We start from the raw sequence: 72,089 nt of genomic DNA on the forward strand, positions 1-72,089 counted from the left end.
AGATGGATAAAGGAGGGATACCTTATCCTGATGACACTATGGATACGGTCTGCTTTGTAGATATTACAAGTTTTGTAAAGTGCTACAAATGATCTGATCCTGACCATTCATATGGAGACATGCGAGCGCAGTTTGATTTTATAAATGTCTCTCGTTTCTTTTCTCTTTCCTTAGCTGCTTCTCTACTTCCTCTTTGATTTTCAAATGTCTATTCGGGCCTCATTCTCCAAAATATGTATAAGATCGGACCACGAAATGATTAGTCTCTTTATATAACGTCGTTGATAATTGAGACATACATTTCACTAGAATGACCATAGGTGACATGACTTTAATCCTGAGTGAGTTGGGAACTCCTGCCTATGAGGACGATCCTTTGATTTGTATGGGTGAAAGTGACCAGAATGCCAACTCAACAAGACTACCATTTTGGGGATTCATCTGATTGGGGAGCTGGGAACTCAGCTACACAAGATGGAATTCACTCCTTCCCCGAAGCAGGGGTAAGTAGATAAATTGTTCCCTTAAATGCTGATTCCAGGTCTTGAACATAGTGGCCACACCCTCTCCTGGCCCAAGAGGACTCAGTCATAGTAGGACTATGACTTATTGTTCATTAGAGGAATCAGTGGTACTTAAGGAGTTAAATATAAATATAGGGGCAAAACGGTAAATTGGCCCAACTGTAATTACGAGCGATTAATAAAGGGTCATCCACTATTGCTTCGTCATATGGACACAGAAATATAACTGTAGTGCGAAGAGTGCAACTGTCAGTCTTTAATGGAGTGCCCGACAAGACCGATAGTTGACGGATGGTGAATATCGTGATTAAAGAGTTTAGTCGGTTATTCACATACCATTGAAGCTTCAAGCTACAGGTCCATAAGGTCCCCTTGGTAGCTCAATGGGTTCAAGTTCAGATTTTTGATTAGTTTGAAGTGTTCAAATTAACAAGAGGAAATTCAATTATATGTGATATAATTGATTTGATGTATTAGATACATTAATTTAGAGGAATTAAATATAAATATGAATTTATATTAAATACCATAAAATAGAAAAAGAAAACTATGGTTTACATGTTTCATATGATGAAATATTAAAACTATAGGTTATAAATATAATATGATAAGTTGGTTATTATATTTATTTATAACATATTAATTATATGATGATTAATTATTCTTTTTCTTTAATACCAAATTGAGTGGGATGTTATTGGAAGTTTTATGATAATTGTGAGATAAAAGGAAAATGGTTTCCAAAATGAGACGATGATTCATTTTGTGTCATTTGACAAAGAACTAACTATCAAGTTTACTATACGATAGTTACTCGGTACTAAACGATCGAGTAGCAAGTCTATACAATAGGCTTCTTCTTACTAAACGATCGAGTAGCTAGTTTATACGATAGACTTCATCATCTCCCACTTACTTGATCGTCTACCTCTTTCATTTTTAAATCCGAAGTCACACAGAGCCCACAACTTTTGGATTCTCACACCGAGAATACCAAGGTAACTCTTGTGGTGTTGTTCTAGTTTTATTCGAGGTTCAAAGATCGAGTTGAACTCAATTGTGATCGAGGTTCATCCTGTCGTTCATTGAGATCGAGTTCTGATCGTTGCGTTCGAGTTCATGTTGATGAACGAGTTGCTGAATGATTGAGGGATACTTGAAGAAAGGTTCTTCAAAGGTTTGCATACTCTATCCCTTGTCTGTTCATTCAAAGAAACATGTTGTAATTTATTGTTTATGCATAATCTGTTCCGTCAGACTTTAATTGTTTGTGTTCTTTCTCAATGGGATTTGGAACGATCCGCTTCAGCTCACTGATGCTCTAATCAGAGTTCTTCAATTGGTATCAGAGCCATGTTGTTCTGATATTCCAAATTTCATTGTTGTATTGAATTCTTTTACAGTCATGGTGGGTTCTAAGTGTTCTATAATGTGTTTAAGGGTTAAATGTAGTTGTGAATGCGTTTGATGGATGTTTATGGGATGATTGCCTCTGTTTAAAGTTTTCTTTAAGTTTACAAAGTGTTAATTTGTAAGGGCCCCTACGTTTTTAGGCATAATTAACAAGCAATCGAGTCTGTATTCAAAGTGTTTGGAGTTGTTTGAGTCATTCGTGATGAAGCTTCAAAGACGCATGGAGATGTTGTTTGCTTCGAGGAAAAAGACCAAAGGTTGGTTGTATCGTGTAGCCCAGGCTAAATGATCATTTAAATTTGACTAAACGTTCGTGTCGAAAAGTTCTACCTGATCATGTAGTATTTACTAAACGATCACGTTGCTGATGCTAAACGATTGAGTAATGAGTTTACTTTATCATGTTGTGGTAGCTGCTTGATCACGTAGATGCTCAGGGTTAATGATCGCATAGAGTATATGATACTCGTCGCATGGTAGGCGTGTGCACTAAACCATTAAGTCAGCCAGCATGCTTTATCGCATAGTCACTGGCTACTTGATCACTTGGTATACGATACTTGACACTTGCTTCAAGATCGTTTAGACGATCATGCCTCACCACATAGTTGTTGTCTACTTGATCGTTTAGGCATGCATTACACGATGTGCGTTGCACGATCGCGTGACCTTCATGCTTCATCGCATAGTCATAGGCACTCAATCCATGCTACATGATCGTTTATGCTCATTCAGCGTTGCTAGACGATCACAAGGAATTGCTATACGATGACCTGTATAGGATTCACCCAGATGGTTCAAGACCTGGTTCGCCTGTTTGAACCGGTGGACTCAATGTTCTTTGTAATAGTTAGCTTTATTCTTCCGGTTTTGAGGCTAATTGTCCTGGGCCATCACCTTTCTTTTAATGTACATGAGATGTATGTTTGTTTATATGCCATAATGTATGACATATAGATTTAAAACCTACCTTAGGTTATGCATTTATCGTGCATCATCTTTATATTATAATATAGTAGATTGCATGATTAAATTACATTAAAGCATGCTCATGCATCATATAATATAAGAGTTATATTTATGCATGCTCATGCATCATATAATATAAGAGTTATATTTATGCATGCATTAAGCATATTCATGCATCATCTTTATATTATAAGTATTATAGTATAAGGGTGTATGAGAGCATGTATGCTTAGTTCATTACTTTGTTATATAAGAGTTATATAAAAGTAGTAATGAATGAACAATGCATGGAGCATGACACTTAGGTTTATTTATAAGAGTTATGAATGCCTTATAGATGTCTAGCTTTGCATTGTGGATGATTTTGATTGTTTCATTTTTTATAAGAGTTATAATTAATGAAATTAGAATTAAAATCAATAGCCAAGAGTTGCATGCGGACTTAGGTAAAATCATGTTTTAAAAGGGTTTTAAATTTTGATTGAGATAGACCTAAGTTCATGGTTCTAATGAGATTAGATACCTAAGTTTAATCTTTTGAATCAGTTTAATAGGATTAAATTGATTTGAATAAAAAATTAAATTTATAATAAATCTATCTATAAGGGATCTTTTGTCTAAGGCAGGTTCTGGCTAGGCTTGGGTATTTAAGCTGACGGAAACGGAACACCCCTACCTTAGAACCTACCTGGAAAGGTGAATTAGATAGATTTGCTACAAGCATGCAATAGTTGATTATATGTTCGTTAAAAAGTTTAATGAATGTTGATCAAATGATGTTTAACAGTCCAAATTAAAAGTTACTTTTGAGAAAATTAAATAGTCACTTAGTAAAAATAATTAGCCATGTTTTTCCAAGTAAACTAAACCCTAGGTTGTTAAAATACTTAGTGTGAGGAAATGATATATATGATATGTCAATTCCATTCATATTTCTCCCTGAATGTTCACGCCGTGAGATTCATGCTTGGCCTCGTGGCATCCTGGGAGCGTCCCCCTTCTTATGGCGTTGGTCTTGTAGTTTGTAAACATTGTTTTGAACAAACGCTTGTGATATAATAATATATGATATTTGTCTTCACTATTGTCTATGAAACATTGGATGTTTTAAGGTGACAAATAACACTCATTAGTAAATTTAATTAATTACAATTTCATTTTTTTTTCTATTAGTAAATCTAACTAGCTCAAAAATTTAGAATCGCTTTTAAACATAAAAGACTAAAATGTTGGAAACAACTTAGTAATCAAATAAAAATTGACTCTCTCTTTTTATATATATAAAAGTCTTCAATAATTGAATTTAATATTTAAATACTAGTTTATTTCAATTTTAAGTTAGTATATTCTTATAAAAAAATCGATCATTTTCAAATTAGTTAAAGTGAAAAGAGTCTATAAAATTTATTATCTAATAAAATTAAAATATCAAATTATTAAAAATNAGAGTCTATAAAATTTATTATCTAATAAAATTAAAATATCAAATTATTAAAAATAAATAAATAAAATTATAATTTTAGTCAAATCTCTATTTCAAATTTCAAAAAATTAAATATTTTTCTAATTTTTTTTTATGGAATATAATTCAATTTAAATTATAAACTACTAAACTAAAATTTGTAAAATAAATAATATTCATATTAAAAAAATATTTAATTTATAAATTAAATTTATTCAAGACAAAGGGAATATATGTATGATATTTAATTTAATCTTAATTATATATGAATTAAATATATATTTCACTTTTCACATAGTCATTTTAAAAAGTGAGAATTTTATTATATGGCAAATATGGGAAACTATTTTCAAATGTAGCAAATTCGGTAAAAGTATTTCATATTCGACAAATTTGTTTTGATTTTTTTAAAATTTCCATTCTACCCTTTTATTTCAAACAGGCACGATTTATATCATCTTCAATATTCCATTATTAGTATAAGTTATATCACTAATTTATATCAAAAGAGAAAACAAAAAAATTGAAACGTATGGTGGGGTCTCAATCAAAATTTACAAAAGTTTAAGAGGTAATTCACTTTTGTAAATTTAGTTGTTGCCCTACTTTACTATGCATCCATTCAAATCACAAGATATTGATGCGTAAGTTTACTATCATTCTATTATTCAAAATCAAAACTATTTTTCTATCATTTTTCTTTGTAGGTCATTAGTGGGTGACTATTGAGAATGACCCACACCTACTAAGCCTCATGGCCCATAATAAAGTTACACATGGAGAGAACTTCCTTGTCCCACATTGAAAAGTTAAAGAAGTGAGAAGATGATATAAATATGATAACTCTCTAAAAGTGCGTTTGTTTCAAGGGTTAGGCTTGGGATAGATTAGTCATTCTAAACTCAACCTGTTTGGGACAAGAGTTTAGGAAGCCAAGATTTCCTACCTTCTTGTTCAAATAAAATGAATTTTTCAATAACATTTTTTTCTAAATCATTTCGAACAAATTCTTAGTTTAATTATAATAATATTTTCTAAAATACACTTTCCCTTCCTTCTAATTTTTTTCACTTTCCCTTCCTTCTAATTTTTTTCTTTTGGAGTTTTTTTTTAAATTATTATTATTTCAGATTATCTTTTTTAATTCTCTCTTCCCTTCTTTGTTTAACGTTAATGTTTCCTTCGTTTTAAAAGATTTCATATATTTTCTTTTGTTTTTCCTAACTGAAAATCAATCACCTATCTTTAGGTTCCTTACTTGTATAGGTTCAAAAAAAAAAAACTTATCTTATATGCTTCTTTTTGTATTATTATTATTGAATAGTAAGGAGGGCTAAAAAAGTAAATTGAGCCAGATTTTTTTATAAAACAATAGTTCATTAGACTATAATTATGTAATTTAGATATATTCATTTTAGTTATATGTGTTGAAAGTTTAATTTAAATTAGTTAAAATGACAAAAGTCTATGAAATTTTATTTCAAAATCTAGTAAAATCAAGGTATCATATTATTAAAACAATAAATTAAATAAGCGTATAATTTTAATCAAATCTCTATTTAAATTTTTTTAAAAAATACACAAATATCCTTCTAAATTTTTTAATTTAATTTAAACTTAACTATATTAAAATAATTAAGATGAAAAATTTTAACTAATCTAAAATTTAACGGTTGATTAAATACAAAAAAATATTTCACAAATTCAAAATTTATAAATTTGCACTTCATTCTCATTCTCATTTCTAAACTTTTTGAACCTACAGACTATTTAAAATCCAGAGTTTCAAAACTTGCACTTAAAATATAGTTGGCTCTTCCCTCCCCTCCCCTCTACACGCATGTTGCCGCCGGTTGGATGGGTACAAGTAATAGCACTAGTGCGAAAAAAATCGTTTCAATTTTAAACCGTTGGAGCTTTAATTTTAATTGTGTATGTTAATTTCCAAATCTGGAATTGATTTTGGATCCAAAAACATTTCTCTGAAAAAACGTTCATCTTCATCCTCTTAAAAAATCAGACCCCTTTTAATATCTTCCTTTCATCTTCTACCATCTTCCTTGGTTTTTATTCCGAGTAAAATTTTTCTCTCAATTGATTTCAATCTTCCATCCGATAGTACATGTTTGAAGGTGGATGTTATGTTAACCTTGGAGAACAATCACATAAACAATTTCCACCATGATTGTGCCAAAATTGCTTTCAAGGCACAACAAATAACACTCATTAGTCACAACTCTCAACTCAAGTAACCACAAGGTCTGGTTTTTCTTAAATGAATTTGAGGTATTTAATTAAAGGATTTTTTTTTTTTCTTATGTAATTCGTTTTCAATGTCTGCTTAAATTTGAAGTCATTTTGTGGTGGGTTTAGTACAAGAATGTGATTGATATTGAGTTTCTTAAATTGCGTTTATGACATTGAAACAATGGGTTGCCTTACAAAATTGAATGCAATTTCTTTAACCTGAATTAAACTCTTCATTATTTTTTCTTTTTCTAATTGCTAACAAATGGAGGATATCCACAGAGTGTGAGGTTTGTTTCAATTATACCACAAACAACCCTTGAAGTTTGAAACTTTTTCGAAACAACTCTTGTAATTATAAAGAGAAATTACATTATTGTGTCCTATATCAAAGTTTACAGAGTGCCATTAAGGAATCCATTAAATTTCATTACAGAGCTCTGCTACAAGCTTTTCCACCAAGAAAAGCTAAAGAATGTTTAAAACAGAAATAAATCATGCTGATATCTATTTTCCGAACTCAAATATGTAAACTTCCAGTGATCTAATTAAACAAAGTATAGTTTTTCATGGAATGGAAGACTTCAGAGTTAGGGAGGACCTTGAAACATTAGATTCTAGGGTATCTCCTTCTCAGTCTTTGCTTTTCAGCTTCATTCATCCAGTCATTCAGCCATAACAGGCCCTTGTAGCCATACAAGGTTATCGAGACGACAGCGATCAAGACAACGATTATTAGAAGAATATACTTCAATGCAGCAAAGAATCTCTGTCCACAAGGATTTCCAGTTGAACCAAGTAAGAAAACAAACTACAGATGTTGCTCATTTTGTACAGAACTAGCTCAAAGAGAGAGTACCTGTAGTCTCGAGATCTGCTTAACTTGTTGAACTGAGTCGCGCCTTCTTTTTCGCTTTGATACTTGCTTCTTGGTGTCAAGCTCCTTCACCTTTAACCCCCAATTGATTATATTGAAATTGGAATTAGAAATGGGCCATTGCCTTTACTTCATACTCAAAACAATCTAAACTAAAACCATTGAGCTTTTATTACTTCAACGGTTCACTGAGGGGATTCTATTTCTATGTTAATCTTTTGAGAAACTGAAACTTTCATTTAGTATTCAAATTCAAGATTTCTGTAGTACAGTATGAAAGGCATTACCCCGTTGACTTCAGGTTTCCTTTGAGTTAATTCTGACTCAACAACCTGTACTTTACTTTTGCAATTAGAACCACAAGGTAGAAGCCCATATCCAAATTGGGTTTTCGATATGTCTTTCAGGTCACGATCCATTTTACGATAAGCTGCTTGTACATCCTTGCACAGCCACTCCTTTTTCAAGGTTTGGCATCCACAACGAACTGTAACCTTTGAAAGATTCCAAATATAATTTGAATGAATGTTTTAAGGTGACATTGTGCATGCATAATCATAAAATATTTACATAAATAGATCCTTGTTATTAGTGTTCAGCAAAAGATGAAAGATGTGAGCAGGTACCTTTTTTGAACAGTTTTCAGGCGATGAGCAGTCCCCAGGATGACAAGTTTCTGGACACAGATGTGTGCAGTAGGGCAACTTTCTGCAATGACAAAGACCCCCAATGTTGTTTAAGCTTTGTTTCTTTACTAATAAAAGAAAGAAAACTCACTTACAAGAGAGAGTATCTTTGACTACCTGTGGCAAGGTCCACCACACGACCGTACAGCCATTTGCTCCTCCGGAGACAGACTAATGTAATACATACACTCAAAAACATGGACCATTGAATTGCAGTGACATGAACGTTTTAGAAGTACTTTGCAGGGAGGACAATCTCCAGGATGGCATTTTAAAGGACATGGATGTGCACATTTTGGCTTCCTCTCCTAAGAAAATAAATTTTCAGGATTGAAGAAAACTACTTATTCTCATACAGGAGGATAAAGTTGTATAGCTTTTCTGCTGGGGGAAAAAAACTTTGCAGACTTCCACATCAAAGGTGAAGAAAGGGAAAACCAAAAAATCACACAATTTATCAGAAGTGATGATGTCAACCTTTTCACAAGGGAGATTACACTTTTCGCATGGCTCGCTCAAGTCTTGTAGGGATGATGATGGATGTTGGCTCTTGAGTGCGTGGCAAATTTTTGTACAATAATGATTGGTACAGGGAAGAGGATTTCCGCACAAATTATCACAAGAAAATTGTGTACTATTTGAGCAAACCATCTGAGGAAAAGAAATTTAAAACAAAAGGACAATGGGATTATCAACATCAATTCAAAGGGAACTTGCAAGAAAGTGCTCAAGTTAAAAGTTAAGGACTGCTTGGAAACTACAACTAACCATTCTATCAGCACCAATGTGTTCACCTACACACGGCCTCCACACTAATTCTTGGCACGGAGGACATAGAGAACCAGGAACAGGTTCCTCTGGATGAAACGCCTTCTTTTTCTTTGGTTTCAGTGTAAACTCTGGTTTAGGAGGAGGCTTGGGACCATGACATCTAAATAAAGAAAAGGAGATAAAAAGGTTAAAAAGGTTGAAAGAAGAAAATTACTCCACCAAGATTAAAACCCCATCATTGTCCAAAGAAAGGATTTATGCCTCAAAGGGTTTTGCTAACCTTAATTGGCATTTATGCCCACATGAATATTCTTCTTCACAAATTCTGCGACATGGGGGACAAGCTCCATAGTGGCATTTGTGTGGCTGAATAAAGACATTTAAATTGTCAAGAAAAACAAATCATCTCTTTAAAAATATGGGAGGTACTGAAGTCTGACAAAAAGTTGTCATTTTTCAGAAAGGAAAAAAGAAAATGCAAAATTGCAAATTATATCGATGTGGATTTGAACCCAAGCCAGCTATTCAACTATGAATCTCAGGTTCTAAAATATAGAAGCCAAGTAGAATGTTAAGAAGAGTAAGAAACTATTGGAGCATTAGCAATAAAAATACCCTGTGACTGTGAGAAAGAACCGCAAGTTATTTATACTCTAATCAGATTTCAACAGTAAAAATATAACTCACACAAAAAGCACGAAACCAAGTCATAACACAAAATTACCTTTTGACTTAATCTATGACGGCATAGAGGAGAGACAGGACATCGTTTAGGACATTTTGGAGGCTTCTGATCCATCTCAGTACCACAAGGAACCTAATTTAGTTAGCAATGCAACATATTGCAGTTATCGATTGAAGAGAAATTTGAAAAAGAAAATTATGCATGAACTTGGATTTCATTTTTTCAGCTCCAAGTTCAATATAATTCGTCCAAGCAGATAACAAATATAGTATAAAATGAAATAAGATATCATGTTCCACTTGATATGAAAATTAAAGAACTAACATTTCACCTCAAAGTGTGTCTCGCCACATGCACATGATATCGTTACCATCACTGGACAAGGAGCACAAGGACCTCTGCAGTACCAAATTGATCGTTTTCATGAAGATCGTTAAAATACAGCTCAATGAAAATAATATACAGAAAGAAGAATCATTAGAAAGAGCACCATTATTAATCTTCAGCCATTAATGAAGTTCTAATTCATTTCTAAGAAGCAGTTATTTTGTTAACAGGGCATAACTCTTTTAGATGAAAAAATGTCAGAATGGTGTTCCGAACATCATAAATATTAGTACTCTAAAGTTCTAAACAATCATAAGATATTCAGATAACAACGACATACCTATGACATGGGGACGGACATTTGTGGTTCTTACATCGTAGTCTCCTGCCACAAATCTAAAATTTTGAAAAGTTAATAATTCTATAGAGATTCAGAACTGAATGTAAAAGCCCAAGACAGTAAAATAGGCACCTCTGAGCAGGGTGGGCAGTCACCATCACAGCAGCGGCGTCTACAAGCATGGCGTCCACAGTCTCGCATTCTCTGGCACTTCCTCTCACATGCCAAATCTTGATAACAAGGAATCTACTCTAGACTTAGTTACATTTTATTTTCCCATCACCAAATTCATTGATAATTGAACTTCTATTTATATTTCAATCAATTTCCAAAGCATTACAAGTAAACAGAGAACATTGAAAAGAAAAAAAGTACCTCTTTCCTTAAGCTTCCACACCTGCAGGACTTGAAGACAACAATTCTGCAAGCTCCAATACATGGGCCGCGATGACATCGCTCTGGACACCTATGGAAGCCACAAGCAAGCATCTTATCACATGTAGCCCCACATAATGGCACAGCAACATCACAAGGCATTCCTTCATACGCTTTTTTCCCACAAGGGCAGGTTCTTTTCCCTTTAAACGGACACTGCCCACACTCTCCAGAGTGACACCCTTTATTACAAGAATGTTTCCCACATCCCAACAGTTTATTACACTCAATCTCACAACGAAAACTCCGATCCCAGCATTCCCTCTTCTCCTCAGTCTTCCCACATTGACATTTAAATACACCTTGAATTCGACACGGCGGGCAAGAACCCTCGTGACAAATCTCCGTGCACTTATGCCTACCACAATCCAACACTTTCGAACAGACATTGTTACAAGAAAAATTCTTAAACCCACATCGTCGAGCGTCCCGAACGGACCCACAATAGCAATTAGCCTGCACTATCTTTGGACATGAGGGGCAAGGCCCGGGGTGACACAAGAGCAAGCAATGATGACCACAATTGTGTTTCAATGGCCTGCCGCATACCTCACCACATGAATGGGGTAAAATCCATGGATCATCGCTTGGTGGGTTTTCCAATTTCCCACAGAAACAAAAATACCTCTTAGGAATTGAAGATTTGGAATACTCGACTCTGCATTTGGGGCAGTTCCAAACAGAGTGCTCGTCAGGCTTATCGGGGGAGACGAGAGAGCGTGTGGCAGCTCGCGCGGCGGCCAGGTCCGAAGCCTGGCGAGCCCAACTCTGAATGCAGAAGAGATGAAAGACAGCAAAACAGAGAGAAGAACAGGACCAGGTGGGGTCGGAGAGCCTGATGCGTTCGAGGCATATCAAGCAAGACAATGCGCCGGAGGAGGAGGAGGTGAGGAAGGATTGGATCTTTGATAGGTCGGCAGTTGTGGTAGATCGGCCGGTGAATTCGAAATAGGCTTTGAAAATGGAATCGGAGAGATCGAGATGACGGAGGGATTCAGATCCGCCGTTGTCATCGTCGGAATTAGAATCGGAGTCAGAGATGGTCCGTCGATGGTCGTGGGTTGACATCATCGTTGAAGTGTGGGGAAAGATGGCACAATGAATTGTTGAGTTTTTATTCATTCATTTTGTGACACTTATGGGGGCTCCCCTCACTTTCTAAGTGTAACATATGCTTACAAAATGAATATGTAAAGAGTAAATATTTCGGTACGTTGTATTTATCATATCTGTTGTGAACAAATTACGTGGTAAGTTATATTTTGAGATTTCTTTTTTTTTTTTTTTTTTTGTTATTCATAGTGACATGAGACTTCTGTTGAGGGGACTTGATTATCTCTCTTGGAACCTTTTTATATGAGTCGTATTAAGTTTTTTTTTTTTTCTTTTGTTATAGTTTTGTGTTAGTCTTTGGGTTTGTTTGAATTTTGATTGTGCCTTGACGTCAAATGTGAGTAGATGTATCTATGAATTTCTCCATTCCCACTCCTCATATCAATTTCGAGAGGAAATTCGGAAAAATTAGGTTCTCACGAGAAAAAATTTCCGTTTTATTTATTTATTTATTAAACTTTTAATTTCCTTCTCTGAAATTTTATATATTAAATGAGTCATTTACGGTAGATTTTTTATTTAAATAATACTATCAATTTTCCTAATAAAAACTACAATATTTCAATTTGAAGATATAATTAAAATATTAAATCTCATAATTTCTAAAAATTTAAATGTAAATATAACAAGTTTAACCCATCCACTTAAATATTACCACCAGTTGTTGAAACATTTCTGCATAGTATTATATATATAAAGGAATGATTTCAAATATAGCAAATGGACCGAAATTTTTACAAATATAATAAAGGGATTTTTACATAAAAAATCATCTTTAGGTTTTATATTTCAAAAATATCTTTAAATTTAAATTTTTTCAAGAAAGCTTTTAGTATTGTTTTTAGACAAATTTATCCTTTTTTATTATTTTTATTCCCGATTTGTATATATATATTTCTCTATTTTCGTAACTTTTTTAATGATTGGGAGAGAAATTGCATTTATTATGGAGAGAAAATATTCATTTGATATGATTTTTTTTTGTTCATATTTTCAAATGGGAGATAAAATGCATTTATTTGTTGAGATTTTTTCCTTTATTTAATTTAATTGGAGAGAGAAAATACATTTAATGAATTTTTTTCTATTTTCATTGGTTTCACTTTTTTTTCTACGTTATTTAAAATATACCACATAACATTTTGTTAGGAATTTGAAAATATTCTAATCAATATAATGAAATATACTACATATAAATTTAATGCTTGACATAAATCACCATATAATGCACATTTATTATGGAGAGAAAAAACGTATTTATTATGATTTTTTTCTCCCTTTTTGGATGTTAGAGATAAAATGCATTTAATATATTTTTTTCATTTTCATTTGGAAAGAAAAATGTCATTTAATATGATTTTATTTTCCATTTCGTTTTTCATGTTGATTTTTGTTATTATATGAAATATTTCATTGTTTGTTCACCTGATATATTTCGTTATTTATTTGTACATATCAATTTTTTTTTTTTTTTTTTACAGATTAATGGTTATTTTAAATATACCTTAGAACATTTTGACGGATTCATGATTATTTTAAATATACATTAGAACATTTTGTTAGGTATTTGAAAATATTCTAACCATTATATGAAATATCTACATTTATAAATTAGAGATTGACTCAATGCTTGACATAAATCATAGTATAAACCAATATATGAAATATACTACAGTATATAAATCTTCATAAATTTCATTTATACCACAGTATATCTATCATAATACAATAAGTCTAAATAAAAAAAAAACACTCGTTTATATCAAATAAATGGATACATATACCACAGTATATATCAAATTTTCTACCAAAGCTAAAAAAAATACATATATATATATATCACAGTATATATAAGAAATAGGAAAAAAATAAAGTTCATCTTCATATGCGGGTTTATAATACATAACCCTCCATCTTCATCTCTTCTTCAGTTGTGGCCGCCACGACTCTCTCTCCCCATCGTCGTCAATTGGATTTGCTCGCCCCCCCATGCCGTCGACCGAATCTGTTCAACCTGTCACCGTCGATTCGCCCTACGTCATCCGTGCCACCGATTTGTCCCAAGTTATTCGTGTCACCTCGTGTCGAACCATCAATTCGCCCCACACCATCGTCTACCACCTACAACTCACATTGCCGGAAGGAGAAAAAAAAAAGGGAGGGGAATGAGAAAAAGAGAGGGAAGATGAAGAAATGGGTGTGAATTATGGGGGAGAGAATATATGAAATATATTATTAAGGGAGAGAGAACATATGCATGGACGAGAGAGAATATGCATGTGAGAGAGGGTATGCATAAGGGAGAGAAAATATGTATGAGGGAGAGAAGTATGGAGAGAGAAATACATATTTATAAATATATAAATCACTACAAGAATTTTGGTTATTCCTGACGATATTTCTCCCAATGACCCAAAAAGAGTCGGCGATTTCAACCTATCCTAACGGTAAAAATACGGGGTCGGCATAAACATTTATCCCGACGGTCTACGAACAAACCATTAGGATTTTAAATACTCCCGACAGTCTCCTAAGAAACCGTCGGGCTTATTGCACTTTTGCCCAACAGTTCTATTCAACCATCTGGCTTTTTACTTTATCTCGACGGTGAGCAAAAACCGTCGGAGTTCTTATTTAAGCCCAACAGTTGTCAATCAACCATCGAACGAGGTGTGTAGTATACAAAAACCATCTTCTAGAATTTGTAATGTTAGCCCGACGATGGGCGTCGAACTGTCGGAAGTTTATAATCAAGCCCAATGGTTTCGTGTAATCATCGGGTATTCTAAGTTGTAATATAAATATAAAAAGTTTTTTATGGGAATTTGGGGAACTTTAGCCGACGGTTAGACGAGGACCGTCAGGATAAGTTTAAGAACTACCGACAGTCTTCCCCAACCGTCGGCCTAACATAGAAATCTCGACGGTTTTCAGTCAACTGTTGGGTGTTCTAATAAATATAAAAAGATTCTTAAAAGAATTTAGGGAACATTAGCCGATGGTTGTGCCAGAAAACCGTCAGGAGTTGCAAGTTGGCCCGATGATTTGATGAGGACCGTCGGGATAAAGTTAATAACTGCCGACAGTGAGGTTTAACTGTCAGCCAATATTAAATCTTGACGGTTTTCAGTCAACTGTCGTGCGTTCTAAGATTCTTTTTGGAATTTGGTGAACTTTGGCCAATGGTTGTGTCAGAACACCATCAGGATTGCGAAGTTCTGTCAACGGTTAGTGGGTGACCGTCGACAGTTATTAATTATATCCCAACGGTCTGGAAAACGACCATTAGGAAAATGTTCGATATAAATGACGCCTCGATTCTTCTTCTTCCCCTCTCCGCACGCCCATTCTTCTCCGTCGTCCGATTTTCCCCTCGATTTCGTTCGTCCACCGCCATCTGGTCCCTCTCGAGTTCCGTCTAGTCACCATCTCCAGTTTCCCCTCGCCAGACAGGCAACTCTGACTTCCCTCTCACCGGATTGGTTTTCTTTTTTAGGTTATTGATGAAAGTTTGATTATTTAGTTCTCATTTCACTTTGCAGTAGTTCATCTAATAAAGTGTTCTCATTTTGAGTTTATTTAGTTCTTTATCTTTCTTCTTTTTCTTTTTCTTTTTCTTTTTTTTTTTGTAATTTAGTTTTACTTTTGTTCAATATACTTAATTTCTTCTTTGTTAATCGATCCAATTCTATTTGAAAGTTAAAGATGTATTGGCTTGTCTTAAATTCCCTTTAAAAAGGAGGAACAAATTAGATTGAAAGAAAGCAAGGTTTGGAATTTGGTTAAATTCTTTTGGTTACTTATTCTTGTGCACATTTCATTCTTTGTTAATCGATCCAATTTTATTCAAAAGTTAATATTGTAATGGTTTGTCTTAAATCCCCTTTAAAAAGGAGGAACAAACTAGATTGAAAGAAAACAAGGTTTGGAGTTTGGTTAAATTCTTGTACACATTTCATTCTTTGTTAATCGATCCAATTCTATTAGAAAGTTAAGGTTGTAATGGCTTGTCTTAAACCCCTTTAAAAAGGAGGAACAAATTAGATTTAAAGAAAGCAAGGTTTGGAGTTAGGTTAATTTATTCTTTGTTAATCGATCCAATTCTATTCGAAAGTTAGGGTTGTAATGGCTTGTCTTAAATCCCCTTTAAAAAGGAGGAACAAATTAAATCGAAAGAAAGCAAGGTTTGGAGTTAGGTTAAATTCTTTTGGTTACTTATTCTTGTACGCATTTCATTCTAATTTTCATCATTAGTTTAATTCTCAATTCTATCATTTTTTTTTTAGTTTTATTTTCCTTAATTTTCAACACTCTTCTTGCAATTGACAACTTAGTTTCTTTGTTGCAAGTTTTTTGTTTTAGTATTCTTCTTTTAGTCGTTTGAGTATATATTTCCTTGAATAATTTCTTTTTATTTAGTTTAATGAACTTTATTCATCTCAATCTTTATCATTTATTTCTTTAATCATAAGTCATGCTTATCTTTGGAATTCAAATATGTGAATGTGCTAAAATAAGCAGCAAAGGCCTAATATATAAAATAAAGTGACTTGGTTCAATTCATAGCTTGGTTTGCTTTTATTGATTTTCATTTCATCGTTATTAGTCTAGATTGATCATCTAGATTAGCATACTAAAATTGAATCTAACGCCGAAAGGGTTAGGTAAATTTTGGTTTTCATAAAATTATTCTAGGAAAAGAGCATAGACATAGAATTTTAAAACTATCTCAAAACATCTCAAGTCTTTCTACCCTTAGATCTACTTTTATAAGAGCAAAATGTATAAGATCAAAAGGGGAATAAGGATATGTTTTGGAGTGATTCTGAAATAGTTAAAATTACTTTTGCCATTTTCAAAATCACACTTAAATGTACTTTTAGTTATTTAAAACACGAACAAGAAGTAAATGAAATAAAATTAAATGTGAGAAATTGAAACTATGTTCTAATATAACTAATTGTCTAAATCATACAGGTTCAACTTATCGCATATATTATTAAGAATAGATAAAGAATGGATTAAGATTAGGAACAAGTTATCAATTGAGTGTGCAGAAGGAGTATATCGATTCCTTGATGTTGCAAAACTTCATGTTAGTAAGTCGAGAAAAACAAGATGTCCATGCAGAAAATGTATGAATGTTAGGTGGGAGCCAATAGATGGAGTTGAACGACATTTATTCATTAATAGAATTTCTACATCTTATCATCAATGGGTATATCATGGAGACCCAGTCGACTAGTCTAGGAGATATGAGAGTCACACATCTCAATCGACACATGATGATGGATTAAGTATGACATAGATGAATGTTATAGATGAAGAAAATGAAGTTTTGAATATTATAAATGATCTATAGTGTCCAATCGCTGATATAAATGAAGAAGAAAACGAGTATGAGATGCACACCAATGCCCAAGAAATAAATAACAATTCAAGCTTATTTGAAGACTTAATGAATGAAGCATGCAACCAGTTGTATCCTAGTTGTAAAAATTTCTCGTCATTGTTGTTCTTGATAAAGTTGATGCATATTAAGGTTCTTCGCGATTGGACTAACAAGTCGTTTGATTTGTTACTTGAATTATTAAAAGAAGCAATTCCCGTTGGAACATCTATACCTAGTTCATTTTATGAAGATAAAAGAAAATTACGTGATTTAGGACTTGGTTATGAGTGTATTCTTGCTTGCAAATACGATTGCATCCTATATTGGAAAGAATTTGTTGATTTGCAACAGTGTTCAGTATGTGGTGAATCTCGGTACAAATTTGAATATGAAAAAGGTAAAAAAAATCTATATAAAATTTTACGACATTTTCCTTTAATACCAAGATTGAAGCGATTGTTTGCATCTAAGCATACTGCACCTGAAATGAGGTGGCATAAAGATAAACGTGTTGAAACTAATGGAGTGTTGCGACATGCAGCTGATGATGAAGGGTGAAAGCATTTTGATCGTGAGTTTCCTCAGTTTACTTCAGACCCACGTAGTGTTCGTTTAGGACTAACTTCAGATGGATTCAATCCCTTCGGGAATATGAGTACTTCATATAGTATGTGGCCAGTGGTGCTCATTCCTTATAATTTGTCACCTTGGAAATGCATGAAAGAGACAAATTTCATTATCTCCCTTCTTATACCCGGTCCAAAATCTCTTGGAAAAGAAATTGATATTTACTTACAGCCATTGATTGAAGAGTTAAAGGAGTTATGGAATGATGGTATGCACACTTATGATTGTGTTAGCAACGAATACTTTCAACTACGTGCTTGCTTATTGTGGACTATTAACGACTTCCCTGCGTATGGTGACCTATTTGGATGGAGTATCAAAGGTTACCAAGCATGCCCTATTTGTAAAGAGGATATATCATCAATGAGGCTAAGAGAAAAATAATGTTTTATGGGGCATCGACATTATCTTTCAGATAATCATAATTGGCGCAAAAACAAACAATTTGATGGAAAAGTGGAACGTAAACCTCCTCTAATTGACATGGATGGAGAAGATATCTTATGAGAGGTGAACTTGTTAAATTTTCCCTTCTTAGCAAACATCCAGAGAAACGTGATAAAAAATGGAAACGAAGTTTAAATTGGAATAAAAAAAAAGTATATTTTTGCAACTTCCATATTAGTCAAAACTTTTATTGAGACATAAGTTGGATGTTATGCATATTGAAAAAATTATTTGTGATAATTTGGTAGGCATATTGTTAAATATTGAGGGGAATAATAAGGATACAACTAATGCTCATTTGGATTTAGAAGATCTAAATATACGGAAAGAACTACATCTGCAAAAGGTAGGAGACAAAGTTGTAAAGCCACACGCTACATACACATTGACTACTAATGACAATTTGCATTTTGTAAGTGGATAAAATCAGTCAAATTTTCTGATGGGTTTGTATCCAACATATCAAGATGTGTGAGTGAGAAAGATGAAAAGCTATGGGGGCTAAAAACTCACAACTCGCATGTTCTGCTTCAGATGCTTCTTCTAATTGGTGTTCGAGCATACTTGAAAAAAGACGTGTCCACTGTTGTCGTTGAGTTATGCAAATTTTTCTATGATCTATGTGCAAAAACAATATCTATAGGGGATTTGGATCGATTACAAAGCGACATTACAATCATGCTTTGTAAGTTAGAAAAAATATTTCCACCGGCATTTTTTGATGTAATGGTGCACCTAGCAATCCATTTGCCCTATGAAACAAAAGTCGTAGAAGTTGATGATATCAAACAATCCATTTGCCCTAGCAACCCATTTGCCCTATGAAGTCTATAGGCGATTTGGATCGATTACAAACAATTGATGAATCAATGAATGATATCAGTTTATGTAGAGTTGATGTTGGTCCTACAATCATAGAAGAACGGATAATTCAGCGAGTTGATGATGACTTCATAAATAATGAGGAAGATGATGTACAATCATCTTCTAATAAGAGTTTGAGTTTCAATGAATATCTTAATAATACGGAATAAACATGTAAATATGTATTTTCTCCATGAGCATGTATGTTAAACACTTGTTTCTTTTTCATTTCATAACTTACATATTGTTGTATAACATATATATTATTGTTAAACACTTGTTTCTTGTGAATTGTTTTACAGAAAGGACCCGACAGTCAAACAATGGACCTAGTAGACTTATTTAAGCAAACACACTGTAGGAGTGATAACATGTTTGTTAATCAGGCTACGAATGATGCATATGTAAGTTTTTATTCCTCAATGTAACTTTATTCATATACAATTGTCATACAATAATTAGTCTTAATTATTGATGTGAGTCAAATGGTTGAGTTGAGAGAATCCTTCACCCAAGAAGGGTCTGAACGAATATCGGAGGAAGAAATGTGAACTCCGAATCCCAATTTTACACTTAAGTGTGTTTTCTTATTTAAATTGTCTTAATTTTCCACTTAATTGTGTGTCCCTATTTAAATTTGTATAAATAAGTTGATTAGGTTGATAAGAAAGTTAGTGTGAAATGGTGAAGAAGGAATGGGGATTTGAAAAGAAAAATATGGACATTGAGTTTGGGAAATTTGGGAAAAATTGGCTAAGTATGGAAAATTTATGTGAAATACGTGTTGTGCACAAAGCACTGGAAGGCAAGTGACTAGTGGCACAATCGTGTAGAAATTGCATGGAGACAAACAATGTTCGCAGTAGCTAAGAGCGAGATTGTTGAGAGTGAGATAGCGAGATCGTTAAGAGCGAGATCATAGAGATCGAGACCAGGAGGAAAGAGGGAGAGAGCGAGAGTAGAGAGTGCGAGATTTTGAGCGAGAAAGTGGGAGAGAGCGAGAGTAGAGAGAGCGAGATTTTGAACTAGAAAGTTAGAGAGAGCGAGATTTTGAGCGAGAAAGTGGGAAAAAGCGACCAGCGAGAAAGTGGGAGAGAGTGGGAGTGGAGAGAGCGAGAGCAACCTGTGTGTCAGCCACGCCTTGTCTGGTGCTGCATTCGAACGTCACGCCCACACCTCGTTTATGCATTGAACGGCCGAGAAGCTTCTGGGTGATGTATTTGGATGCGTTGGGGTGGGTTATGCATTTAAAAACCCTAATTTGAATAAAAACAAAGCTTGAAGACGTAAGGGCAAATGTCAATTTAAAATCTAGGTGTCTATTAGGAAAATTCTTAAACCCTAAGAAATTGTGTTGGATGCGTTTGGGAAGAACACATTGAACCAAGGTGAAGTCAGCTTACGTTGATAAAGGAAGGATTAAATATTTGGCCATGCAGCCAAGTAGGTGCTGTCAATCCCACGAGCAATTTGAATGCCTATAAATAGGGAGTTGGGATTTCATTTTCAAATCACACAAAAATATAAAATTTCGTAGAGAAAGTAGAGGCAATGAGGGTTCAGAGGAATGTGTCAATTTTGGACGAGGAGATCTTCCAATCTACTCGTGCGTTTGGAGTGATTCTAAAGCTATCTGAAAGCTTGGAAGTCTAGTTTCAGAGTAGGGCTGCTGGAGGAAAAAGCTCAAAGGAACTGGGCTAGAGCTTGAAGAAGAAGGCAGAAGGGTCAGACTATCGAATCAGTCTGAGCCAGTCTTGAAAATTTTGAGATTCCGGCCAAACCACGAGAAATTATGAGCTGAAAGTTTAGGTTAATATTCCTGAGACATTTTAGAATAAGTTTGTAGAAGGATATTTTAAAATAAGATTCAGAACTATAAGTAATCTAAGTGTTTAAGTTGAATCTGGATTCTAGGGATGAAAAGAAGCCCGAGGAGCTACTGAGTGAAAAGCTCCTAAGAAATCGAGGTGAGTGGCTAAAATGTTTTCAAACTAAAACGTTTTTAAACTGTTTGATTACAAACATTTTACAAAAATCATGTTGCGAAAATAATTCTCATGCCTACTAGTTTTATATAAGTGGTTTCCAAGCAAGTTTGAATTGTGATTTGAACGCATGCATATTGTTGAAAAACTATTTACATATGTATATGTATTGATTTTATCCAGCATGTGTTACCATCTTTAAAGCCATGCTATATTATATGTTATACTGTACATGCTTTAAAGAGAAATTTGTTTTTAAAATAGTTTTGGTAAAATGCGATGCCGAAGTACAAGGAGAAGGCATCTACCCAACTAGATACTGAAGTACAAGGAGAGGTATCTATTGGTACTGAAGTACGTTTGAGAAGGTACCAAGCCACGGGATACTGAAGTATGATGGAGAAGGTATCCTAGTAGCTCGATACTGAAGTACAAGGAGAAGGTATCTGAGCAGTAGTACCTAATGTGGCCACAGGTGAATAAAGTCAAAGATTGAGCAAAAGGGTTCTCTCTGGACTAGCAGTTGGTGTTGGGATTATTTTACCAGTTATAAAGTACTTTGATTTTATTGTTTTATGTTTAAACAACTTTACATGTTTTACGCTTGGAAAACGTTTATTACTGTAGTACAAGTACTGTAAAAGTTTATGTTTCAGTTAAAAACTCATTACTGAAATCATGTATGAGAATTTACTATGTTTTCTCGGTCACTCACTAGGTAAACTCACCCCGTTTTCAAATGTTTTTTGTTTCCCTCCCTCCCCCCCACAGGTAGCGGTCAAATCCTCTGAAGATAGCTCAGTATCTGCTCCGCCATTAAAATACCAAAAGACTTGTAACCGTTTGCTAGGTGGTTACAGTTAATATTGTACACATGTTGCTATTGTTCATATAAGGACTAGGGTTTGTGGGTTTTGGGACTTGTAAATCTAATGTTGTAAATACTCTAAACATATTAAGTTTCTAAGTTAATAAATTGTGGACCTACAGCTGTCTCATTGCATATAATTTGTATTTGGTATCAAAGTTATTCCACAAGAGTTTTTAGGCAGTAAGTGTCAGCTTAAGGGTTGATAACTGCTGTAGTCACGCCCTTCTCTAGGCTAAGAGGGTGAACTGAGGCGGGGTGTGACAAGAAATATGCGAGCATATGTTAAGCATAGGAGCGGGCCTTGATAGGACACTGAATGGTAAAAAAGTGAAAAAATCTAGGAGATCATCGTCCAGTGCATCTTCATTAAGAATTATAGAGAAGCAACAACAAGAGATAGAATTGTTAAAGGCCAGATTGGCTAGATTGGACGAACAGGACGCCAAAAGACCATATGAGATGGAGGATATGAAAGCTATGCTCTTACAGTTCATGAAAGATAGATCGAACTAGGTATGAGCTCTTCGACTTTCGTAGTAAATTTAATTATAAGATTATGTACGTTGTTATCCTGCAGTTATGGTAACAACATAAACGTATAGTTATGTAAAGTATAGTTAATGTTCTAAAGTTGAGTTTGAAATTCATTTTATGCTAAATTAGATGATTGTGTATGTTGTTATCCTACAATTATTGTAACAACATAAACATATAGATATATGTTTCAATTGGTTTGTATATTACAATTGAGAATAATTTTAGGAGGTGGGGAGAGGGGGATGTTTCAGTTGATTGTGTAAGTTAGTTTGTTTGATTGTGTAGGTTAGTTTGTTTCAATTGATTGTGTAAGTTAGTTTAAGTTTAAGAACAAGTATGTTTAAGTTTAAGTTATGATTGAGTTGGTTTATTGGTTTGTTGGGTTTATGATTGAGGTAAGTTGGTTTCTTGGTTTGTTTATGATTTAGATAAGTTGGTTTGTTTATGATTGAGTTCAATTCATTAGTGCTCTTAATTGGTTTCTTGGTTTTTTGGTTTGTTTATGATTGAGGTAAGTTGGTTTGTTTAGATTGAAATATGCATATCTATATTTAAGTACAAGTATGTTTAAGTTTATGTTATGATTGAGTTGGTTTGTTGGTTTGTTTATGATTGGGGTAAGTTGGTTTCTTTATGATTTAGGTAAGTTGGTTTTTTGATTTGTTTATGATTGAGGTAAGTTGATTTTTGGTTTGTTTATGATTGAGCATTAAACTTATTTAAATTTGTATTTTGTAGGTATCTAGAGATTTTTGTTGAAGATGCATCTCTCGGCAAGCGTATTTAGATTGTAGATTTTTGTTAATGTTATTTTGGATTTAGGAATTGTGCATCTCCCAATATGTACCTTGTTATCATGTAATGTTTTTTTGGATTAAGAAATTGTGGATGTTATAGTTTGGATTAAGGAATTGTGGATGTTATAGAAACTCTTGGATTAAGGTTGTAGATTCAAACGTGTTTTCTATATATTATTAATCTATTATGGATATTTATTTCATTTTGGCAATCTTACTTTAGTTTGATTGATATTTGTAAGATTCAAACAGATATGACATTCGGAAAAAAAATAGATCTAAAAAGAAAATAAATAAACAAATTTAAATAGGTATGATGTCTGGTTAAATATATAATCCCGATGCTAAAATATATATCCTGATGGTAGAGGTGTCGGGCAAAGAAATCTCAACGGTGACTAGAAACTGTCGGGATTTAAGGATATCCTAACGGTGGCTAGAGACCGTCAGGGTAAAGGACATAGCCCGACGGTCTCTAACCGTCGGGCGATAGATATATCCCGACAATCCTTGTCACCGTCGGGCAAAAGTAAAATGTCTGATAACACCCTCATCGTCTAGATAAATTACCTCAACCCGACGGCACAAAGGTCATCGGGCTAATAGTCAAATCCCAACGGGTGTCCGTCGGGATAAACTCTAAATTCCGATGGTATACTGTTAGGGGTTGTCCTTTTTTCCGACAGCTTTCTTCAGGATCGAGGGGAAAGCCTCATCCTTATCCATCGAGATAATTCTGTTCCCCTACGGCAGGGCTTCCAAACCGCTGGGAAAGGTTTCCCCGATGGTATTACCGACAACGTTTCAACCGTCGGAAAAGGTTGTCCCGACGGTGTTTTTAGCTTTTGTTGACGGCCCTCGGCATCGGAATTGACCTAAATAGCCACTAGTGAAAATAGGGAGGCCATTCTTAAACTTTTTATGTAGAAATCCAGGTGAAATGCCAAAAAAAAAGGTCCACGAGTATTCGTAAAATGAGCCCACGATCTTCACGCTTGATCTATGCTCACCGTGATAATCGCCCCAACCCGCGAGGGTGACCCTCGATCAAGTGCTTGCTTCTCCATCTTCTTCTTCTTTATTGTAACCAACCGTGCGCTTCAGTCGGTTCATTTACTGCAACCAATCATCCTCTTTCATTTATTCTCTTCATCTTCTCGATCTTCTTCTCCATTCAATCCGCCTTTTCAATTTCTTTCAAATTAATCGCAAACCTTCCCTCATTTTTCACCATTTGCTCAACTATTCCATGTTTTCTTTGAATCAATTAGACAACTAACACGCAACTGATCACATCATTGAACAATATTGTTTCTTTGATCAACAAAACTCTACAATCTGCAAGGTTATTTCTAATCATTTTCTTCTTATCAAACACTAGGTGATAGAAGTATATCAATGGTGAAGAAGATTAGGTTATTTTCTAATTTTTCTTTTGGTACTTATTCCGTTCCTAACTTTATGAACAGATGGAAAACAAACAAGAAGATAATTCTTATTCAAGGCGAATCATCAAGTAAAAGAAGAAAATCTTTGATCAAAGGTGAACCATCAAGTAAAAGAAGAAAATTTGGAAAGTCTAAAACAGAAAAAATAAAAGGAAAAAAAGGTATTATAAATAATTTGCGTTTGTTTTTAGATAGTTGTTGGATTTTGTTTTGTTTTTAAATAGTGGTTGGATGAAATTGATAGAGGAGTGATGATAATATTCTACCATGATAGATAGTGATAGTATTCTATTAGTGATTGAAAGTTCAATGTTTTGATCAATATAATTATTAATTTAAGATTTAAATTGATACCAAATATTTAAATTGATATAACTCAAAAGTTCACCGTATAAATTGATATTTGCCTTTAATTTTTTTTATGTTTAATTAATTAAAAGTTCTTTTTTTATATTGCAACAATCGTATGTGTTTGTATTTTTAATTCTTTTAGTCTTTCTAATTGAAGATTAACTTGGGAGGGTAAACTTTAGATTTGACCTCAGGGCTGTCTATAATTCCACTAAAAAAACTCCATACGATTAAAGATACTTGCTTTTTTTAGTTGTACATACATTATATTATCTTTGTTAGGAATGTTTAAAGCTCACAGTTTGTAAATCATGAAAATATATTCTATTTATCAATAAAAGTATTGTTGAAGTTTTTTATTTAATAAAAGTGTTATCAAGATTGCATTATATAATAAAAATTCAATAAACGAGTTCATGGCTATTATATGAATACTCTAACATTATGTAGAGACATAAAAGATGATCAAGTTATAGTATATAGTCAAAAAGGTCTATAAGTATATGGATGAGGTTGGATATCTCGTCCTGGGACACTATAGATGGCAGCCTACTTTGTTTGTATATTGATACAAACGACGTGATCTCGAAATCGTTCATGTGGAGACATGCGAGTAGAGGCATCCTATGCAAAATAACTTTGCATAAGACCGGACCACAAAATAGTCACTTTTTCTTTATAACGATCATTTATTGTTCAAAATTGATTATTTCAATTCGATGACCCAAGGTAACTCGATCTTAATCCTGAACTAACTATGAACTCCTGTTTATTCAGGATTATCCTCTATTTGCATAGGTGAGAGTAGTTCAATAGCACTGGTCAATAAGTCTCCCTTTTTGGGATAAGACTGGATAGATAGATAGTTGGGAACATAGTCTCCTACAATATGGAATTCACTCCTACCCATTTTAGGGTTAGCAGATAGGTTGTTCCTTAATACTGATTCCTGGTTTGAACAAAGAGGTCTTGCCCTTAAATCAATTGTTCAATAGAGAATCAGTGGGAACTTAAGGATCAATTGTTCAATAGAGAATCAGTGGGAACTTAAGGATCAAGATGTATTTACAGAGGTAAAATGGTAATTTTGACCCTGTTGTAAATACGAACGACCTGTGAATGATTGATTTATTGATTATGGTTAAATCAGGTGGACAGAAATATATCTACTGTGAGGAGAGTGCAACCATCGAGCTATAGTGGTATGTTTTGATGGTTAACGAATATTGATTGACTCGCGTTAAAGAATTTAACTAATTAATCTCAAATCATTGGAACTCTGTAGGTCTAAATCTGTAAGTCCAAAAGATCCTTCTATTAGCTCGTAAAACATTACATCTTGGATTAGAAAATTGAGTGAATTTGAAGTGTTCAAAATTCAAAATTAGGGTTTTGAAATTGAAATGTTCAAATTCAATTTTAGGGTTTGTATAATTATATTTGATATAATTGAACGTTTTAATTTGTTGAAATTAAACGTAAATTGGAGAGTTTATAATATTTAAATATTGATTTGAATATTGAGCACATGAATAGGATTCATGATTGAATTAGGTGTTCCATTATTTTAATATTTGATATTAAATTATTATTTAATTAATTAATTAAATTTATTTATTTAATTATTTAAATTAAATCAAATTTCATATTTTAAATTCAATTTCAGAAATTGATTTTGTGTTTAATTTAATTAATTAAAAATTAATTAAATTNATTTATTTAATTATTTAAATTAAATCAAATTTCAAAATTAGAAAATTATTTTTTTAGAAAAATGAATTTTAATTTAATTTAATTAAGTAAAATTAAATTAAATTTGAAAAATGATTTTCAAAGTGGGAAAATCCAACCTTTGATTTTGTTAGTGAGATTTTCCAATTTTTGACACCTTGCCCAATCACTTAGTGCTAATTGAGATGTCGATTGGTTGAATGGATGAGTGTTTGCATGTTTAAGCTTGTTAAATATTTCATAAATCAAATTTATGAAGACCATGCAATTAAAAATGTTAGTGGTTTTTGCTGAAAAAATTTTTTACTTTCAAACTCTCTCAAATCCTTTCAATCTCTTTCAATTGAGAGTTTCCACCACTCGATCCAAGGTTGCGAATAGTAGATAAGACTCTCTTGGTAGTCTACTAAAATTTTGGAGATCAATTTCGTGGACTTCAACAAGAATTTGAAGTGTTTCTACAAAGGTATGTATATCTATGAAACCCTTTTTTTTTTGTAAAACTATTTTATGCATGCTTTTAAACTCATATTAAGTGTAACTATAGTGCTTATTGATTCTGTTTGTTTTTGTTTTATGCATCAATCTTCACTTTATATAGCCAATGTTAAAATTCGTTTACATTTCCAACAATCCTCCCCTCAAACAATCTTCTAATCAACTTCCCCTTTCTAGACACGGAAGAATTCTACCCACAAGGCTAAGTCAAAGACATGACTCTAATACCACTTTACATGAACAACCAACATTTGTAATTGTATAACATAGTCCACTTACAACATAAGCTCTCATGCTTTACATTTGATTCACCCAAAAGACTTTACACCGTTGGAAATAGTTATTCTCACACGATCTTCTAACTAATGTGAAACTTTATATACACTCCCAAGAATTTTCTACATTATCAAAATCAACCATCTCTAAAAGCATGGACCAAAATAATATTTAAACTAGGCATTTATCACTTTAATATAATTTGTTTATAAAATAATGACTCAAGTATATAGTATTTTAAAATTAACAAGAGGTTAAAGGTAAGTGAAAAGGATTAAGAATCTTCCTCAATAATTTTTCAAGATACCAATTAATTAATAACACCTTTCAAAAAAATGAGCCTTAGACAACCTTAGATGGGAAGAAGGAATATGTATCATAATTGGATGAGTGATATATTAAGCATCATGATATTCCAATGACCGATTCTAACATCCGTAAATAATTTTTTTTAAAGAAAAAAAAATGAATAAATCATGGCCGCTTCCAATTTCCAAAACAGTAAATATACAAGTAAATCTGCCCAAATCACTAGAAATTTTCTAAGTGCAAAATGTCAGGAAAATTTTAATAAAAAAAAGGCATTGCCAATCATACAACTTGATAATTTTCAGTAATTAACTGTGTCCTCTGAGCATATCTGGGAGGAGCACCGCCCTTAAGAGGCAAAATGTTGACAACCTGCAACAGTGGAGTTTACAAACCAATGTTTAGAGGTAATGCAGGAAATGTCATATAAAAGGATGTGAATGGAGAAAGGGTCAATCTAATAGGGTTTCTAGATCGAAAGAAAAAGTTTAGTTAGTCTAATAGGGACACACAAGAACAGATTATATTAACACGATAATGATGGTTATAGAGAGGTTTGTAACTAATATCTGGTTTCAAGTAGAGGGCAGAACAAGAATATACCTTCAGGTCGCTAAATGTGCTAGTTGCTGAAAACCGAACAGAAATGGGGAAAAATACTGATGAATCGGCTGGAGGAACAACGAACTCCATTGATCCACTGTCAAGAAAATGGAACAAATAATAAACATGAGCATGCAATTGTAAATTTGTGATAGTAGGGTAATAGAGAGAAGTCAAAAAAAAAATGCATACCTGCGGTTTGAGTTATCAATGAGAACTATAGACCACTCCAAGACAGAATTTCTGGAATCGTACCTGCAGGTTGAGCAAAAACAGACGTCAAACTATAGGGAAAGAACTGGATCCGCTTCATTAGAATCATGTAAAAAGTTTTGCCTTTACGAACTTGTTTCTTTTTGCCATGTCCATTTTTAAAGACAAATTTATTATATATATATATATAATATATATACTTAACTAAACGTGTTTCAAAGTTCAACAAGGAGAGTCCCATTTCGATTAAAGAATCTATGGAAGTCACGATATCAATGAAAAAATAAAAACCAGGTGAAAACTAAAAGAGAAGATAAATCTATAACCTCCATTCTCCATCAATCTGCCTCACACTAGGTGCCTCACGAAGAGCAGGAAGAGGCACCGAGATGACAACAATTCCGCAGGTCAAACATTGATGAAGCCTCGTATTCAATGCTGACATAGGTTTCATTTCCAGAAACAGAGGGCCAGCAGTTGACTGCAACAACAGAAGCGTCATAAGTATAGCTTTTAATACATATGATATATATAAATTAAAAAAAAAAAAAAATAGAAAACTGAATATGTATGAGAACTTGAGAAAGATTTGAACTTACTTGTTAATGGTACCATTGATTCATCAGTGCTTTGCATTCTCCACTTTAAGAGACCAACTCCAACATCACTACCTTGACCCGTTGGAAATGGCCTGTTCGGGTCCTTCAGGCCTAGGATGTTTTCATTAGAAAATAACTCTTTGTTCATGTTAGGATGAGTTTTGAAAAGGATGCCAGGGTTCCCACCAGTCTCAATCTGAAAACAAGGCATAACGAATCAAGATAGTGAAACAAAATAACACAACGAGCTTTACAAATCAAATCATAATAACATTATAAGAACACAAGATGAGACAAAAGGCAGTGGGCGAGAGGTGGTTCTATACTATTGATTATTGAAAATAAAGGGTAGATGAGAAAACACCAAGGTTACGTGGAAAACCCTAGGCCAGGGAGAAAAAACCACGATAAGAGTTTTTATTAATATTTGATACACAATACAGGTACAGATATAAATAGCCATAGGTCAAAAACCCTAGACTATATACACCAAGTAAAAAGACTAAAATACCCTTAGGGCTAAACAACGTTTTGCAACACTCCCCCTCAAGTTGGGGCATAAATATCAATAAGACCCATCTTGCTAACACAGGTGTCAAAAGTCTGTCTCGGTAACCCTTTGGTGAGGACATTTGCAATCTGTTGACTAGACGGAATATAGAGAATGCAGATACTACCGTTATCCAATTTCTCCTTGATGAAGTGTCGATCGATCTCCACATGTTTGGTTTTGTCGTGTTGGACAGGATTGTTAGCAATATTAATAGCAACCTTATTATCGCAATAAAGTCTCATAGGGTCATGACTTTCCTGATGAAGATCTGCCATAACCTTTTTCAACCAAATTTCTTCACAAATCCCAGGCTCATAGCTCTGTGTTCAGCTTCGGCACTACTTCTAGCCACGACACCTTGCTTCTTACTCCGACAGGTAACTAAATTTCCTCACACAAATGTACAATATCCCGAGGTGGACTTTCTATCAATAATAGAACCAGCCCAGTCTGAATCTGTGTAGGCCTCAATGCATCTTTTGTCATGTTTTCTGAACACCAAGCCTTTTCCAGGAGTAGACTTCAGATATCTCAGAATGCATGTAACTGCCTCCATGTGTTTTTCAGAAAGAGCCTGCATAAACTGACTAACCAAACTAACTGCATACTATATATCAGGCCTGATATGCGAAAGATAGATCAGCTTCCCCACAAGACGTTGATATCTTTCCTTTTTAACAAGAACATCTTCTACAGATTCTACCAGATTGCTATTGACTTCCACGAGCGTATCTGCAGGTTTACACCCAGTCATTCCAGTTTCTTTCAACAAGTCTAGCATATATTTTCTTTGAGACATGGAGATCCCTTCCTTTGATCTTGCTACTTCCATTCCAAGGAAATATCTCAAGTCACCAAGATCTTTGATCTCGAACCCATCTGCCATCCTCTGTTTCAACCTGCCAATCTCCGCTGAATCATTCTCTGACAAGATGATATCGTCAACATAGACAATCAGAACAACTACTTTTCATGGTGTCGACCTCTTAGTGAACAAGGTGTGATCAGAATGCCCTTGAACAAACCCCTAGGACTTAACAGAGGTAGTGAACCTATCGAACCAGGCTCTTGGAGACTGCTTTATGCCATATAGAGACTTCTTTAATTTGCAAACCTGATTACCAAACTGTGCTTCAAAACCTGGAGGTGGGTTCATATAGACCTCTTCTTCTAACTCACCATTCAGAAACGCATTTTTCAAATCCAATTGAACCTATCGAACCAGGCTCTTGGAGACTGCTTTAGGCCATATAGAGACTTCTTTAATTTGCAAACTTGATTACCAAACTGTGCTTCAAAACCTGGAGGTGGGTTCATATAGACCTCTTCTTCTAACTCACCATTCAGAAACGTATTTTTCACATCCAATTGATGTAAGGGCCGGTCTTGATTAACGACAACTGAGAGAAGAACACAAATCGTGTTAAGTTTTGCCACAGGTGAGAAGGTTTCTGAGTAATCCACCCCATATGTCTGAGTGAACCCTTTTGCAACCAACCTGGCCTTATATCTATCGAGAGTCCCATCCAACTTGTATTTGACAGTGAACACTCACTTGCACCCGACTGTTTTGTGACCTTTTGGAAGAACGACCAGATCCCACGTTCTGTTCGTCTCAAGTGCCCGCATTTCCTCCATAATTGCGGCTCGCCATTCAGGAACTTCCAGAGCCCTGTGCACATTACCTGGAATCACCACAGTATCCAGACTGGTAGTGAAGGCCTTAAATCTCGAAGACAAGTTACTGTAGGAAAAGAAGCTTTTCATAGAATGCTTGGTGCAGGATCTCGTACCCTTCCGTAAGGCGATCGGCAAATCCAAGGTAGCATCAAACTCACCGGTCTTTTCCACCTGTTTATCTGTACTCGACTATTGCACATTTTCAGTTCCCTGTGTATCACCTGGTAATTCACTACCACCATCAATCCTATCTTCATCAGAGTTCATTACATCACCTTAATACATTTATTATCATCAAGACTAGAGGTACCTTGAGCTGGTTCCAGTTCTGACTCTTGGACAACTTCCAGTGGAGCAACAGGGGGAACTATTTCAGGAACTATTTCCTTTCAAAGATTCTTCCTATAGTAGGTTATCCAGGGCACTTGTTTCGTAAGAAGGACAAGGTCATTTGTGGCACTTGTTTCGTAGGAAGGACAGGGTCATTTGTTTCAGGGATAGGCTCAGGAAACAGATCTATAGGAACAGAGTAGGTGGACGTGTTAGCCTCTTCACTAGTGATCTCCCCCTGAAGAGGACTAACGGGAAAAAAAGGTTTGTCCTCTAGAAAGGTGGCATCCATGGTGACAAAATACTTTCAATAGGAAGGCTGAAAACACTTGTAACCCCATTGATGAAATGGATACCCAACAAACACACTTTTGGGCCCGAGAAGCAAACTTACTTTGGTGAGGACCATGATTATGAACAAAAACAATACAGCCAAACACCCTATGGGTAACATCTGGGAAAAGGCAAGTGGACGAGAAAGTCTCTTTAAAACACTCTAGGGGGGTTTGGAATTTGAGCACACGGGAGAGCATCTGATTGATAAGATGAGCTACATTAAGTACATCTCCCCATAGATACGAGGGTAAAGATGCAGGTATCATGAGAAATTGGGCTACTTCAATAAGGTGGTGGTTTTTTCGCTCAACCACCCCATTTTGCTAAGGGGTATAAGCACAAGAATTCTGGTGGACGATGCCTTTAGAGGTTAAAAACTCACGAAGGGACTGATTAATAAACTCACGTCCATTGTCACTTCGAAGAATGGCAATTTTGGTATTGAATTGAGTTTCGACGATAGTGTAAAATTGTTGGAATACCGCCGTCACTTCAGATTCGTCCGTAAGGAGAAACACCCATGTAAGACGAGTGTGATCGTCAATAAAGGTGACAAACCACCGTTTACCTGACACAGTTGTGACATTAGACAGACCCCAAACGTCACTATGTATCAAATGGAAAGGTCGGGACGGTTTATAGGGTTGAGAAGTAAAAGAGGCCATGGGCCGCTTTGCACGAATACAAACATCACAAGATAAAGACGACACATTCACATTACGAAACAAGTGGGGAAACAGGTATTTCATATAATGAAAGCTTGGATGTCTAAGACGAAAGTGCCATAATAAAAAATCAGTTTCAGAAACAGTAAGAGAAGATAACAAACTAGTCCTAGACAAACTCCTAGAAATATCATCGGAAAGGAAATAGAGCCCCCTATTGTGTCGGGCAGTGCCAATCGTCTTCCCCGAGCTTAGGTCCTGAAACAAGACATCATCTGGTGAGAAAACAACTTTGTAGTTCAAATATCTAGTTATTTTACTGATCGATAGCAAATTGTAAGATATCTTTGGCATATGTAAAACATTCTATAAAATCAATCCCTGAATCGGAGACAAGTGACCCTTCTCAGCAACAGGGGCAAAAGACTCATCTGCAATTCGTATTCTCTCATTTCCAACGCTTGGATAATAGGAGAGGAATTGGTCAAATGATTCAGTTAAGTGATCAATCGCTCCCGAGTAAAGAATCCAGGATTCATCCCCCTCAACAAAGAAACTAAAGGACTAAGGAGTACCTGATTGGACAATATTATCGGTTCCAACTATACCTGGATCAATAGGGCTGGTCACCTGGGGGGCACCATCAACCGCTTCACCAACAAAGGCTCGACTGGATTTAGACTTATCATTTGGAGGACGCCACTTTCCATTTGGTAGACGACCGTGTAATTTCCAGCATTGGTCTTTTGTGTGTCATGGTTTCTTACAGTGTTCACAAATTGGAGGAGACTTTCCATTCTGTTTCACTCTCAGATCCAGACGACTTGACTCCAAAGGAAGCATAATATATAGGAGAAGTAACGGAACCATTCATAGCGCTTGTTCTGTCTTCCTCTAAACGAACTTCAGAGCACACCTCCATACGGGGCGGCATCGGTCTTTGTCCCAGAATCCAACTTCTGACAGTGTCAAATCTCGAATTTAAGCCAGCTAAAATCTCATAGATACGGTCAGCTTCCTCAATCTTCGAATACCGGACTTCGTCAGCCGGACAATTCCAGACAACTCCACGACATAGATCCATCTCTTGCCATAACAGAGACAATTTGTTGAAATAAGACATCACGTCCATGTTCCCTTGCTTGCACTCATGGACATGTTTCTACGTATAAAGCCGTGAATTATTCTGCCTTTTCGAATACAATTTCTAGACAACCTCCCAAATATCCCGAGTAGAAGCTGAATAGAGCAGTGGCTTCCCGATCTGAGGTTCCATGTTGAACGGAGGAGGGAGTCCTTTCCTTTCCAGATACGCTTCTGAAGGTCCCCAGGGTTTGGTCTTGGTATCTCGCCAGGTAGATAGCCGAACTTATGTCGCCCCTCGAGGACCATCTTAATAGATTGAGATCAGGAGAAATAATCTTGGTCGTTTAGTTTCTCTCCAATGGTTATCCCTGTAGAGTTTCCCACAGATCCAGACAAAATATTCGCAGTAGGTAAAGTAGAGTAAGCAATTACCAAGTTTTCCGAATACAATGGAAGTCCAGACGACAAATCTAGATGGGTATTTGTCGGGTGATTTGCTGTGGTCCAACAATACGCCCCAAGAGCTACTATCTGTTGTTGGAGACTAGCAATTTGCTGTTGAATTCCAACCAAAGTAAAGCCCATTGGTCTAGGGCTGCTATGGTTGACTAGCCCGCTTGGAATCGAGGCTGCAAGATGCTGCCCGATCGGAACAGAAGAAGAATATTGACCAGTCGGCCCACTGTAGATCTGAGACTGGACCGGATAGTGTAGATGAGCAGCGTGGAACTGGTGTTCTGGCCGAGCCGCAATCTGGAGTCCATTTGAGAAGGCAGCCGACGTCGAATGCAGGGTTGGATCGGCAGCGTGGATCGGATGCAAGGCTAGAGTCGCACTGGAAGAGGAACCCGAAGCGCTGAAGCCCATCGAAACCTAGACCGGGGCTCCTCTGAACTGGTCGACGCGCTGGAGATCATTCTCCTGTTGCGTGACTGACGGCGCGCTGGCGTGGGTCATCTGATGCGCAACCGGTGGCGAGCTAGGGTTCTGAAGCGACGTGGGTTGGTGCGCAAAGGTTGCGCCGATCTGCTCTCTGAACGTCGAGGTCTGGTGCGGCGCGGCTGAACTAATTCTAAACAACTGTTGCGACTAGGTTGGGTTAAGAATCGACCGCAAGTATTGATCGACGGCGGCCTGAATTGCGGATGTTGTTGATAGTATAGCGGACAGCTTCAAAGCTGACCTTCTGCCGTTGTTCCATCTCCTAACAGTGCTAATTGAATTTCTTCAATGTGACCTAGGGTTTCGTCCCCTTTCTCTGATACCATATTGAAAATAAAGGATAGAAGAGAAAACATCAAAGTTACGTGGAAAACCCTAGGCCAGGGAGAAAAAACCACAATAAGAGTTTTTTTAAATTTTTTATACACACTACACAGTACAGGTACAAATATAAATAGCCATAGGTCAGAAACCCTAGAATGTAGACACCAAGTAAAAGACGAAAATGCCCATAGGGCTAAACATCGTTTTGCAACATATACTATAGGAACAAATTTAGAGACAAGATTGTCCCGAGTGCCAAAGTTGTGAACAATCCAATGATGAAAACCTTTTAGCTTCGTACACATATGAAGGAAATTTTATAACGTATCCCAGAAATCAATTATTATAAGTAATCAAATAGTCAAAATTGAAAGGTATGTGTTGGGGAAACCAATCACCTAGAGAAGAAGTAGTGTCTGTTATACAGCATCCTTAATATGAACCAAAATACCTGAACTTGAATGTGGGCATCTTCTTGGTTAAGAATTTGAAGGGACATTGTTCCCTGAAGGTCAAAGTTACTAACTCCACCATCTCGTTTCAGGGACACATTGAGTTTCTCCTCGACAGATAGAGTAACAGGATCAGTTGGGGGTGGAACAGCTGATTTAGATGGACCAACACTTGGCTGTACATCTTCAACTATTACTTCACCTTCTGCCTTCAAAGATTCCAAGAATTGATTTGTCCTTTGGGATCTACCAAGCTGCATGCCAAGGCCTTTAGGAGGAGCAGTGGCAGATGAAGGTGGACGGCCTAATAACAGATATACAAGGTAGAATGGTAAGCATCCACTTAATACATGACAATCTTCATTGGCCATAAAATATATGACAAATGACTAAAATATACGTTGCCAGCGTATATGGTGTTGATGCAAGGACAAGTGGCTGCTTACAAATATGTGTAACAAACTGACAATTTATCATAGATAACATTCATCAAACGTGCATTTAAACAAAGGGCAACCTTTAGGCTTGCTAGAAAAGGACTCGACCTCAGCACCCAATCCAAAACCAGAACTGCCACCAAAACCACCTCCACCACCTGATGATATGCCCATATCACTGAGGCTATTATCAATCTTTCCTGATCCCATAGACTGTAAAGACATAAAGCCTCCTTTGTCACCCCTATTTTTTTCGATCTGCAATATATATGACAAAATATCAACTTCGATTTTATTTTATTAGAAAACTGAACGTTTTTTGAAAAATGAGTATTTTAGTTGTGAAAAAAAAAAATTATGAAGGGCATGTAAAAAATACCTTGCTTTTGTCAATCTCACTTGCTTTTCGCTTCATGACATCCTTAGTTTCATTTATCTTGCTCTGCAATACCAACTTGTGCAACTTCTCTTCGTGGCTCTCCATCTCACAGTATTGCTTAACCTGGGCAACAGTCACGTTTTCCTTGTGCCCAAGAGAAATAACCTCATCGAAAGCAAAAATCAAATCGAAAGCTGTTTTGCAAATTCCATCTTCATCCATAGAGAGTGAATATTCAGGTACCTAGAATCGCTTAAGGACTCCAGCATAAATCCATTCTCAGCATGTTTGACACAAGCATTTGTAAAGAACTATCTTACTGTGCAAACAAAACTCCCACGCATACACACGTAAGAGGGTATACACATACACATGTTGTAGGGCACCCCTATTATCAGACGTAAAAATTTTGTTAGAAGAAGAAAAAGAAAAACATATGATCTTACCAGAAAAGACTTGATTTTGTTTTATATAAAATTTTACTTTCCTTCGCAGTCTACAATTAATCTTTTCATTCATACAATACATTGTCAATAAGGATTTAATAAATGCCTGCTTTGTTCTAGCATATGCAAACTTTGTTAGTTCCCTTGAAATTACTAGTAATTTGAAGTCAAAGATCACCCAAAAATTTATGGAATAAAAGAAATTACAGTAGCACCACGAGCCAGCGTGCCCAAATTCAACACAAGATCAGCGTTAACGGCACTAGAAATAACTATAGGTCGTCTCAAAAAAGGATACAAGCTTAGAAAGGAGCCTTAAGGTGTCCAAATCTTCAAGGATGTTGCTCTGTTTATTTGTTACAAGAAGCAAGTATAAAGCTTCTATTGGCTGGTAAACATAGCGAACATTTTCTGTCTCCACATATGTATGTTGTTTTCCAGTTCCAACCAACTTTGGGAAAGCAGCAAGAAGGCCCTCAATTCTGATTCTAGACATATTAACAAATTGTCTAGAAACAAGAACTTCAAAATGAATACATCCAAAAAGACAGCCTTGTAAGTACTAGCTAAAATTTATCAAAGACTTAGTACAAAAATATTGTTGTAGAATGGGTAAAGGAAATATCTCACCTTTCCCAGACTTGCTAACAATGGATGCGGCAAGAACAACCTATGCAACATATATAACGCTCATCAAAAGAAAATAAGGGGCGGGAGAAAAGACAAATTCGTGAAACCCACCGAAAGTCAAAAGCACGCCACCAGAAAAAAATAATAAAACAAGAAACAATATGCAACAAATACATAATAAAATCCAGCTTAAGAAAAGAGAAATCACTAATGATCTTCAAGAGCAGGATGCTCATGCTAGTTCCTAGCACAATGCCTAAAGTGAATTAAAGGGTGCATAAAATCAGATTCAGTGACGCCAGATAAAATATATATGTAGCACGATCCATTCGCAAGATTTTTTGAATGGCATAGTAAAAGTTAGAAACTATCCAGCATCTTGATTATTTACAATAATGAAATAATTCTCAGAATAACATTATATTAAAAAAAATTATATGATGACATAGCTGAATTGACTCCCTCAACGTTCATGAACTTCAACTGGTTAAAACAAAAAAGCACTGTGAAACAAATTAATGGAAAGGAAATTCAGAAAAATAAAATATCACGGACAATTTCATATAAATTTACACAAGAACGCGGATAGAAAGGGACAACAAATGGTTCAATAACATAAATGCCTTTACCATTTTTTAATGATATGAGAATGCAAACCAACAATCACCGACTTCAGAAAAGAGAAGTTGTGTCTTCCGCACCTAGAAATGAAATTTCGTTAGTCACACACTTATTCGAAAGAAAAAACAAAAATTACCTCAAGAGCTTAACCTAAAATGATTGAATATTTAAAGTGCATGAAATGTGAAAATTATCGATCACCTTGAAATAAAGTGCATAAACAAAGTTCCTTTTCTACATTCTTTGCCCTAACTCTTTACGTATACCCATGGTATCTATCTAACTTCACTTAGAACTATATTACTACGAAAGAACTTAGAGCATGGAAGGTCTTTGAGATCAGGCCAACCTTCGCGTCACGGCGAACGGGGAAGGGAAAAGAAGAAAAGTAAGAGATGTGAAGCTGAAACTCTCATTATTCCCACAAACTACTGCAATTATAAATCAACAATGGGCAACGTTGAGAATGTGGGAAATTCACAAATTACAGCAGATCCAAGTTCGCAAGCATATAATGTACAGATCACATCCGCAAACAAACTACGCAAAATCCAGATCCATCTCACAAAATTAAAAGAAGAAACAAAGCAGCACTAAATTTCAAGATTGGTAGTGAGATAAACAAAGAGCAGATAGAGAAAGAAATATTCAAACCAGGGATTTCGGGAATTGATGAGTTTATTGACCGACGAGTGAGAGATCCGAATTGAGGAGACTGAGGAAGGAGAGACTGATCTATTTAACATCCAAATGAAATCGAGAACTGGTCGGTTGGAATCGGAAGAAAGAAAATTAGAAAACAAACTTATGGAATTTGTATAATTTACCATCTTAATTTCTTTTTTAAAAAATTCTTACTGTCTTTTAAATCTCTGTATGAATTTCAACTCAAGTCATCAACATATAGTAAATATGTGATTTTTTATAAAAAGATATGGACAAATAGGATTATTTTTGTATCCTTGTATCAACAAATATTGAATAAAATAATTATATCACATTCGTCACGAATATTTTATAAGAATCTCCAATATTTAAATTATAAGATTATGGTACCTTTAATTCTTCAGAAATTTTCATAAATAAATATCATTATTAAAAGATCATATAAATGTGGTATGACTGCATCCATAAGATGTATATCTCGATTTTCATACACAGTCAAATCAATTAAATATCTCAGTGATTCGCCGGCCACTAGATCGATGAAGAATCTCTCCAAAATTTGCTCTTTGATTAGTGATTCACCGTTCCGTACTCAGCCGGCCAAGCAAAACTCCAGCTAAGCTAATAGCTCTCGCCAAACAGGGAGTCTACTGGACGGGGTTCAACTAGCGGAGACTCTTGGAAGAATACGATTTTTCAACTAACAAAGCAAGCATTGAAAGACGCTCACCTCGTGTATCAGACTCGACCCTATCTTTCGGAGCATGCATTCCCATCCGTGTCGCAAGCTGAAAGCAAGCATTCCAGTCCTCAACTCAATAAAGTAGCTCGGCTAAGAGAGAGAAGACAGCACCCTAATTCTCTTGTTGGCTCGGATACCATGAAAGAAAATCGAGAAAAAGCCAGAACAGCCGTGGGTCTGCCTTTTTCAGGAATTAGATGATCGTTGGTGAAATAGCGTATAGGTCTTCAGCTCCGAGAACTTCGGGACCAGGTTCTCTTTTCAAGATGGAATTAATGTAGTTGCATCCACCATCAGATAATACATCTTCTCATAATCAATATCAGGTTTTTGTGAAAAAACTTGTGCAACTAGTCTTGCTTTATATTTTGTGACCACATAATTTTCATTTTTTTTCCTCACAAATACTCATTTGTATCGCACAAGTTTTCATGTCGACATTCTTCAAACAAATTTTGGTTCATAATCCTCATTTTCAGATATAATATCAAGAGCAAAATTATATGAAAAAATGTTGTCAATAATTACATGAATTCGGTTCCATCTTTTTCCTGTCATGACATAGTTTATTAAAATCTCATTATTATCTTTAGGTATTTCACCTTCCTCACAAATCATGTCAAGGATTTCTTCATGGGTATCTACATCCTCAATCAAGTCTTTTTTACGATTAATTATTTTTCTTTTTCGATGATTTTTATCTTTGGAACCCACTGGTCTATCATGCTTCTACCGTGTTCCAGACTCATTAGTGACAACTTGATGTGTTAGGATATCAATTTTTGAAGTAACGTTTGCAGCTAGTATATGTGATTTAGTTGCTTTATTTACATCGATAAATGCATCTGGTAACTGATTTGTTATATTTGCAAAATTATTTTCTGAACTTCAGGTCACATTGATTTGTACGGGGATTTAAATAAGACAATAACAATGCATTCCATGTAATTTCTTTTTCCGACTTTTTAATTCATCCCCCTAATATTGGAAAATTTGTCTCATTAAAATGACAATCAGCAAATCGTGCAGTAAATACATCACCAATCAATGATTCAAGATATTTAATAATTGATGGGAAATCATATCCAACATATATTCCCGACCTTCTTTGAAGACCCATCTTAGTACGTTGTGGTGGAACAATTAGAACATATACTGCACATCTAAAAAATCTTAGATGAGAAATATTTAGCTCATGACTATAAGCTAATTATAATGACGAGTGCTTATGTACTTATGATAAGCCATAAGAGTACATTTTTCATATAATTTAAAAAGCATATTTACTCCCCCTCATGGAAGTATCACTTGAGATATTGAGACGTCGCATGCAAAATAGCATGTCCCCATACAAATGTATAGCTCTTATAAGCGATGGTGTAGAAATTAATTGCAAACGTTTTATGAATGATTCCGTTAAACTATTTTGTGTTTGAACAGAAGCTATAGAATGTTCAATACTTATCCCAATTGACGTACAATAATTATCAAAAGTTTGGGATGTAAATTCATCAGCATTATCAAGACAAATGGTCTTAATTGTATAATCAAAAAATTGTGCTCTTAACTTAATTATTTGAGCTTTCCAGATGCAGGATTTCGAGCTGATAATAAGCACACGTGTGACCATCTGTTAGATGCATCTATTAATAACATAAAATATCTAAATGGTCCACTTGGTGGGTTAATAGGTCCACATATATTACCATTAATTCGTTCTAAAGATGTAGGGGATTCAATTCTCACTTTAGCTAGTGATGGTCTAATTATCAGTTTTCCTTGAGAGCAAGCATCGCATGATAATGCATTAGATTGAAGAATATTTTGGCTCTTCAATTGGTGTCCATTTGAATTCTCAATAATTCTTCTCATCATTATAGACCCAAGATGACCTAATCTATCATGGCAAATTGCAAATATGTCCAGATTCATAAACTTCAGGTTCTTTGTTGCATATGTTTCAATTACTCCTATATAAGTATAATATAATCCATAAGATAAAGCAGACAACTTTTCCAATCTATGTTTTATTGAGTTGTATGTCCTAAAACTCGCATTTTATAAAGTTAAACATTTTCTATTATCAATAAAAATATTATTCAACATTTATTTAATAAAGTTGTTATTGAATTTGTAAATTGCACTTATAAAGACTAAATCTAATAAACTAATATCCATGTTTATTATATGAACACTTGAACTTTATGTAGAGACATAAAAGATGGATCAAGTTCGAGTAAATAGCCAAAACGGTTTATAGTATAGGAATAAGGTTGGGTGCCTTATTCTGGTAACATTATCGGATGTGGCCCACTCTGTAGTATTATAATTTGTTGTAAGGGGCTATAAATAAAGTGATCTTTATTCGTTCATGTACTGACATGAGGAGTGGGGGCGTCCTATGCAATGAGTTTGCATAAGATCAGATTAAGAAATAAGTCACTCTTATTTTATAACGTTGTTTACTGTTTAGGACTGACTATTTTACATAAGATAACATAGGTAACTCGATCTTAATCCTGAGCTAACTATGACCTCTTGTTTATTCAGAATTATCCTTAGATTTTCATAGGTGAGGGTTGGCTCAATAGCGTCAGCTCGATAAGCCTCTCATTTCAGGAGTAAAACTGGACATATAGTTGGGGACATAGAGTACAAGATGGATTTCATGCCTACCCGCTTTAGGGATAGGAGAAAGGTTGTTCTTTTAAGTATTGAACCTAGGTCTTGAACAAGGGGCCCCACTCTTTCATTGGCCCGAGGATCCAGTTTAGTGATTGGATCACAAACCAATTGTTCATTAGAGAATCAGTGGAACTTAAGGATTTCCAGGGTAAAACAACATTTGACCCAACCATCATTACGAACAACCTAGGAATGGTCGACTTACTGATTATGGCTAAATCAGGTGGACACAAATATATCTACAGTGAGGAAAGTGCAACTATCAAGCTATAATGGTGTGACTCGGTAGTTAATGAATATTGATTAAATCGATCTAAAGAGTTTTAGCTAATTAATCTTAAAACGTTGGAGCTCATGATCTGTAGGTACATAAGCTCCCTCTACTAGCTAGTAAAACATGAACACCTTGGATTAGTAAATTGAATGAATTTGGAATGATTTCAATTTGAAGTGTTCAAATTGCAATTAGGGTTTGAATAATTATATTCGATATAATTAACGTTTAATTTATCGAAATTAGACAAAATTGGAGAGTTTATAATATTTAAATATTAATAGCATGAATAGGATTCAAGTTTAAAATTTGGTGTTTGATTAATTTAATATTTGATATTAAATTATTATTTAATTAATTAAAATTAAATTAATTTTCAAATTTAAATCAATGTGAGAAATAATTAAAAATCAAAAATCAAATTGAAAAGCAAATCACCATAGTGGAGAAATCCAATATTTCTTAAAGAATGAGGTGGATTATTCTCAATTATCCCACCTAGCCCACTTCTTCTTGAGCCTTGATATGGCATTGACTCAAATTTTGGGTGCCTGCATGAAAAGGATATATATAAAACTCTTCAATTTTGTTGATGGGGTAGATGGAACTGCTGGAAAAGTTTTCTACAGTTGTGTTCTTCTTACCACCAAAAACCTCTCCCCATTCGGGCCATTCCCTTAACAAATTCACTTCAATCTTGAGTTCCACCACTCAAATTCAAGGTTGAGAATAATAAAGAAGATCTCTTAGTGGTTCATTGTAGATTTGAAGCTCAGAATTCGCGGAGAGTAGCTTGGATTTGGAGGAATTCTTCAAAGGTATGTTGGCTTAGAAACCCTCTTCTGGAAATTTTGTTTTGCATGATTTAAGCACTCAAAGAACTCAAATTAAATATAATTAGAGTGCTTATTGATTCTAATTTCTTCCTTTGCATGTTTCTACATCCCATCACATTTTTCATATGAGACAATAAATATGATATAAATATACTTCATATATTTTTTCTATTAGTCTCAATATGATACCCATCGCAATGTATATCTTTAAAACTAAGCAGATTTCTCTTTGATTGACTAGATAACAGTACATTGTCAATTGTAAATTTTGTTCCTATAGGCAAAACGATATTTGTTTTTCCAAAGCCTTCAATCAAGTTTGCATAACCTAATATCGTATTGACTTTTGCTTCAGCATTGTCAGTTTGGAAAAATATTTTCTACTTGTAAGTATTGTTTGTGTAATTGCACTGTCTACCAGACATAGATCTTCTTTACTAATTTTTTAGTCATCCAACATATGAGGTTTCTTCATTAAAAGAAAATAATTACAGTAAGAAAAACAACACTTGGAATATACAAAATTTAATATTAACCAAGGAAAAAATGAAAATAAAAAAATGACAACATTAATACTAAATATTCTCAATATCAAAAGAAACGCTTGTTATGCCATCAATTGTGCTAATTTTCTCTTCAAAAGATTTGAAAAAAATGTCCAACATCCAAATCTGTTATATTTGATGGGTAAAATATCTCATTGTTTTGGTATGCAAAATTTGCTTCCACATTTTTCCCTTTTTCCTTCAGGGAGGTTTGATAGTGTTTTGACGTACGACAGGTACGTAACTATTGCCTAGTCATTCCACATCGGAAGCATTTATTTTTAACACTTTTTTGAACTCTTATCTTGTAGAGTTTTTCCTTTGTGATCATCATTTTGTGTTGTTCTTTTGAAATTTGAATGATTAGAACGACCACCATGAAATTAATAATTATTTCTTCCTCTGCCACGGTCACGACCTCGACCGCGACCACGACCTCAACACGAATATTAACATTCACAGCATTCACTTCAAAGAATTGTGTTGTTCCAATTGGTCAAGATTCATGATTTTTCATCAATAACTCATTATTTTGTTCAACCACGAGAAAACATGAAATTAGTTTAGAATATTGTTTAAAACCTTTCTCTCGATATTGCTACTACAAGAGCATATCCGAAATGTAGAAAAATGTCTTCTCTAATATATTAGTTTAAAATTTTGGAGCCTCAGGTAAATCTATTTACGGGGAGCTTTAGGAAGAAAAATTGTTTTTCGATGATCACATTTTTATGGCATCTAGGTGTATTTTGGCATCAAGCACTAGTGACAAATAATTATTACCACTAATATCAAATGCTACAAATTCTAATTTTATAATATTTTCATAGTAACACTATTATAAAATATTATATTTATATTAGAAATTTATAATATATCAAATATGTAAAACAACATTTATTTATTAATTATAACCAAAAGGGAAAAACCAACATACCTTTAGGACCTACCTTCAGCGGGGGGAAATGAAAGAAGATCGTGCGTGTTGTGAACTTTAAGGAACACAGATACCAATAAAATATAATATTAAAATAAATAAATTAAACATAATATATAAGTATATGAAATAAATAAACAACAAAAGTAAATAAAATAAAAATGATGAATTTCTCCACTTTCTCCAATATTTTTGGATTTTGCCCAATGTATGTTCAAAAACCCACCAAATGCCACTATTTAGGCAATTTGGCAACTAGGAAGTGGGTGGATTACATGGACACTGATAATGTGTAATATTGAGACTCATGCACAACACTTTGGGAAATGAGAAACACTAAACATGAGCGTTTAATGGACATCTATTATCATAATATTTATAATAATATTGACATTTTTCATAATAAAAAAATAATGTAATCCCTATCCCCATCCCCATTTAGTCGACACAGAGAAACTTCTTCCTCCTCTTTCTCTTATACCCCGTCCAATCGAGGATTCTCCACTGGGTCCCAGTAGAGTAAAGGAACAATAAGGTACTTTTTGATTTATTGTAAATTCAATACCTTTATAAAAATAAATAAAAAGTCCACAAATTGAGAATAAATAAGTGTAATATTGGCCAACATGAGCCTAGTTTTTTTATTAAAAAAATCGACATAAGCATAACTCAATTGCTATGAACTTTACAATCAATTTTGAAGTCTGAGGTTCGATCTCTCACTCCGCATTTTGTCAAAAAAAGAAAAAAAAAATCTAGTTGTCATTGCTTTTGCAAGCTACTTCGGTCTTCGACTAAAGAGTGGTTATCGGAAGTTGAATGTCTATGTGGCTTGGTTGAAGGAGAAAAGGACAGGTGGTCTTAGGTGGATTGTTCGGGATCACAAATGGTCGTGTAGTTCTAGGTGGTTGCAAGTTTATGACGAATGATTGGGGTATAAATTTGCTTAAAGTTGAAAGTTTGAAAGCAGTTGAGCTAGAGTAGTCCAATCATAACCCTCTGCTTGAGGTCAATTTGATATCTTGAAGGTTATCAAACTCCTCAATAGGAACGAGGGTTTTTTTTTTTTTTTTTTTTTTAAATTGAGATTCTCATTGAAGATATTCTTTTTGTGAGAAAAGGTGTTAATATTGTGCATTTCTATCATATTTGTAAAGAGGTGAAAAAATTGCCCATGTCATTGTTGTTCTTGCTTCCTCTCAATATTTCTTTGATTTGGAAAGAAGTTTTTCCAAATAGTATTTTCTCCCTCGTTCACGATGAGGAGTATCCAGAGTAGTGAGTTGTGGTACTTGTTTACTTGATTCTTTTGGAAGTTATTATTGCTTGCAATTAACCTACTCGATCAATGATATTTATTTAGTTGAAAAAAGCTATTTTAATGTGGGTTCATTTTATTTTAATTCCATTTGATAACTATTTGATTTTTAGTTTTTGAAAATTGTGTTTGTTTTCTCATATTTTCCAAAGAATAATTGCCATTGTGAAGAATACTTTTGTATTTTTAGTCGAGATACGTTTTTAGAAGCTATTTATTTTTAGTCTTTAAAATTTACCATGGAAATCAATTGAAAGTAGTGTTTATAAGTTTGAATTTTTTAAAAAATCTAATTAGTTATGAGTTTTAGTTTTTTTTTTTCTTTTGGTTAAATTTCATTTCAATTACTTTGATGAACAATGTGGCTTTAGAAAAAAATATATAATAAAGTTTGTTGAGAGCATACTAAGATATTGACCTTGACATATTTAGATGTATATATTAAATAAAACACGTTGTAGATAAGTGGAGATTAGGCGATAGAATAATAGTATAGCCAAATATATATTAGGCGATAGAATAAAATTCATTTTCAAAACGTCAGGTTTTTGGACTAGTAGTCCAAATGTCAGAAGGTGTCAAACCTGTGGGATACAAATGGGTATTTGTGAGAAAAAAAATGAAAATAATGTGATCACAAGATATAAAGCAAGACTAGTTGCATAAAGGTTTTCACAAAGACCTGGTATTGATTATGAGGAGACGTATTCTCCAGTGGTGGATGCAATTACACTAAGATATTTAATTGGTCTGGCTGTGTATGAAAATCTGGACATGCATCTTATGGATGTAGTCACAACATATTTATATGGATTTCTTGATAATGATATTTATATGAGAATTCCATAAGAATTTAAGGTACCTGAAACATATAAATCGAATTATCGGGAATTATATTCAATAAAGTTACAGAGATCGCTATATGGATTGAAACAATCAGGACGAATGTGGTACAATTGTCTGAGTGGATATTTGTTGAAAGAAGGATATCAAAACAATCCCATATGTTCATGTGTTTTTTTATAAAGAAATCACTGTCAGGATTTGCTATTATAATTGTATATGTTGATGATTTAAATATAATTTAAACTCTTAAAGAATTTTCAAAGGAAATAGAATAACTTAAGAAGGAATTTGAGATGAAATATCACGAGAAAACAAAATTTTGTCTTAGTTTGCAAATTGAGCATTTAGCAGATGAGATATTTATCCATCAATCAACTTATAAAAAATTTTGAAAATATTTTATATGGACAAAGCACATCCATCGAACATTCCGAAGTTTGTTCATTAAATGTGAGGAAAGATATATTTCGACCTCGAGATGATAATGAAGAACTACTTAGTCCTGAAGTACCATATCTTAGTGCAATTAGTGCACTTATGTATCTTGGTAATAATATAAGGCCAGATATTGCATTTTCAGTAAATTAATTAGTTAGATATAGTTCTTATCCAACAAAAAGACATTGGAATGCAATTAAGCATATACTCCGTTATCTTCGAGAAACGATTGATATGAGTTTGTTAATTCAAATAAATCAAATTTTGATCAAGTTGATTATATAGATTTTAGATATTTATCTAATCCACACAAAACCAGATCTCAAACAGGTTATCTATTCACATATGGAGGAATTGTTGTATTGTGACGGTTAGTGAAACAGACCATAACGGCTACTTCCTCAAATCATGCTAAAATTTTTGCAATTCACGAGGCTAGCCGAGAATGTGTATGGCTAAGATTAATGACTTAGCACATTCGTGAAACACGTGGCTTGTCTTCTAATAAAAATATTCCAATAATATCATACGAAAACAACACAATATACATATCTCAAATCAAAGAGGATATATTAAATGAGATAGAACAAAACATATTTCACCAAAGCTTTCTACACTCATGATCTTGAAGAAAATGGTGACATCATTGTACGACAAATTTGTTGGAAAGATAACCTAACATGTTTATTTTGCAAAGGCATCTACCGCAACCTTTAAAAAATTGGTGCACAACATTGGAATGCGGCGACTCAGAGATCTCAAGTAATGTTTCCATGAGGGGAGTAAATATATTTTTTTAGGAATATAAATGATATGAAATATGTACTATTTTCCCGTCACTAGGATTTTTTTCCATTGGGTTTTTTCCTAGTAAAGTTCTAACGAGGCATATTTCATATATATAATGGACATCTAAGAGGGAGTATTATAAATATTATGATAATAGATGCTCATTAGATGTTCATGTTTAGTATCCATTAACCATGTGTTATGCCCCCATTTTTCAAAATGTTGTCCATGTGTCTAAACATTAATAATGTCTATATAATCCACCTCCTATTTGCCAAATTGCCTATAAATAGTGACATTTGATGGGTTTTAGAACACAGACACACATTGGACAAATTCCATGAAAAATTGGAGAAAGTGAAGAATTTAGAGAAATTTCTTATTTTATAATTTGCTAATTTATTTTATTTTTTATTTTATTTAATTTATTATTATATTATATTATACTAATTTTAATATTATATTTTATTAATATTTGTATCCCTGTTGTGCTCCTCAAATTTACAACACAAATAAATTTAATGACCAAAGTAGATTTTAAACTAATACTATGTTAAAATGTTTCATATTAAGAGATAAAAAAGAGTCGTTCATCTTAGTTGCATAAAGCTTCTACTATGTTAAAAGTGTCGAAAAACAATGGTATAAAAGTGGGGAAAAAATCATTAGTCATTAACTAATGTATGATATAGATAGAAAAAATGTAAAATTATTTATAGAAATAGCAAAAAAGAATACTAATAGACACTGGTAGATTTATATCAATTTCTATCACTATAGTATCAATGTTAATCTTTATCAACCCCTATCAATGATAGACTTCTATTATTATTCTATGATAGACACTGGTAGACTTCTATAAGAGTCTATCAGTGATAAACTTGTATCAATTTCTATCACGGATAGATTTGCCTCGATCAAAGAAGATTCAATTTTGTTATCTTGTGTAAATAATTTCCCTTATTTTTCTATATTTGAAAATCCTCCATGATAAAATCCATAATAATATTCAACATATCAAACTTAATATGATTTAATAATTAAAAAGCATAAAATTAGAGATACAAACTTTTAATGTTTAAGAATTTCTCAAATATCACATTTCAAATCTACCTAAATTGTCAAAATGGCATAAATCAACAGACATACAAATGTATTTATAATTAAGATATTCGTGGATTGAATATCCCTACCTTATTGTACTAAATGAGAAAAAAAAAATGTCTAAGTTGACATTATTACCAAATAGTTTACCATAAGCCTGTGATTGTCTTAAGGATGTGATGTTGATTTTTAAATAAAAAATGGCATTGAAGTCTTTAGGATAATAAGTAAAATTGTGAACTCCATGAATTTATAAAGTTTAAGAAGTTGTAAACTCTTTCGATTTACAGTGTAACGAGTGAATAAAGTATAAAATTGATATTTGTTTAGTAGTGACTCACACCACTCTTCCTAACTGCCACTCCTCAAATTCTCAGCCAAACATCCCCCTAATAGCTTTTAAAAAAACCAATTAATAAAGAGGGAGAGAGATTTTTAATTCTGTAATGTCAGGAAAGAGGATGGATTAGTGTTGAAAGAAATCAATCAAGAAAAATCACCAGAAGGCCACAGGCAGAGCCAGAGGGAGGCAGCTATATAAGTAGTAATTGAAGAATGGAAAGGAATCATTTATTTGTACAAAAATTGGAAGCGCATAAGAAGCCTCACAGACTTTAATTTCTCTCCCTTCTTGTCGTAAAGAGGGACAGCTCGAATCCCAGGCCTGAGCTCTGATATTGGCAAACATGTCTGCCCACCAAAGTCATCCTTCTCCGACCTGTCAAAGTCTCGTACTTCAATCTGTAATAAAGCAAGCTCTGGAACTGTCAATGGGAACTTGAACTCTTCATTCCATATTGGCACCCAATCGTTCTCAATAACCTTTGTCTTCTTCTTCGCTGCATCTGCTGGCACCCCAACTATTCGAATCTGCCATTCATCCCACTTTCATAGCTTTAGTCTAAACGAGCTCTAACTTACAATGATTTTCATTTAGGCTTGAAGCTTTGGTTTAGTAATGCTCCATTTGGTAACTAATTGGTTCGTGGTCTTTTTCTAAAAAAATTAAGCCCATTTCCTCTCAATTTCTTACTATGCTTTTCATCTTTATTAAATAAAAGAGTTAGAATTCTTAACGAAACTTCAATAACAAAAACATATTTTTAAAAACTATTTCTTTTAATTTTCAAAAATTGGCTTGATTTTTTAAAATATTGGTAGAAAGCAAGTGACAAAGCAAGAAATTTAGAGATGGGATGGGTGTTTACTTATTTTCAAAAACTAAAAATCAAATGATTACCAAATAAGATTTTAGTTATTTGTTTTCAAAAATTAAACTTATAAACACTATTTTCATCTCTGAGTTCCTCTGTGTTGTAATCTACTTTCCGATAATATTTTTGAAATTCATGTCAATTGTGAAACTAAAGAAAGAAGTATTTAAAATTTTGTTTATGTTTTTACAATTTGGTTAAGGATTTAAATGTTAAATTAAGAAAGATAAGACAATTGTGAGAAAACGAGCACAACTTTCAAAAGCTAGAACGGATCTTAAGTTTCAGACTTATTTCCTAACCAGCAGAACTCTTAACAGAGATATGTTTGACATCCTTTGTTCTTCTTAGCGATTATTTTCATGTATAAATCTTGATTGAATTCTATGTGATTCCAGAATTAGCAAATTCCAACGGAAGATGATGAAAAAGTATCGTTGGTGAGAGGAATGAATGGTCACCACTAACCTTTGTGTAGAAATCTGGTGGGGAGTAGTTATCAAAATGCGTTTGACTAAAGTCAGAGCTCCATCCGTCCCCCAAATATACAGTTACCTGTTGAATAACATGAATGTTAAAACTGATGCGAAGGGAAAACCAAATTTAATTAAAACTCAACACAATTAGCTTACTTTTAATGTTTCCTTCACTGGTAAAGGTCTCTTGGGATCAAAGACCTCATTTTGTGGGCTTTTATGTAACAGAAAGTCTGGTTTTTTCAAGTAACCACACCCTCCATTGGCTCTAAACATCCCATGCATGAGCCACAAGGATCTTCCATAGCCCTGTCGAAGGAAAATAAACAGGCGTTTCATTTGGATCATTCCTTACACGTTTGAGTGAATAGTGAGTGAAAGCAAACAATTATTGCATCTCTGTTGCAAAAACATAGATTTATAAGAAATTTGCAAAAAAAAAAAGTTATCGATTGCATGGCCTAATTATTAAGGTTGTATACAATTGTATAGCTTTTAGTGTTCTCTGTGTTTTTTTGTTGTTGATACAAAATATCTCTGTTATTCATACAGCATAACAATTTTAAGTTGTGTAATGCACTTTTTTACTAGATGCTACCAGTAAAACAGTCTTGAGGACAAAAGAATGTAAAAGGGGAAAAATATGAAGAACATGATGGAGGTTCCAATCAGTACCTGCATGTTTAAAGCTACCATCTGAGCTCCATGCATCCACCCAATATTTGGCCTAAAATTTGAGGACGTGACACGCGTTCCTTTCGGGTAAACTCTCAAAATATTCTTCTGTGTAAACCTAAAGATCACACAACTATAAGTATCAATCACCGGCAAAAGCAAAGAAAGGCTTTTATGAAGAAACAAACCACCTACACGTTATAAGTTGAATAGTTACCTTACAACATCAGATCCATTAGAGACTATGGCCTTCTCAAGTCCCTGCTCACTCAAGCTAAGGCGCCTAACCTTGTCACCTTGTACATTCAATGCATCCTTTAAGCAGCCACCCTTTGGTTTCCCTGCATGGATTGTAATGAGACGTTTGTACTCCGGTGCACCTTGTTGGCACGTTTTTAACTCGCCTACAATGCTTTCATCATCATCATCCGGATCACTTTCACTCTGTCATCAATTAAAAGTGTCAATCAACTAGTATTGTATACTTCAATTATAAGAAACGATATACCTAGTTATGGAAATAGTAGGATTATTAGTAGAATATTAGTATGGTTATTAGAGGGGGCATATTAGTAAATATGTAGTAAGTTTGTTAGAGCACTTAGTTATGAATAGAGGGAGTGGGTTGGGAGCAAGATGTGAAGAATTTTGTGGATTTCCTTTGGGAAATTTGGGAAGAGTAGCTCTCTCAAAAGGCTATAGTATATTGTAGGTTCTTCATTGATATTGCAATATATATATTTATCTATAGTGTTCTTGTTAGGAGGTATCTTTTGTAAGACCCCTAGTTATGGAAATAGTAGGATTGTTAGTAGAATACTAGTATGGTTATTAGAAAGAGCACATTAGTAATAGGTAGTAAATTTGTTATAGCATCTAGTTATAAATAGAGGGAGTGGGTTGGATGAAGAATTTTGTAGGATCTCCTTTTGTGAAATTTGGGAGAGAGTAGCTCTCTTGAAAGGCTATGGTATATTGTAGTTTCTTCATTGATAATGCAATATATAAATATATCTTTAGTGTTCTTTGTATTTCTTGAGTGTTCTTATTAGGAGGTTTCCTAAGATATAACTATCTTTCATTTTTCACCCACCTGCTCCTCAGCATCGAAATCAGTCGCAAGATCTGGAGTCTCCCTTCCTGATGTCTCCTCTTCAGATGACTCTTTTCCATCACTTAAAATCTTGCCCTTTTTATGCTTAGATTCAAGGTACTCTTTTGGTGGCTTTGTTGAAATAATGATTCTATATTTTAGGGATTCTGGAGAAGGGAATTCTGACAAGCTCTCTGCCTGAGGATAGAACAATGTATCTCCAAATATTCCAGTGACCATCTGCAAGTAATCTTGAAGGTGAGGAAACAAGAAGCACACATATTAATCATATTAAAGAAAAATCTTTAACCATAAGTAAAGATGACTATTTTGGGTACGAAAGAAAACCTCTGCAACTTTAGCTTGAAGGGTAGGAGTAAGATGATCTTCAAGAGTAATAATAATAGGATATGGAGATTTCTCAAAAGCATGTTCGTTTATAGACTTCAAACACTTCAAGAGAGTCACAGGGCTGGTTAAAGTCCTACAGTCATCCACAAAATGGTTCTGTACAGTGATTTCCTCTTTCAAAATTTAACATCGGTTTATATTTCCATTTAATTACTTGTCTATATTGAATGATCAGCTAGTACCTTCCATGAAGAACATGAACATCATCTTTTGCTGAATTTGGCCATAAATCGAGCTCAACTACCCGCAACCCTCTCTTCAAAGCCTTTATGATGGGAGCGTCACTACAATCACTACTAAGTTGATTCCCCGTAAGGTAAGAGTTGTGCCCTGTATATATGAAATAATGTGACAATGGAGCATTCATATCATGATGTACCTGTAAAAAGTATCGTTATTAAAAGCATTATTGATTGTACGTAAATGAGTGTCATTGGAATTGGATTATTGCAATAAGCACCTAATGAATTAACAATCTAATCATCTTCAACTGATTGTCAAACCGCATATATCATCTTGTTATACTCTCTGAGTAACTTGACATGATAAAGTTCTTTAAAATTTTATCATAGTAACAAAGTGATACATAAGAGCTACAAGATAATCCAAGTATTTTAGTCATTTGAAATCTTCCCTCTCTTTAGTATATTAACTAAAGCCTAAAACCGTCTAAACAATTCCCTCCTTTCCTCTTCGACGCTCTTTATAACCAAATAGCATAACAAGCTCCCTAACTAATACGCTTAATAACCTTCCTATCATAGAGTCCATTGCATTAGTTTACAGCAAAAAGCTAATTTATAATTTATAAATTTGGTCATGAAGGTTTCGAGTTATCTATTTACCTTGTGTTTTGAAAGGTTGGGTACCATACTCAAAATTAGCTTGCCACATGATCGTTAAATGATGTAGAGTCAAGCTTTACAATGATCAATTAGACACAAAACTAAAAGTTCCAAAAACGTATTTAGAAACCAAAAGAATAGGAGCTAAGCAAGACATAACTATGACTCAGTTACCTGTTAGAAACTTTTTACAACTTACAAAAATGAGGCACCAAACTTTTAATTTAACCTTCGAGTTTGATTACTGTGCTAGCTCGAAAAGGAGAAGAACTGGTTCTAATATTGACTTTCTTTCCCACTAAAGCACTATCCAGAACAAATGGCTAGGCTACAAATCTCTAGGCAAAGAAAGAGACACAGCAAAAAGGGACCAATGGAGGAAGGGGAAAGCAAACAAACCTGAGTTTTAATGGGACCATTGAAATAATCCATGAAGAGATAGTGGAAGAAATCATCAAGGCTAAAACCCCGAGGCGAATCTCCAGAGGGATTATCCGAGCTTCGTCGCTTCTGCAAGACCTGTTCGAGAATCTGCTCGGCCTCAGATGGGGTACATTCCACATCCCCTTGTTGATCCACAAGAAATCGGAGGAATTGATCGGCAGACATGTAGTCTCCGCCACCGGAAAAAGCAGCGAAGAGATTTCTGACGTCGGGCGGCGGTTCGGCCTCAGTGGTCTTGAACTTCCGATTGAAACAAAGAACCTTGTAGTTGCTGCATCCACCTTTCATATCGAATTAGAATTTGAAACAATGGAATTCCGAAAGCCCTTTTGGATTGGAACTGAATTGAATCAGAAAAATGTATGAAGAAACTGAGAGGAGAAGAATGGAGAAATGGAGAGCCGATCGTGGATGCCGGAATTGTTGACTTGAGAGAGAAGAGGATGGCAATGGAGCCAAATTTCTCGGAGAGTTTAATGCTGAATCGCTCGGCCGCGTCCACTTTTTGAAATTACACAAATAAATAAATAAATAAATAATTATTTTTAACTAAATATTGGCCCCATTTCGCACCGGCCACGTGGTTTATTTCTCCGTCTTCATATTTTTGTCAAACTCCCGCCAACTTATTTATTATTTTTTATTAAAAGAGCAGCAGAGGTCCGGTCTTTCTTCTTTCTTTTTATATAATATATATATATATTTTTTCCGATTAAAATATACTTTTTGGTTCCTAAACTTTCATTAAATTAATAAATTAGTCTTTAAATTTTGCTTTGTAATGATTTAACCTATGTGATTTTTCAATTGTATAACAATTTAGTCTTTTAACTTAAAAAAAAATCATCGACGTCAAGTTTTATTATTTTGTGATGTAGATTTTATATTTTATTAAAATATTGAATCTCTAATTAGTTTTATATTTTATTTATGCTATAAATCTCAATAAATCTTAAGCTAATTTCTTTTTTTATAGGAAATTTCAACAATAATTTCTATAGTATGGACTAAATCGTTACAGATTTTAAAATACAATGACTAGATTGTTACATTGTAAAATTTAAGAACTAAGTTGTCCGAAACTGAAAATATATGAATTAGCTCTTACAAATTGAAGTCCATGAATCAAATGGTTACTTTTTTCAAAATTGAAAGATTAAAAGTGATTTTTAACTCTTTATAACATCATAATGAAGGGATTTTAATTCAAATAAATTATAATTTACTAACTTATGCTATTCGAGTTTTTATATTGGAAAATTCTTATAAATAGAAAAATTCAAAAAATATTTACAAATATATTTTATAGCTTAAAGAAAAAAAAAAAGAAGGCAAATATCTTCCTTTTTTTCCATCTACTAATAGATCATTTGAACCAAAATAATAATAATAATAATACAATATCAAACCTCACAAGTCACACCCCATTTATTTTACTCCAGAAAAAAAATCGTTTGGTATATTTATCATAAATTCTTTCAATTATTAATTTAGGTATTAATAATTTTGCTCATATTCAAATATCCACTTCTTTATTTGTTAATTATATATATTTATTTGTTGAACATTGTGGCATCCACGATGTATGTGAACCTTGAAGAAAAGTATTCCTAAATGCACCGTTCAAGATCTTTATAGTTGTTAGGATATATATCTTGAAGAGTTGTTGCGTTGGAGAGGAATCATTGTCCTTAAAGCAATTGCAGCGCGACCTTGGTGCTAATTACTATGCCGATTGCTCTCCAAGGTTAACACAGTATTCAAATTCAGGTATGCACTCACTGAAAAATTGACTAGAATCAGAAAAAGAATTGCTCAGAACATATGAGAATGAGAACAATAGTATGAACATGCAGATCTATGTCTATCTCATATCTGATGAACATCTTGAGAAGAAGAATGAAATGGCTAGGGTTTGGAGAAACGTTCATAAACAGGTAAAACAGAACACATAAATGGGCAAAACAAAACGTTCAAAACATTTAAATTTTTAATAAATTGGGCTAAAATAACAAATAAGTAATAAACTTTAGTTCTTTTTCGCACAAGCGCGATTAACCGAATCCGCCCGTCCGTCCGGAAGACAGCAGCACGAGCGTGTGGTGAAAAGGTTATACTTCCACCACCAACACATTTTGGACTCATATCTAGCATGCCTTGGTATTTATATCCTTTAAGCATTGCTAAATTTTAATGTGGGACATAGCTTCCCACTCCAACTTTTCTCTATGAGCCTAAGCCTAAAGGTGCTTAACTTTTCTAAAGTTCATAAGGTGTATTATTCAATTTTTTATGAGGTATCCTATTAAGAATAAAACAAGTTGAAAGCACAGCTTTCCCCCTCCCACCCCCATATTATCAAATAATCCAGAATTTAGCTACATAGCATTCATCGTTTCCTTAATAGTTCTATTTTTATGTTCTGCTATACCATTTTGTTGTAGTGAATAAGGTGCAGTAAATTCATGAACAATGCCATTTGATTCACAAAATTATTTAAGGGATTTATCACTGTATACACCACCTCTATCTGACCTTAACCTTTTGACTTCTTATCTAATTGATTCTTTACTTCTGATTTATATTTCGCAAATATACTATCGGCTTCATCTTTTGTTTTTAAAAGATAAATTTTAGTATATTTAGAAAAATCATAAACAAAAGATATGTAATAATTTTTTCTGCCTCTACTTGTGGTGTTTTTGAAATCAGCTATCAATTCAAGCAATTCTATACATCTAGATGTGACAGGTTTAAAAGGTTTCTTGATAAATTTTGTTTCTACATAAACATGACATTTACTAGTTTCATGTGTTCAAATGCATTAATCAATTTTAATTCCTTAAGTTTCTTAACTGATGCAATATTCACATTAAAGGATTTCAAATTGAAGGAAACCTTGAGCAGAAGTGGGATCGTCCCAATTCTCATTTCTCATAGGATGTAATTTTTACATAAAAGAACAACTTATGCATTTACATAAATTACAACATGCATAAATTAAACAAAAATAGAGTTTTAGAAACTCTTACCTTTGAAGACTTTCTTCAAGAATCACTTGATCAAGAGATGGACACTACCATGATGGCTTCCTTGGTATTCTCAGGTAGAGAACCCAAGAGTGGTAGACTTTGACTATTTTGGAATGAGGGAAAGATTGAGAGTCGAAAGGAGAATAAGGAATTGTGATTGGTTTCTAAGAACAACCACGACGTTTTTGTCTTACTTTTTCTGTCGTGAAGCAGGAGAAACTCTTCCTTTCAAAAAATACCAAATATATCAAGAACCACCCACTTACGTGGGTAGAGAGAAAAAAAAGGAGAGGGAGTTGTAACTCCCTCCCTAATTCAAATAAATTAATTTATATAAAATAAAAATTTAATATATATAAATATGATAATTAACTTATCATAATATATATATTAAATTACAAGTTATATCAAATATAACTTATAACCTATAGCTTAAATATTGTATCATATACAATATAATCTATAGTTTCTTTTCTCTCTTACTTGGCATTTAATATAAATCATATTTATATTAAATTTAACAATTATGAATCCAATTCATATAATTAATATTTGAATCTTATTCAAATATTTATTTCCTCTCACAAATGCTATAATGTATTAAATACATTCTAATAATTATATCATATATCATTGAAATAACTTAATTATATCATATATAATTAAATCTCTCAATTAATTTGAACAATTCAAATTAATCCAAAAATTGATTCTCATTTAATCCTATTAAGCTACCAAAGGGACCTCATGGACTTGTATCTTGAAGCTTCAACGGTACATGAATAATTAATCAAACTCTTTAATTAAATTATTCACCATCCATTAACTGTCGGACACTCCACTAAAGACTACTACTGCACTCTTCGCACTACAGATATATTTATGTGTCCATTGGATATAACCAATCAGCAGTACGATGACCCTTCAAAAATTGCTCGTAAGTACAGTAGAGCCAAAATTACCGTTTTGTCCCTGTAGTTACATCTAACTCTTTAAGTACCATTGATCCTTCTAATGAACAATAGATCATAGTTCAACTTTGACTAAATCCCCTCTCGGGCTAGGAGAGGGTGTGGTGCCACATTGTTCAAGCCCCAGAATTAGCCCTTAAGGAAGTAATTTATCTACTTACCCCGACCTCGGGAAATGAGTGAATTTCTTCTTGTGTAGTTGTGTTCCCAACTCTCCAATTAGACTAATCCCCAAAATGGTAGGCTTATTGAGTAGGTTATCTGACCACTTTCACCCATACAAATCAAAGGATCGTCCTCATAGGCAGGAGTTCACAACTCACTCAAGATTCAGGTCATGTTACCTATGGTCATCCTAGTGAAATGTAAGTCTTTATTATAAACGTCGTTAGATAATGAGACTAAACATTTTATGGTCCGGTCTTATACAAACTCCTTTGTATAGAATATCCCCGCTCACATGTCTATAAATGAATGATCAGGATCAAATCATTTGTAGCAATTTACAACAATTGTAAGACCTACAAAATGGGTCATACTCATAGTGTCACTAGGATAAGGTACCCAGTCTTATTCATCTACTACAGACCATTTAGGTTATCACTTAAACATGATCCACCTGTATGTCTCTACATACACGTTTAAGTTATAAAGATGACCTTGAATGTTAGTTTATTAGTTTGTGGTTAATGCAACTAAAAAATAGAATAAAATATCATCTCTTTTATTAAATAAACAATGAGTTTGTTCAAAACATTTACAAACTATAGGACCTTACGAAATTTAGGACACCAACCTCAACAATATATATATATATATATATATATTATATATTATTATACTACATACATTCATTCTTGTTATGTGTGTTAACACTACCTCCTCATCTTCCTACTATATATATATATATACAATTATATTGTTTGGGGTTGATGCCCTAAATCTCGTGGGTCCTGTAGTTTGTAATTGGAGTGTACAGACGATTTATTTAATAAAATATGAGATGTTTTATTCGACATTTAGTAGCATTAACCCACAAACCAATAAACTAATATCCAAGATTATCTTTTTGTAGTTTAAACATGTATGTAGAGACATACAGGTGGATCATGTCTAAATGATAAACCTAAATGGTTTGTAGTATTATGGATAAGCCTGGGTACCTTATCCTGGTGACACTACGAATACGACCCGCTTTGTAGATGCTAAAATTGTTGTAAAGTGCTACAAATGATCCGATCCTGATCACTCACGTGGAGACATGTGAGCGGCGGTATTTATACAAAAGGGTTTGTATAGACCGGGCCACAAAGTTAGTTATTATTATATATTTATTATTATTTGAATTTAAATTAATTTAAATTTAAACTTATATATATTTTTTTAAATTAAAGGGAGGAATAACTTCCCTCCCCTTAATTTTCTCTAGTGGAATGTATGTGATGGACAGTTTTTTACGAGATCTTCATCTTCTTCTTTGGTTTTTTTGACAGAGAAGAGAGACTCAATGTAGAAGGAGATCTCTCTGTAATTTTTCCCTAGACACTCTTCCTCTCTAAAATCTCAATCCCTCTTCCCAAAATAAATAGAGCCCACCTCTTGGATTTCTCATCCCCTAAGGAGAATACAAAAGGCTCCGCTTGGTAGTGTTCCTTTGGTTTGCTGTGTTTTTGGAGATAGAAATTCATTGGAGGTTCGTGACCTTTTTAGAGATGAATTACGTGAAGAAAGGTTCTTCAAGGGTAAGTTTTCTTGAAACTCTAACCCTTTTTCTCCTTCTTCTTAGCATGCTGTAAAACTATGTTGAATTTGGTTATGTAAATTTCAATTATGTGTAAAATTAAAAATTGGGAACCCGCTTCCGCTACGAAACTTCACTGTTCCTTCAATTAGTATCAGAGCGTAGTTTTTTGCCCCAATTTCTTTTTTTGAATTTTTCCAGAATGCTTTTACAGATTTATGGTAGATTTGCATTATGTAAAATTTGTTCAGGTGATGAATGTGTATGGAATGTATTATGGCTTGCAATTTTTGGATGTCTGCATGATTGGATTCTTGTTTTATTTTTTTATTTTTATTATTTTTTTTTTTACAAATTGGTTTGTAAGAGCCCTTTATTTTTGGGCATAAATTGCAATAGAGTTTGTAATTTGAAAGTTTTGAGCCATTCGTGATCATTCTAGTGTTTTTCTAGAGAAAACAAGACCCAAATCGAAGAAAGATTGACAAAATTAGCAATTGTATAGTGGCTACTATCAGTAGCGTTGCAATGCTGCGAACGGCGAATGGAAAAATTTTCCATAGTGTTGCAACGCTCTGAGATGGAAATTGTTTTCCGGTTCACATGCGATTCAGTTCATGGTTCAACTGGTTTGCATCCAGTTCACTTGGTTCGAGCGGTTCGGGTGTTGGGCGGTTCGGTTTGTGCAGTTCAAGACCCGATTCACCTGTTTTGAACTGGTGGCTATTGATTAAGTAATGGTTAGTTTTAATTAGTTAAATTAATAAAAATATTATATTAATTTAATTAATTGCCTTAAGAGTATAATCTCGATCCAATAATTTTTGTTTAAATTATGCATTTGATGTATGATTTAATTTTATTTATATATGTCATAATGTATGTCATATAGTAAAATCCCACCATAGGTTGCACTAATCATGCATTATTTATATTATAAATATTATAATATATAGTTGCATGGTTTTATTTTATAGCATGCTCATGCATCATATAATATAAGTGTTATAATATATGTTTGCATGCATTAATAACATAGTCATGCATCATTTATATTATAAGCGTTATAATATATAGTTGGATATATGTATGAATGTATGTTATTAATTATTTCATTATTTTATTATATAAATTTCATGTATGTTTAGTAATGAAAAAGGATTGCACGAAGAATGAAATTACTTTAGGTTATTTTATAATTGTTATAATTGTTTCATTTATTTTATAACTATTATAATTAAATGACATTAGAAATTAAAATCAATAATTCAGAATTGCATGCAAATTTTAGGTTAAAATCATGTTTTAAAATAGTTTTAAAACACGATTCACATAGACCTAAGATCACATTTCTAATGAGATTAGAAATAAGTTTAATTTTTTAACCAGTTTAATAGGATTAAATTATTTTTAATTAAAAGATTAAATTTGTAGCAAACATATCTATAAAGGACCTTTTATCTAAGGCTAGTTATGCTTAGTTTAGGGTATTTAAGTTGATGGAAACGAAACACCTTTACCTAGGAACTGACCTGAAAAAGTGAATTAGATAGATTTGCTACAAGCATGCGATTATTGATTAAATTTTTTTAAAGTGTTTAATAGACATCAATCAAAGTTGTTTAACTATCCAAAGTAAGTTTTACTTTTGGACAAATTTAAACAATCACTTAGTAAAATAATTAGCTGTATTTTTTTAAGTTAAATAACCCTAGGTAAAACACTCAATGGGAGGAAAACGGGGTATATGATATTTTATTTTTCCTTTTCACGTTTCTCCCTATAAGTTCACACTGTGAGATTTATACTCGGCCTCGAGGCACCTTTGCTTGTGTCCCTCTACAGGTGGTGTTTGTAAATATCAAGCTGAATGGAGAGAGTGTTTATAGTAAGTGGGAGCAGGAAATGTGTCAACACATCCCACGGTCTCTCTCATTAGTTTGTAGTAAATTTTCATGCTCGGCCTTGAGGCATCTTTGCTTGCCCCCTATGGATGGAATTTGCATGACTCTTTACTCAAACGCCAGAAATAGATTGCTTTAGTTTTTGCCCCAATTGGTTTTTCCCTACGGTTGGCTCATTAGGCGAAACTCTAGAATCTAAAATGAGGGATTACACTTACAAGAAAATGTTAAGCTAGTTAACAATTTCTGGACCAAAAAATGGTGACTGATATTTACAGTAACAAGGAATTGTTCTATATATTGGTTGAGATGGTCTCATTTTAGTGAAAGTGTACCTGATCACCCTATGGTGGCTTTTACCCTGCCTCACTGAAACATCATTGCAAAATAGATGTCACATAGGATGCATTAAATTATTTTGCTAAATATGATTGATTTTTCCAAATGGGTAATGGTATGTTTTAACAAATTTCATTATGACTTCCACAATACTAAATTTACTTGCCACCGATAAACTTACCGACGAAAATTACACTACATGAAAAAACACAATCAACACAATATTAATTATTGATGACTTGAGATTTGTTCTAATGAGGATTTTCCTCCTGTTCCTGCTCAAAATGCTTCTCAAAATGTTCGGGAGGCATATGAATGTTGGATACGGACAAATGAAAATGCCCGAGCGTACATCTTGGCAAGCCTTTCCGAAGTCTTGGCCAAGAAGCATGAACTCATGCTCACAGCCTGTGAGATCATGGAGTCCCTGTGGGGAATATTTGGACAGCCGTCCTCTCAACTCAAGCACGATGCGCTCAAATTCATCTTCAATGGCCACATGTAAGAAGGGACATCTTTTCGAGAACATGTTATCAACATAATGGTCCACTTTAATATAGATGAGATGAACGGGTTTGTCATTGATGAGGCCAGTCAGGTTAGCTTCATCCTAGAAACTTTACCTAAAAGTTTCCTACAGTTCAGTAGTAATGCTGTTATGAATAGAATTGACTACAACTTAACCACTTTGCTTAAGGAGTTGCATACTTTTCAATCTTTGATGAAAACCAAGGAACTGAAAGGTGTGGCAAATTTTTCCTCGTCCTTTAAGAAGTTATACAGAGGTTTTACCTCTGGAACTAAGTCTGTGCCTTCTTCTTCTGACATCAAAAAGTGGAAGAAGAAGAAAAGTGGAAAGGGGAAAGCTAACCCACCAGTTACTACCCAAAGGGGCAACAGGGCCAAGGATGCAAAGGGAATATTTTCCATTACAACCAACAAAGAAACAGGAAGAGGAATTATCCCAAATACTTAGCAGAAAAGAAGAAGGCTAAGCAAGGTAAATATGATTTACTTATTTTGAAGACTTGTTTAGTGGAGAATGATGATTCAACCTGGATAATAGATTCAGGCGTGACTAACCATGTTTGTTATTCTTTCAAGAAATTAGTTCCTGGTGGCAACTGGAGGCTGGGGAGATGACGATGCGTGTTGGAACTGGGCACGCTGTTTTAGCTACAACAGTGGGAGGGCTTTGACTCTGCTTACAGAAATCTTATATTTTATTAGATAATGTATATGTGGTTCAGGCTTCAAAAGGAACCTGATTTCTGTAAAATGTCTTCTAGAATAACATTATTCTTTAAATTTTCATGTAAATAAAGTGTTTGTTTACAAGAATGGAGTACATATTTGTTATGCTAATCTCAAAAATAATTTATATGTGCTAATACCGTTAGCAACAAAAGCCCTCATAAATACTGAACTTTTTAAAACTACGGTAACTCAGAATAAAAGACTTCAAATTTCTCCTAAGGAAAATGACCATCTTTGACGCCTAAGATTAGGACACAAATCTCAATAGGATTGACAGATTGGTCAAGAATAGACTTCTAAGTGAGTTAGAAGAAAATTCTTTACATGTGTGTGAGTCATGCCTTGAAGGCAAAATGACTAAAAAATCTTTTACTTGAAAAGGTCAAAGGGCTAAAAAACCCTTAGAACTTGTACATTCAGATCTTTGTAGTCCAATGAATGTTAAGGCAAGAGAAGGGTTTGAATATTCATCACTTCTACTGATGATTATTCTAGGTATGGGTATGTTTATTTAATGCAACATAAGTCTAAAGCCCTTGAAAAGTTAAAGGAGTACAAGGCTGAAGTTGAAAATGCATTAAATAAAACGATTAAAATATTTCGATTTGAACGAGGTGGAGACTATATGGATTTAAAATACCAAGACTATTTGATAGAACATGAAATTGTATCCCAACTCTCAGCACCTGGTACACCTCAGTAGAATGATGTATCAGAAAGGAGAAATCGAACCCCTTAGATATGGTTCGATCTATGATGAGGTATACTTTCCTAGCAGACTCATTTTAAGGTTATGCAGTATAGATTGTAGCTTACATTTTGAACTACGTTCAGTCCAAAAGTGTTACTAGAACATATTTGGAGTTATGAAATGTTCATAAAGGTAGTTTATGCCATTTCAGAATTTGGGGTTGCCGGGGACTTCGGCAACGGAGTTATGGAATGTTCTAATCTGACTCTCTCGGGTATCTTCTCGGCAATGGCGCCAAAAACTTGATGACGAAAAATTAGATGTCAATTACTCAACAACTAAAATTCTGTGGACGTAATATGCGATGCATGTCCTTAACGTATGCGTTGATTATCATGCGTCATGGTCATGCATTGGAATGACTTTGTGTTAACAAATGTATGCGATGACCATGCATTCCTATCACAAGTTTTCTTGCGCTCACGCTAAGTATAACGCGAACGCAAGTTTCTCGGGTGATCCGAGGTCAAACTCAGGTACTTGTAGCTGGATGTATACGGTAATATGCATGCGGCAGTTGAATAAAAGAATGATGGAGGGGTTGTTAAGCTAACACTACTCCTACTCCTAACTAACAGACAACGCAATGAGAATATGAATGAGAGGTAGAGACATGAAAACTCTTGACATGAAACAAATGAATGGGAAAACAAATAAAATGTAAGGACGTCTTCATCGCAACCCTAAGCTTGACCGCAAGGGGAACCTCAGCCAACACAAGCTATGTGATCATTCTACACACACTTGAGCCTAATTCTAGGACGTATGCGATGTATATGCGATAGTTCTGAGAAGCATATGCCAACCTAAACCCCCATACCCACTCACGTGCTCTCGCTACATGAGCGTGATGGCCGCATATCACCACCATATCCTACTTCCTGGACGCATGCAATATCCTATCCGTAGGGTGCATATGCTGTGTGATGGCAAACAAAGCTTATTTCTAAGTCTCCATTCTTGCTTATGCAAACCTAATCTAGCTCTTCTGAGCATCGATTCTAACCTAGCTCTTTCGATTCTTTCTTTAGACTTTCTCCTGAGTAGCTCTAAAGGTGTAGTGGACGCATACATAAGACAAGGTAACCACATAAACTTGGCTAACGTAAGATTATTCCTATCTCTAGTGAACACTTGCTTACATTGCTTAATGCGACCAACCACTTACTCTCCCAGGCAGTTAGTTATTGCTAACTTTACTCATAGACAAGTGTTGCATCCGCCTATAGACCGGCATTGCTACAGCTTCACACTAAGCAAATAAGGTTTTCTCACACACTCACGCAACGCACACCTCTAGGTGGTTTACTGCATGCTTCATATCTCTAATCCACATGACTAAGTATGCAATACTCTAGCAATCTCACTAAGTGATGCAATGAAAGTTAAGGATGCTAAGTAAAGAAGATGGAGATGGAATCGGAGGAAACACATAAATGCATTGAACACATAATGTATTAATTCCTTAATCCCAAAATGTAATACAATATAATATAAAAAAAGAAGAGAAAATGAAATGACCGGCTGGAAGCAATGACTTGCTTCCAGCGGATGTGCGTCAAGGTTGCCGGTGGTGCCATGAAGGGGCAGTGGAGCTGACTCTCCCGAGATTTAGCTCCGGTCGAAGGCTCCGGTCGTCACTCGGAATGAAGGAAGGAGATGAAGAACTTTCAAACATTCTTCTCACGCATTAGTCTGGATCACAGGGAAAACCCTAGATGAGTTGAAATTCTGTTCATCGGCTTCTTTATATAGAGCTTGGATCGCCGACAACATTAATGGATTGCTCTAATTCTGACATTCGCGGCGTGTTAGTCTTTTCTAAATCTCTACTGCAAACGGCGTGGTAGGTGAAATGTCAACATCATCTTTTGATTTTCCCGAGAGATGCGTTGATACGTTCATTCCACCAACCTTGCATTGATCCCTCTATTATGCGCTATCGTGTAGCCGCAATCATGCAGTAACCGCATTCGCTTAATACCGCGACTTCTACACGATGACAGTAATTGCTTGACGATTGTAACTCCTATGTGATGGATGCATGCGGCTGATTACTGCAACACCCATGCATTGATCGAATGCGTTCGCCTTTACGATGGAGAGTTTCCCTGCATGCGGTTGTCTATGTGGTAGTCTGGCTTCCGCATTTGTGTGCACTTCCTGCGTTAGCTACAAAAATAGACAATTTAACGCATAATAATGGGTTAGTCGAGATTCTCAATGCTAAACGACACAAGCTTCTTTTCTCATGAATTCCTAACATAATTGCCGCATATTCTGCTTAACATCCTTCATAATTCTAAATAAAAGGCCTAAGATGACATGCATTTCTGCATGTCATCACACCCCCAAACTTAGAATCATGCTTGTCCTCAAGCATGCGTTATACTCAAGAAATTCTAACTCACCTTCTGGCTTTCCTTTGCGGTGACCAGCTTTTCAGAATGTAATTTACTCATGCCTCTAACCATCGCCGCAATGCTTCCCTCCACTTCAGCTGCTTCTTCAAAAAGATCTTTTCCAAGTTTAAATCCGGCAATCCTCACTCAAAAACTTTTTATTCATTCACCGTAACTTTGCGTTTAGCTTTTGAGAATGCGTTCGTTCAAAACACTTTAAAATTTTGCGATGACTTATTCAAATGCGGCGTTGAATCTAGTTACGCTCTTCATTTTGGCTTACCCCCACGTGTGTCATGCGGGCATCCAACTTCGGTTGCGTTCCATATTCAACTCAACTCTTGTCTTACTTGATTTGGCTTGCGTCAAACATAAGAGTTGCGCTTATGCGTTGATTCTGGTTACCTATTTTCATTTTGGCTTGCCCTCATGTGTGTCATGCAAACATCCAACTACGGGTAAGTGTCTTTCACAACTTAACTCTTATCAACATGGGTTTCCCCGTTGCGTTGATAGTGGAGTTTTTATTCTCAAAGTTCTCGTTTTTTTTCATTGAAAGATCACAATGTAATGAACGCAATTTCTCCGAGAACACTGCCACCCCCAAACTTAGAGTTTGGCAGCATTCTCACCGCAAAGCTAAAAGAAAAATTATAGGAATGCAGTAACAAACGTTTGAGCAAAGGTTTGCACAAAATAAAACTTAAGATTTTCAAAATTTGAAGAAGCTATTAAAAGTAAGGAGTGCCTTGCGATGCTTAGTTAGAAAATGAGGTGAATTAAACGTACCATCATAGAAACACCGCAAAGCAACGCAGTCGGGAAAGAAAGAATTTCAAAAGGATAATGCATAAAGGATAACAAGAAAAGAACCTTAGGTGAAATAACGCATGCGATCATGCGTTGAATTCACACGATTGAAGCCATGCGTTGAAGGATGAAAGGAATTATTTCGTCGTACTGCATACCGAGGAGACTTATTGTTGCACCTACAAAGAGCAAACGCACCACAACCAAGGAAGCAGCCGCATATCCAAAATAAAAATAAACATAAAAATAAACTAAACTATGAAAGCAAGGTAAAGATAGAGTAGAAGATGTCCCTAAAAAAATTGGAGTGTTTTCACTGCAAGGAGTCTCCTATGCAGGAGATTTCTCTCAGCTGCTTGGGTCAAAAGCTTGTCGTGACCATTGGAACGTCTGGCAATTGTTGGGTGCATGCGACTGCTTAGAATTACCTTCAGCTTATACGCTGATTGCCCTTCTACCTTGGGGTCAATACTGGCTTTCGGCGCATCGCCTACACTTCAATATTGGTTGCAACTTGGTCGCACAAGCTGCAATACTCCCAAGATAAAAAGGTTTCCTGCAGAGACACAAAACTCAACAAACAATTAGCTGCCAAGTCTCCGGTAACGGTGGCAAAAACTTGATGACGGAAAATTAGATGTCAATTACTCAACAACTAAAATTTCGTGGACGCAATATGCGATACATGTCCTTAATGTATGCGTTGATTATCATGCGTCGTGGTCATGCATTGGAATGACTTTGCGTTAACAAATGTATGCGATGACCATGCATTCCTGTCACAAGTTTTCTTGTGCTCACGTTAAGTATAACGTGAACGCAAGTTTCTCGGGTGATCCGAGGTCGAACTCAAGGACTTGTAGCTAGATGAATGCGGTAATGTGCATGTGGCGGTTGAATAAAAGAATGATGGAGGGGTTGCTAAGTTAACATTACTTCTACTCTTAACTAACAGACAACTCAGTGAGAATATGGATGAGAGTTAGAGACACGACAACTCTTCACATGAAATAAATGAATGGGAAAACAGATAAAATGTGAGGACGTCTTCATCGCAACCCTAATTTGACCGCAAGGGGAACCTCAGCCAACATAAGCTATGCGATCATGCTATACACACTTGAGCCTAATTCTAGGACGTATGCAATGTATATGCGATAGTGCCGAGAAGCCTATGCCAGCCTAAACCCTTATAAACCGCTCACGTACTTTTGCCACATGAGCGTGATGGCCGCATATCACCACCATATCCTACTTTCTGGACGCATGCAATATCCTATCCGTAGGGTGCATACACTATGTGATAGCAAACGGAGCTTATTCCTAAGTCTCCATTCTTGCTTATGCAAACCTAATCTAGCTCTTCCGAGCATCGATTTTAACCTAGCTCTTTCGAGTCTTAGGTTCTTTCTTTAGACTTTCTCACGAGTAGCTCTAAAGGTGCAGTGGATGCATACATATAACAAGGTGATAACTTGTAGAAATACAAGTTATTGTGGCTCAAAAGTTGGAACAATTAGGGCCTTTAATGATAAAATCTCATCATTTTTATAGAAAACGCATGGAATTACTCGAATACTATCAAACTCATGCAAAAGAATGTTTATTGCTAAAACACTGTGGCACTAACACATGATATTGCAGGATCTCAACAAAAGGCTAACGCATGATTAAGAAAAGTGTTGCAGGCAAAGTCTAACGCATGGGGCATGCGTCGGAGGGATTCAACGCAAGGAAGATTCATTGATTCAGGCTGTTTGTGTCAAATCACTACTTGCAAATATGGGTACCTACAGTGGCCGGCGTCTGAAAAGCATCTAAGTGTCAGGCGGCTGACCAGGGTATGGAATTTAATGCTGCCCATCATCAAGTTAGAGAAGACCGACGCCTATAAATAAAAGAAATCCCACCAGATGAAATAGTTCGAAGTTCGAAGTTCCTCTTAGTTTTTAGTCTCAATTTTAACCTTAGTTTTTAGAATATTTAGAGCTGTGAGAATCACCACCATCGTCGAGAAGAACAAGAGGGAAGAGAATCACCACCATCGTCGATCAAGGGGCGGGGGAAGCCGAGCTCGAGAGAGACACTTCTTCCAATTCTTCCAAAGTGGTTGTACACGACTAGAATTGAGCCAAAGAGGACAAGAGATTGTACTCTACGGCTTGACTCATTTCGTTTCATCTTACTTATCGCCTTCATCACTCATTTGATTAAGTATTGGTTTTGTAAAGGCAATCAGTTTCTTTATAAATTCTCATATTTGATCTATCATACTTTGTCATTGTTTATTTCTTGTTTATGTTGGATGCATCTATACTTCATGCAAAATTTCATTTCGAACGCTTAGGCATAGTAAATCAATTGGTAAAAGCATCTTAGCTTAAACTACTTGAGAGAATAAGTAAGCCAACATCAAGTTAGAATGCCTAATACATCTAGAGATAGACGCACTAGTGTTATTGCATCCTGTGTTTGACGCATACATCCTAGAGATAGATATTGTATGATATTCGCATTGAGAAATGTCGAATAGAGCCTAACGCATAAATGGATATAAACAAGTCATCTCATTCGCATCATATTCTTGTTCATGTACATCCAACTTAGATCGACGCATATCACTTGCATCAAACTCCATTTTCACACGACCCATCATTCTCTACTCGACCTTTTTGTATCTTCTTGCACGCACATACAATAGCCTAGTGTAAATAACTCATTTATCCATACACTTAGGATATCCCTACAACAGTTACAACGCAAGGTCTGCATTAGCTTTAATCTGAATCCCTGAGTTCGACCCTGGACTTACCAGGAACCTAAGTTGGATTTATACTTGGATCTGATTTAGGAAAACTTGAACGTCAATAGAGGAGTGTCATGCGTCCTGTTGCACATCACTAACGCATCATAAACGCATCAATGCATCATTCATATTTATACTTATTTTTCCAATTATTTTATACAATACACTCCTAAGCTCGAATCACGAAATCAACGAACAAGTTTTTGGCGCCGTTGCCGGGGATTCAGCAACAAAACTAACCAGAAATTTTTCTTGTATCTTTTGTAGGAACACTTCAGCTGAGGGAGTATTACTAGCTAAGCCGAAGCTTGTAAACGTTTATGAGTAGGGAGAGCACTCCTGAACTTGTATACGACCCCGAAGTTGAAAGGACCTTCCGACGAAGAAATCGATCTAATCGTCGCTGTAGGTTAAGGCAACAACTGCTCTGACAACAAAAAATGGAGGGCGAACAAGCGAATCAAAACTTAGCTCAACAGTTAGCCCATGTTGCGCAAAATCCTATCATAATGGCAAACAGTAATATGCGTCCCATGAGGGAGTATGCGTCTCCTATATTGTATGATTTCTCACCAGGGATCATATATCCAACGCCAGATGGGACAAGATTTGAGATGAAATCTGTGATGTTACAAATGCTTCAAATAGCTGGACAATTTGGGGGTGCTCGGGGAGAAGACCCTCATGCCCACATGAAACGTTTCCTGGAGACGTGCACTCATTTGTGATCCTGGAATCACCTCAGAAGCTATCAGGCTATCTTTATTCCCATATTCTCTGCGTGACAACGCAAAGCAATGGGTAAGTTCTTTGGAGCCTGGTGAGATCACAACTTGGGAAAAGTTGGTGGAGAAATTCATGCAGAAATACTTCCCCCCACCACAAAACGCAAGGAGGCGGAGAGAGATCATGAACTTTGAGCAGGAAGAATTTGAAACCTTGAGTGCCGCATAGAGTGTTTTCAAAGGATTAGTCAAGAATTTCCCCAATCACGGATTACCGTTAACCATCCAGATGGAGACTTTCTATGGCGGATTAAAAAGTGTCTCAAATGGCGGCCGACGTAGCTGCAGCTAATTGTAATGAAGCTAAGGAAATACTGGACCGCATAGCTAAACATAATATGGAATGGGTGGAATGATATTTACGACGCAAGAGCAGAAAGGAAGAGACAATTCAGAATGTGAATTCTATTGACTCTAACGCAATAGCCACGCTCTCTGCACAAGTGGCTACTATGACAACCTTTTGCAGAATATGTCACTAGGGAACGCATCAAACCCGCAAAGGTAAATCAGGTAGAAACATTCGTACAACCCATGGTTAGCTGGGCGGTGGAGATCCCCATTCCTACTCTGATTGCCCACAAAATCCGTAATCGGTATGCTTTATTAAAAATAACCTATTCTCAAACACATATAATCCTGGATGGAGGAACCATATAAATTTCTCTTGGGCAG

The 72,089-nt window shown here is 34.7% G+C and overlaps 3 protein-coding genes across 3 annotated transcripts; all 3 read right to left on the bottom strand.

Annotated features, from left to right (window-relative positions):
• Positions 1 to 6,940: 6,940 nt before the first annotated feature.
• LOC120076599 (NF-X1-type zinc finger protein NFXL2) lies at positions 6,941 to 11,914 on the bottom strand. The gene is made up of 13 exons (XM_039030474.1): positions 10,677 to 11,914; positions 10,434 to 10,547; positions 10,302 to 10,357; positions 9,966 to 10,032; positions 9,674 to 9,766; positions 9,230 to 9,315; positions 8,947 to 9,109; positions 8,656 to 8,829; positions 8,296 to 8,486; positions 8,119 to 8,200; positions 7,780 to 7,986; positions 7,475 to 7,564; positions 6,941 to 7,384 (listed from the first exon to the last, which is right to left on the bottom strand). The coding sequence occupies exons 1-13, from the start codon at positions 11,856 to 11,858 to the stop codon at positions 7,226 to 7,228; spliced, it is 2,664 nt and encodes an 887-aa protein (XP_038886402.1). The 5' UTR covers positions 11,859 to 11,914; the 3' UTR covers positions 6,941 to 7,225.
• Positions 11,915 to 28,047: 16,133 nt separating this feature from the next.
• On the bottom strand, positions 28,048 to 39,087 carry LOC120075608 (coatomer subunit delta-like). The gene is given in 13 exon segments (XM_039029156.1): positions 28,048 to 28,354; positions 28,586 to 28,682; positions 28,778 to 28,840; positions 29,125 to 29,195; positions 29,197 to 29,279; positions 29,398 to 29,593; positions 35,765 to 36,069; positions 36,283 to 36,460; positions 36,582 to 36,824; positions 37,326 to 37,549; positions 37,658 to 37,697; positions 38,287 to 38,358; positions 38,933 to 39,087. Coding segments are annotated over 12 exon segments (1,593 nt in total). The 5' UTR covers positions 38,290 to 38,358; positions 38,933 to 39,087; the 3' UTR covers positions 28,048 to 28,264.
• Positions 39,088 to 49,924: 10,837 nt separating this feature from the next.
• Positions 49,925 to 55,118, bottom strand: LOC120075038 (phosphoinositide phospholipase C 6). The gene is made up of 9 exons (XM_039028186.1): positions 54,572 to 55,118; positions 53,510 to 53,706; positions 53,265 to 53,400; positions 52,917 to 53,156; positions 52,041 to 52,267; positions 51,824 to 51,941; positions 51,305 to 51,457; positions 51,141 to 51,227; positions 49,925 to 50,328 (listed from the first exon to the last, which is right to left on the bottom strand). Exons 1-9 carry the CDS (start codon positions 54,902 to 54,904, stop codon positions 50,029 to 50,031), a joined length of 1,791 nt encoding a protein of 596 aa, XP_038884114.1. The 5' UTR covers positions 54,905 to 55,118; the 3' UTR covers positions 49,925 to 50,028.
• Between the last annotated feature and the right edge of the window lie 16,971 nt (positions 55,119 to 72,089).

This window comes from Benincasa hispida, chromosome 4 (genome assembly GCF_009727055.1).
Source record: "Benincasa hispida cultivar B227 chromosome 4, ASM972705v1, whole genome shotgun sequence".
Lineage (NCBI taxonomy): Eukaryota > Viridiplantae > Streptophyta > Magnoliopsida > Cucurbitales > Cucurbitaceae > Benincasa > Benincasa hispida.

Coding starts and splice junctions, on each gene's coding strand:
- LOC120076599 (XM_039030474.1), bottom strand. CDS start 11,858: ATGAATAAAAACTCAACAATTCATTGTGCCATCTTTCCCCACACTTCA. Junction 9,767..9,965: donor GTGGCGAGACACACTTTGAG/GTGAAATGTTAG, acceptor TAACTAAATTAG/GTTCCTTGTGGTACTGAGAT. Junction 7,987..8,118: donor CTGAAAACTGTTCAAAAAAG/GTACCTGCTCAC, acceptor AATCTTTCAAAG/GTTACAGTTCGTTGTGGATG.
- LOC120075038 (XM_039028186.1), bottom strand. CDS start 54,904: ATGAAAGGTGGATGCAGCAACTACAAGGTTCTTTGTTTCAATCGGAAG. Junction 53,401..53,509: donor GTTCATGTTCTTCATGGAAG/GTACTAGCTGAT, acceptor GGATGACTGTAG/GACTTTAACCAGCCCTGTGA. Junction 51,458..51,823: donor TGGTAGCTTTAAACATGCAG/GTACTGATTGGA, acceptor TTCCTTCGACAG/GGCTATGGAAGATCCTTGTG.